This window comes from Podarcis bocagei, assembly GCF_964188305.1.
Source record: "Podarcis bocagei genome assembly, chromosome: 12".
Classification (NCBI taxonomy): domain Eukaryota; kingdom Metazoa; phylum Chordata; class Lepidosauria; order Squamata; family Lacertidae; genus Podarcis; species Podarcis bocagei.
The window spans coordinates 30,006,254-30,078,342 of NC_138137.1; the positions used below are offsets into that span (position 1 = coordinate 30,006,254).

The window sequence follows — 72,089 nt, forward strand, 5'->3', positions numbered from 1 at the left end:
CCCACTCTGTGCAATGCAACTACACACTCCATGCAATGCAACTACACACTTCATGCAATGCAACTACACACTCCGTTCAATGCAACTACACACTCCGTGCAATGCAAAAACGCACTCCGTGCAATGCAAAAACGCACTCCATGCAATGCAACTACCCTCCATGCAATGCAACTACACACTCCGTTCAATGCAACTACACACTTCATGCAATGCAACTACACACTCCGTTCAATGCAACTACACACTCCGTGCAATGTAAAAATGCACTCCGTGCAATGCAACTACCCTCCATGCAATGCAACTACACACTCCGTGCACTGCACACATCCTCTGTTCAATGCAACTACACACTCCGTGCAATGCAAAAACGCACTCCGTGCAATGCAACTACCCTCCATGCAATGCAACTACACACTCCGTGCACTGCACACACCCTCTGTTCAATGCAACTACACACTCCGTGCAATGCACTCTCTGTGCAATGCAAAAAAACAACAACACACACACACTCTGTGCAATGCCACTACACCCTCCGTGCAATGCACACACACTCTGTGCAATACACACACCCTCTGTGCAATGCACACACACCCTCTGTGCAATGCACTCACATCCTCTGTGCAATGCACACAACCTCTGTGCAATGCAAATGCAAATCTCTCACGCAATGCAATGCAAATGCAGCCCGTGCAGCGCTGTGCCCTGCAACGCACAGAGCAAACTGCAGTGCGGGCACACAAAGGTGCTTTCTCCCGCTTGCATATTGCAAACGTGGCGCCTGTTACATCCCTCGCAGTGAGGGAACCACCAAAAGGCCCTCGACACTGGACCTAAGTGTCCAGGTAGAGCAATGGGGGAGCATGCAGCTGTCCCATATAGGGACCAATCCTGCAACCTAGGCATTACCGGCACTATGCGCTGACCAGCTGAGCTATCCAGGATGATCCCTAAAGACCCAGGACAGCCTCACCCTGACCCCTGTAGAGGTCCAAGGTGATGTCTGAATCATGATCCCTGCTCCTCTTTGCCCTCCTCCTGGATTGCAGCCTTCGAAGATGCTTCCTTCCGGAAGAAGACACCTGGGGCGTCCACAAGTCATCCCCTGCAGGAGAGGCAAGCTCTTGAGGCATTTGCAAAAGCCCAGTCATAGTCCGCAAAAACTAAACAATGTAAGGAACTGGTGAAACCAATGCTTCATGGACCACATGGGGACACTATTCAGGCCAGAAACGCTTCCAGGCCATCGAATTCTAGGGCAAAACCCTAGGATCACCTGCTAGGCCAGGCATAAATGTTTCCAGTGAAATAGCAGAGTTGAGGCAGCCCACAGCTTGTCCAGGTACCCCTGCTTGCCCTTTTAGAGGGAAGCACCCCTTCAAGAAACCCAAAGTTCTTTTTTCACAAATGGGCCGAACTACCCAGCAACAGAATAGCCCAAAAGGAGCAGTTTGTTTTGTTTTGATATAACTGGCTAAGAGGGGGATATGAACCCTGTCTCCCAGGTCCTAGGTCCTACACTTTTGTCACTAAGCCACCATGGCTCATCTCTAAAATGGCAGTCGCCACTATCAGGGCAAAACAAACTTAAAGAAAATAAACTTGTTCAGAAACAGCATAGTTCAAGAGCATATACAGAGTGCTCATAGTCATTGGAGGCACAGAGAGCCTCTGCCGCCCTCTGTCTGCCTCAGATATACATTAGCAGCAACTGAGCCTGCAAGCAGGTACATTCTTATAGAGAGGTCAGAGACTTAACAATTAACTGCTACCTGTAGCATACTTAGGCTTGGAAGTTATGCGCAGGCCGAATAGGGCTCCATGCCTCTGCTCTTGAGAATCTTAGTCTCATAGCAATATTAAAGGAACTCAAAATAGTGCTCCCGCCCAAGGCTAGATTAAAATTTGGCCAACAGCGCTGCACACACTCAAATAAAGCCAACCTTCGGGGGTGCTAAACGAAAGTGATTCCAGCTAAGCTGGGAACAGCCCTGACTAGCCCCACAATTTACAACAGGAGAAATGGGGGAAACCTTTTTGCGAAAGAAAGGCAAGCCACAGATACAGGGAGAATCTTCCCACAGGGCAGGGTAAGGGGTGGGGTGGGAAATCGAACAGGAAAAACGGGAATTAAATTATTTAAGGGACTAAAGAGGATTAAAAGAAGGGGGAAATAAAGAAATGTAACCAGACAATGAGAAGTTTGCATCACTGTCCTCCAGACAGTCCAAGTGCTCCATGTGATCCGATGTCCACAGCGAAAGAGAAAGAGAAAGCTGTGGACCTTGCTTAAATAACCACTGATCCCACCCCTAAATTGGCAACATCAAATTTACCCCAGTAACACCATCCTCCAATCTGCTCCAGGCCCCTTGAATCTAATACTGCCTGGCAACCAAGTGGAGTTTTGTTCGGCCCCATCCGCAACATGTGCTCTCTTTTAGTGAGAACACGCTTTCTCAAATGATTTTTTGTTTCCTGAATACGGTTATTCAGAAATGTGTGGTTCCTCCCACTCCCCGTTAGCTCTACTGAACATCAATGACACCTTGTTTTCCTGTAAGAACATTAGCTTATTTTTTTGAAGGTGGGGAAAACCACATTTCCCCCTGTGCTCAAATTTCAGTTGGATCAAGTCAGACATTTGTTCATCTGCACACATGCTCCTGGCAGCCCTGAGATCACTGGATGAAATAATGTTTTTAAGTGGAGTTGTTTATATATATATATTAAAGACATTTTAACTGTAATTATATTTAGATTGGGATGCGGGTGGCGCTGTGGGTTAAACCACAGAGCCTAGGACTTGCTGATCAGAAGGTTGGCTGTTCGAATCCCCGCGACGGGGTGAGCTCCTGTTGCTCGGTCCCTGCTCCTGCCAACCTAGCAGTTCGAAAGCACGTCAAAGTGCAAGTAGATAAATAGGTACCTCTCCAGCAGGAAGGTAAACGGCGTTTCCGTGCGCTGCTCTGGTTCGCCAGAAGTGGCTTAGTCATGCTGGCCACATGACCCGGAAGCTGTACGCCGACTCCCTCGGCCAGTAAAGCAAAATGAGCGCTGCAGCCCCAGAGTCAACCACGACTGGACCTAATGGTCAGGGGTCCCTTTACCTTTCCTATATTTAGATTGTTTTAAGTGTTTCAGAATGCTTTTTAAAAGGTCAACAATAAAAGCACATGATGCCCAGGCAGAATATCATAAGTGAAATGATCAGGTATAAGATAATAAGAAAGACTTCCCTTTTCTTTAGACTTTGGACAACTGCTGCCATCCACAGTAGACCATTTGCCTTCAGCAGGTGAATCAGTACTAGGGCAAATCTGTTTTTTTGTTTTCTCCTCGTTTCCCCACTCTTAAGTTCAGCTCTCTGTGTTTCTACATCAGCTTAAAATTTATTACTGGCCTCCAGGGGTCTTGGCACTCAACCAGGGTTTGTGCTACCTTCAGAAATCAGGCACAGTGGAGACTGCTGTGTCTTTTTGAACTATGGTCTACTTGCACATATTTACACCTGAGCCTACTGTGGAGAGAGTTCAGAGCATCCACATCTCAAGAAGGGCTTGCTTCCTGCGGGAGCACAGGGATGTCAGAAACTGAAAGTGGGACCATCTGCACCACAACATCACCGTTGGCACTTTTTATTGTTAGGCTTTATCCTGGAAGTGTCAAAAATGCTTAATGGAAATGACTAAGTGGCAGGATTGAAGAAAAATAAGAATATAGCTGAACTATTTTGTTTACCAATGTGACTCAAAGGGACAAATGCTTCCTTAGCAATATAGTTTTCTCAATGGAAATCCATTTCTGGTATATGTCAGTTTTACACTGGTTCATTCATAAGTCTGTGCTTTGCTGTTTGTACATTAATATGTCAGCACAAGAATACTACTTTATCACTAAATGTATATTTAAATACCATGTATGTGTTTAAATACATCGTTTATTTCAGTCCATGCATTTCTAAACATATTTTATCATAAAATAAACATTTTTGTAGCATTTGGGTACTTTTGAGGAAAGAACTGCACTGCAGATTTTGGAGAGGAGCAAAACCTGAAGGGTACTTATATTCCGATCTGTACTTGACTCTAGGAAGTGCAGCTCAGGTCCTGTATGCACAGTAATTCCCAGAAATCCATTTCCTCCTCCTAATTCATGCCACCAGCTCTCCATAATACAGTGGTACCTCAGGTTACATACACCTCGGGTTACAAACACTTCAGGTTACAGACTCTGCTAATCCGGAAGTAGTACCTTGGGTTAAGAACTTTGCCCAAGGATGAGAACAGAAATTGTGCATCACAGGCCCCATTAGCTAAAGTTGTACCCCAGGTTAAGAACAGTTTCAGGTTAAGAACGGACCTCCAGAATGAATTAAGTTCGTAACCAGAGGTATCACTGTATACGCAAAGTAGATTATATATTGGGGGGAAATCTGAATGATATAAAAAGCTTGCATTAATTTTTTTTGGGGGGGCATATTTTATTTCTTATTGAATTTGTGGGACACTTTTAAAAACTGCTGCACAAAACTAGGGTCATTTTCATCCATGACAATTTTCAGTGTTATATGTATATTGCAAGAGCGCATGAGAGACGATAAGGAAGTTTTATTTCATCAAGTCAGGCCAATAGTCCATGCTGCACTTCCTAGCCATGGTTCTTCTGGGTGCCAGACATGAGTAATTTGCAGCCACATCTGGAGAGGCTGGAGACTGAATCTGAGACTTCCAGAAACTCTGTAGAGCCACTGGTCTGACTCAGTATAAAGCAGATTCCTATGTTCCCTGAATGGATATAGCCCAGATACAAGTTTGATAAGAAAAGTCGATCTCCCTTTCAAATACAGGGTTAAAGACCACATTATCTATCCTGACATCTGTAAAGACTGGGGATTTATACATAATAAATCTTGAGATTCTCAACATTCTGCTAAGACCTTTGTGGTGCACACTGAAATATTTCAGGGGGTGCTATTAACCCATGTGCAGCCCATTCCAGCGCTAGGATATCCTTCAGGGCTTTGGGCAAGTTAATTCTGAAGATGGAAAGAATGTACTGAATGGTACAAACTGATCTATTGCTGTGATCTTCATCCAGATGAATGATTGATGAGATTTTTGTCTTAACATTCCAGCCTAATGGCATACTTTACTATGTAAGCGCCCCAGTTGGTTATGGGAATTTCTGGTGAGAACCACCCCTTCAGTGCTTTAAACTACTATGTAAAATTTCATGCATTCGTGAACTAATTCAATAATCAATCTTGAAAGGCTTTAAACCAGAATTATCTGTCGCTGGGTAGATCAAATCTCCTCTGAAGTGCAATTAAATACAGTCACATGTAAATTTCCCTACACGTCCAGGCCCCACTTGCTATGAATTCTTGGAAGTGTTGATTTGTTGAAATGCACTGAATCTCACCACCAGCCTCTCGGGATTACATATTATATTCCTGCCTACCTATTGATAATTAATCCCCCTCCCTGCTTGAGCAATGTAGGCTTTTGAACCAAAAAAAGCACATCTGAGAATCTGAATCCCTGGTTACTTGTAGCCATTGAATTAAACAAATGAAAGAGGCCTTTATTGAAGAGGCACCAGAAAGGGACATGTGATCGAAAATCTAATCCTATTACTTAAGTTTCCTCACCTGAAAGATAAGTTATTTCGAACCTCTGTGCAAGTCATTATGGAGAAAATGCTTGATGCTGGAGAAAGTTAGGGAAATAAATTGGATGCTGACCTAGTTAAACTCTCCAGAATGAAGCCGCAATGCGGGGGGGGGGGGGATCAATATGATTTGTATAGGTTAAGGCAGTGTTTCCCAACCGGTGTTCCGCGGCACACTACTGTGCCGTGAGACATCGGCTGGTGTGCCGTGGGAGGGAGGCGGGCGAGTCGGGCGGCGAGAGGCGGCGGCGGCGAGGATCCGCGTCGAGCCGGGGGCGGCTCCGCGGTGGTGGTGCCGAGCGGCGGGGCAGCGCGCGCAAAAGGGAGGAGCGCGAGACAGCGGAGGAGGAGGAGGCCGGCATGTCCGGGCAGCAGCAGCAACAGCAGCAGCAGCAACTCCCGGCGACGGCTCCTCAAGCCCCGCCGCCGCCCCCTCCTCCGCCCGCTATCGCCGCCACCACAACAGCCGCTGCCGCCTCAGCTGCCGCCGTCCCTCAGTCCCTCGCTCTGCTGCCTCCTCCCACCCCGGCAAGGGGGAGGGAAAAAACTTTCACTTTTGTGCGTCCCTCCCGGCGTGACGCTGCGTGCTGACGTCACGGGGCGGGGCTTTAATGGTGGTGTTCCGCGAGATTTTTTTCCGGTAAACAGGTGTGCCGTTGCCCAAAAACGTTTGGGAAACACTGGGTTAAGGTACTTTGGAGGTTCTCTTTCCAAAGTATATACTTCACTAAGAGCTGAGCACAGATTAGCACTGTCTTTTTTTTGTCTCTTTTCTATTGTTCCCTACCAGGGCCACATTTGCACAAAGCACCTTGGTGCTGTGTCCGCATTCTGTTTGCATCTGTAGATGATAACATAATGCCAAATGTCTTGTGTGCTGCTTGGCTACATCTCTCCCAAACTGCACATTCCATGGAAGTTTTTACTTTTTTCAGAGCTTCTGTCTAGGTATCACCCTAAAAGGGAAAGGACATTGCCAAAACAAGAGGATGCCGATTTTCATATCATTTGCCTAGGCTAATATATATGTATAGGTGCAGATTCAGAAATAATTCCTGCAATTTGAATAGAGCTACAATACATCTCGCCACAGTGGGAAACAAAAGTGTGGCCCACTTTGTGGCTGCTCCTCAGCCTGCTCTCCTAGCACTCACTGTTGATGGGCAACTTCAAGGCCTTCTGTTCTTTCGGTTCTTTGTCTTTAAACCAGACTTGAACCAGACATCCCTATAGATAGAGGACACCTTTAGATAGAGAGTTATTCCCCGCAAGACCACCTTAGCGAAGTCAGAGATGGGAACCTGTGGTCCTCCATTGCTGTTGGACTCCAACTACCACCATCTCAAGCCACCGTGATCAATGGTAAGAGATTATAGGAACTGTAGCTCAAGAACTTCTGAAGGGATTCCCGTCCATGATGTAAGCTATGCCACTTCAAACTGCAGGTGGAGACTCATATATATTCCTTGCACCAAGAAAATTAACATGTCAGAGGAAAATAACTAGGCTAAGCCCTTCTCCCTGAAACCTAGGTTTCTGCATGGTGACTTTTCTTTTTTTAAAAAAAATGGTGGAACATTTTCTCAAACACACAGGAAGGCTTAAGAAGTGCAGCAGGCTTCTTGCTATAGTGAGGCAATTGCACTCCGTGAGTTTGTAGGCAAAGGAAAAAATGGTAATGGGAAAATGATGCTCACTCTTATGTCACATATTTTCTGAACTGTTAAATTGGAGTGTCTGAGGAGGGGTTATATTCAGGAATCAAATTGTACTCAGAACATGAAGGTAGTGTCCTAAGAATTTCACAGATCATCCGAGAAATCAGGACAAACGATAACCATAGGAGTGTAGAGGCAATGTTCAAAGGGCCATGTGACCTTAACTGAACTCAGTTCATTTTGCCTCTTTCCACAGGGCAAGCATACGCCCCTCAAATTCCTAGCATTTTCTTATTCTTATTAACTACCTTCTCCCTAAGGTCCCAGGGTAGGTTACAACATTGAAAACAAATTAAAACAATTTACAACCACAAAATAAGGTGGCTTGAACCCATAGAAAACAGAGTTTCTCTAGGGAAATGCCTAAAACGGGAGAAAATGTTAACAGTGTGTGTGCATATGAGTGTGTGCCCATGTATGTGTGTAGAATATTTCCATTTGCTTCCTCTGCAGTCTGTATCTTGTCTTGACTGTTTCTAATCTGATAACCTTTTCATTCCCTTGTACTGCAGGCAGGCATGTAGAAGACTAATGAGATGGTATCCTGAGACTGCTAAGCAAAAAATTAAATTATTACAAAACCAGCTTTCCATGTTTCTAAATTATGAGATTGAGAACAAAATAAAATGGTTGAAACAAAGGAGCTTTGAATTCACGAATAAGCCAGGCAGAATGCTAGTGTGACATTTAAAGAAAAAATAAAAGGAAAAATAATTGTGAAACTTGTAGAAGAAGGGAAAGTAATATTTAAAAGTTTCACAAAATACTTTAAAGACTTATATCAGGGAAGACCAGAAGACAAAGAAGAAATAACAAAATATTTTAATCAGAGGAAAATTCTGAAAGTAACAAACTAGAAAATTGAGCAACTTAAGTCACCCATAACAATGATGGAATTACAGCAGGCATAGGCAAACTCGGCCCTCCAGATGTTTTTTGGCCTACAACTCCCATGAGCCCTAGCTAACAGGACCAGTGGTCAGGGATGATGGGAAATGTAGTCCCCAAACATCTGGAGGGCTTAGCTTGCCTATGCCTGTATTACAGTAAGCGATTATGAAAGCTAAGTCAGGAAAATCTCCAGGCCCAGATGGCTTGACAACAATATATTATAAGAAACTAGAATAGGTCTTATCATTACCATTATTATCAAAAACATATAATTTGCTATTGGAATAGGAATTAAAGGATGAGGAGGTAAAGGAGGTGATGATCAAGTAGGCTCAAGAGGTCAGACACCCCATCCATATGGATGAATGGGAAAAATTGTGGGGAAAGGATATATGGTTTACAGCTTGCTACACAATAAGGGAAACCCTAACGAAGATGGTGTATAGGTGGTACATGACCCCAAGTAAGCTACCTAAAATCTATAAATTAAAATCTAATACTTGCTGGAGGTGCAACATAGGGGAAGGAACAATGTTTCACATGTGGTGGCGATATGAGAAAATCAAAAAGTTTTGGAACGCTGTATATGACGAACTCAAAAAGATGCTTAAGATCATATTTGAGAAAAAACCAGAAACTTTCTTATTAGGAATCTTGTCAATTGGTATTCCTAATGATAAGGAAAAGGTGTTACTTTACACCACAGCTGCTGCCAGAATGATAATTGCCAGGAATTGGAAAAGGGACATAGTCCCCTCAAAGGTGGACTGGCAAAACAAGTTACACGAGTACGTTGAAGTGACTAAAATGACAGCGGTAATTAGAAAACAATCAAACCAGAAACAGAAAAAAATGGGGAAATGTAGAAGAATATATGATAAAACATTGTTCCAAATTCAAACCCTTGGTATGTATTGACTAAACTTCGCAAAGTAAAAACTCAGATAGACAAGCTATTTATTTGGAACAAAAGTGATAACAAGATATACAACACAATAGAAAATGGAATGTAAATATAAGAAGCTGCAGTGTGGTGGTGGGAAGTCACTGGGGAAGAAAAAGTAAGCAGGGTATGGATTGTTATACATTAAATATAAGTGAAAATATGGATGTGAATTTGTAACTGTATAATGAAAGAAAACTCAATAAATAGCAAATAACAAAAAAGATGGTATCCTGAGAACAAGGCAACACAACTCTGAATGTGATTTGCGTTCAAAATCCTTTTCAATGCCAATTTGTTGAAGTTTTCGCTTGTTGCATTTCAGAATAAGGGGCATTACTGTGAAGGCTGTGACTGAAAGACCTGCAGACATCCTTTGCACAGCACAAGACAGGAAGATTACTCGCCAAGTACAACTTTGTATATTACTTTATGTAACGAAACCTCATTCGCCTTTGATTTCCTGTTGTTCTTCTGCTTTTTATGTAACCAAAGCTTTAGGAGGTAATCCCAGACAATTTTGTTTTCATCTAAAACTTGCATTGTTGCTGGAATGTTAGTGTGTCAGTATTCTTTTGTTGCTGTTACATAAATGTTTCTGGCTTATCCATATCTATATATATCCTTTTTAAAAAACACACCAGGGAGATTCTAGAGCCAGCACACCTGTTTATCAGTATCCATTTTGTTAACTGAATGTATACAGCCACCTCATAGAGGATATTCTCTGGGCTACTCAGAAAACAAACACAATCTACAACCCTGAAAACTATTTTTTAAAAAAACAAAACAAAACAAAACCCTGAAAGGGTAGATTTTAAAACTTTCCCATCTTGCATGATTGTGTACATTTCACTGGTGTTGTGCAAGTCCAAAAGCCGGAATAGCGTAGCTGCTTGAACCTTCATACGATGTTGGACTCCAATTCCTATCAGCCCCAGCCAGCATGGCCAATGGTCAGGGACGATGGGAGTTGGAGTCTATAGCAAACATCTGGATACCACTGGTTCTTCACTCCAGTAATTTTAGCTCAGCTCATGGCTAAGACTAAGTAGTCCAGTGAGGCAGGTGGTAGTAACTGGTCATTGCCACTGGCAGCTTTCCATACCTGTAGCAGATGCAGGAGCACATCATGCAGGCAGGGGCATTGCAAGGGGGTGCTGGGGGTGTGGTCTGCCCCGGATGTCATGCCTACAGGGTGTGACAAAATCCCCCCAGGTGGATCGGCGTGGCACTCGTACCCCCCAGCAGGCCGTTTTTCGCAATTGGTGCGCTTGTTATTGTGAAAATCCGCCTGCTGATTGCACAAATATGCCCATCGGTCAGCCTGGCACTCTCCGGCGAGTGGCGTTCACAACCCCTGGTGGGTGGCGCTTGCATCCCCGGCAGGCGTTATTATACGATCTGCAGTCAGATTTTCACGATCGGTGGGCAGCACTGGCACCCCCAGCTGGTGGTCCTGACACAGTGCAATCGGCGGGCGTATCTGTTTCGTGCCCAACCTTCCCTAAAGAAAAGCTCAACAAAACTTTGGGGGGCTCTCCCCCCAAAAAGCTCAACAACTCTGGGCAATGTTCCCCAAAATTGCAGTGGGGGGTGACAAAAATATTTTTGTACTGGGTACCACCTGACCTTGCTATGCCACTGCATGCAGGCACATGGCTGTTGGAGAGGCAGCCTGCATCCAGTGTGACTGGCATGTGCTAAGCACTGCTGGTAATTCAACAGTTGCGCAGAAGCAACCAGGCTCCTCTTATATCCCGTTAGCATGCAATCCCCACTGGGAATTTAAGGCCAGATAGATTTCTGCCTCTTGGCTGACATCCAGCAGTGGTGCCCATTTACTACTACCTGCCCCAGCCCATCAATCACTGCCACTGGAGAGAATTACCATTCAAATGTTTCAAGACGAAATGCTGATGTGACATTTTTCTCAGGCGCTTCTGTCATGCAAACAGCAGAGGTGGCATAGCTAAAAGGATGAAGTCTAAAATATTGCTTAGCGGGGGCCACCCATCCTCCTGACAGTGGTGTCATTGCGCATAGCCACCCATTTGAAGCACACCCAACGCACATTGCTTCCACCAAACAATACTGGGAACTGTAGGTTTGTCAAGGGGAATGGTAGCTTTGGGAGAAGGGGAATTACAGTTCCCAGGATTCTTTGGGGGAAGTCATGTGCATTTGATGTGCTTTAAATGTATAGTGCAGATCTGCCCACTAGCTCACTGGGGTGCTTCAGGTGTGGGGCAGGGTGGGAGCAAGTTCAGGTCTGTGTGAGTGCAGGAGCAGAGTCAATTGAGTGCTCCACTTAGTGTGGCTTTGTAGCCCTGACCTTGACACCACCCTGAAAAACTCTCATGGCACCACTTCGCAAGTAGCTCCTGTGAAAGGAAGGAAGGAAGGAAGGAAGGAAGGAAGGAAGACTGGCCTTACCTACAAAAACACAACTGCACATTTACTGCCTAATTTTAAGTACAGTGGTACCTCGGGTTAATTTGTTCCGGAGGTCCGTTCTTAACCTGAAACTGTTCTTAACCTGAAGCACTACTTTAGCTAATGGGGCCTCCTGCTGCCGCCGCACTGCCGGAGCACGATTTCTGTTCTCATCCTGAAGCAAAGTTCTTAACCCGAGGTACTATTTCTGGGTTAGCGGAGTCTGTAACCTGAAGCATATGTAACCTGTATGTTTATTCAGAAGTAAGCCCTGCAGAGCACAGTGGGATTTGCTGACCCATAATTAGGCTCAGAGCACCAACAGATTTTAAAATTATGCCATAGAGGAACTTTGCACATCCATGATATGCATGAATACAATGAGCATGGTGAGTCATGCAGGCTTCCAGTATTCATGGGTATCAATGTCCAAAGTAGGAATTCGCAGAGTTGCTCAACAGGGAGATTCATGTGGACTGTTTGCATTAGGACTAAGTGGTGTATACAAAAACATGAACCACGAATAAATTGTGGATGCCCATCATATTGATGAGGCACACTGGGTTTCTGTAAAGATCCCCTACTACAGTATTAATGATAATGTTGCTCACATTCTGGACACCCAACAAAAGGGAAATTAATGTTTCATATATTATACAAATGTAACAAATGTTAGCTACTAACATGAGTTTGACCAAACTGTGGGAGGCAGTGGAAGACAGGAGTGCCTGGCGTGCTCTGGTCCAGGGGGTCACAAAGAGTCGGACATGACTAAACGACTAAACAACAACAACAAATGTTAACACACCCATGGCTACTCAGTGTCAAATGCATCCTTTTAGCAAGACCCACTCGGCACACTGGCTCCGAAAGGCTAGGGAACTTGGAGAGCCCCACAAGGTTTCATGGGAGTAGAGATGGCTTGCTGACAGCCAAGCAAGGCAAAAGGCTTAAAAGTTATTTTCATGCTGGGAAAACCTGGTGCAAAAGGAGCTTTTAAGCGCTCTGCCTTTCTTGCATTTAACTCGCCAGCCTTCAACTTTATGGCTGAAATCACAACAGTTAAATGCGCATAAGATGAGATTGTACTGTATGGCTCCCACAATTCTTTTGGAGGGAGCCATGATGGTTTAAAGTGGCACCAGAGCGCTCTTAATGGACGGTGTGAATGTGGCATTTGAAGTAGTTTCATTTTAGCTGATTCAGGATTTTGTCTTTCTTTTTGTAGGGTTGACTCCCTTATTCTTTCCCTTGCCATGGGGGACTTGGCAGTCATTACAAAATGCAGGTGCCCATCACAGTTTTATTCTCTCTCTCTCTCTCTCTCTCTCTCTCTCTCTCTCTCTCTCTCTCTGTGTGTGTGTGTGTGTGTGTCTGCACATGTGGTGGCTGTTGTCACATTCTGGCAGGTGCACAATTCCCAGCACAACACACCTGTCCATAATTAATGAGCGCATCCCGTAACACCACAGCTTTAGCCACAGAGAAGTGGTGACATCACCTCTGTAGGTCGGCACCAAACCAGCAGGGTTTGTTTACAGATACTTGATAATCACCCTTCCATCACTAACAGTTTTTCAATTCAACATGAAGGCAGTGGGAAACCTTACCTCCGTACCTGGTGTGAAGCACACACAGAGAGACAGAGAGAGTTAAGAGCTTTACACTAAATGCCTCATGGCATCAAGGATTCTTGCATGCTGAATAATCTGAGAGTTTTGCTTCTTCTTTTTTTACCAGGGAAGGAGATACGGAAAGTGAAATATTAATATAGGATTGTGCCCAGCAGTAATAAAGTTGGTCAACTCACCTCTTCCTCTCTCACATTCTTCTCAGTAGCCCTCCTATAAATGGACGGCTGTGCTCAAAGCCAGCCTGAGCATGCATAACAGAATGATGAAGGGGACACCTGGATCATCTTCACTAAGAATGCAAAGGAAGCTGTCATGTTCAAATACAGCATGCATTTGGTTTTGCGGCATTGTGTATCAAGGTATCCTTTCGTTAAGTTTCAGTGGAAGGGGTGAGTTGTATCAAACTCCCAGATATAAAAAATGTAGCACATAGAAGGCTTTCCAGATGTTTTATTCCCTGTTGTGCTTCTGTAATTTCATGGCATTTTAAAATGAGTGAGAAAAACAAAAATCAATTTGCCCATCAGAGCTTATTCTTCAGGTGGGTTCTCCCTGAATTACATTGAAGAGTTAATAAATTGTTAAAGGCAACTTCTTACAAATTAGTGCGGAGATAGCCCAAAGCGTCTGGGGCCTACTTGCAAAACAGTTTCTCATTTGTGAACCTATCATCAGCTCACCATGAACTTTTCATTATCACTGTGAATTTATCACTAGCTTTAATCAGAGAAGGGCAGGCAGGATTCGTTTGCACAGGAGGCTGGGGAAAAACAAGGCCTGCCAAACTGGTGGTGCTTAAAATGGTGTTTCCCTTCTGTCGCCTGCCAGAGGGAGCTAGTGCAACATGGCTTTCACTGAAATATGAAGTCCACAAAAAGGAAACCCCCAGAATCTGATTCACGTTGATTTCAAAAAGGCACACAGGTATGTTTGCCGGTGCCTCGCCCAGGCCTGGAGATGTGTGGAAGTGAGGCATCTGAAGTGTTATACAAACACCCGTTCCAGAGAAAAACTCAAGAACGGTTTCAAGAGCTTTTTCCCTAGACAGCTTTTCTGCACTACCAGAAAAAATTATTGCCCAATCTGTTCCCTACCGCTGTGATGTTCATACTTGATGATTAAAAAAAATTGCTGTTTTCCCCAAGATGCTTGAAAGGTCAGCTCCAAAGTAAAGTGTAACTACCTTCAGCTATCCTGAGCACAAACACCTGGGCAAACACTTTTATAGGATCTAATGACAATATGGGGTTCTTTATTTATTAGTGTCCTACTTTACAGAGGACAGGTGTCTGCTGGAAGGACTGCCGGATGATAGTTCTCTGTTTGATGGCACCTCCTGTGCAAAGGTAAGAGCTGCATCTCTTTCCCTGTCCATTTTTGTCTCTGACCCCATTCACCACCACTGGCATGTGACTCTCAGAAGGTTTTCCACAAGGGAATGTGCCCCTTAGGTGGAAAGCAGTTTCCCCACCCTCGGTTTAATAGCAGAGAGACATCTGGTATGTGTGGCACCTCTGTATTTCCCTGACCTATTGCTCAACTGATCTTTTTGCCACCCCGGGAAATCTCTACATCACCCTAACTCTCCACTCCAAATTACTGCAGCCCAGACAGATTTTCACCATTAAAGAGAAGTTGAGAAACTAGGCTTTGAGTGGATCTACACACAGGAAAAAACCTGCTATAAATAAGTCAGAAATTAGATCATTATGACAAACAAACAAACAAAAACACCCTATGGAAAAACACGTATAAAAATTTCCTGCTCTCTTTCTCCAGCTGGTGTTGCATGTTTATAGTGCATTCAAATTGTCATTTCTTTACTAATGTAGCTGAGTCCTTTGTGTGTGTTTTTTAATGGTTGTAGCTTTCATGGATATATAAACTTTCAGAAGAGCTTGTGATCCTCCCATTTTTACGAATAAAATTGAAACGAAGTCTTGAACTCCAATGCCTTCAAATGCTTTCAAACACCTTGCTTCAAATTTCCCTTTCTGTGATCAGCAGTGGTGGTATGTGCCTATTGATGTTGGTAGAACCAACAGTAGTGCAGCCAGACCCATGGAAAGACAATGCAAGAGCCAGTGACTGGCCGAGCTAACCAATTATCATTTTGCCCCTACCTCCTTCCTGTTGATATCTAAGAAGGCAACAGAGACTACGGAGGAGGAAGCTAACAGAGACAGTGGTGGAATCGACGCACATATAAAAAATGCTGTGGAAATGCTTTCTTAAAAAAATGTTTTGAAAAATACAATGAATTTTGCATATCTCACTATCGCCATCTGGTGTCACATTTGTATATTGCACTGTACAACACATTTAAAGTGTTTGAGTTGCAGCTGTATAGCTGAGTCCAGTATCACTGTGTAAGCATCACCACCTGTACTGGATGCAAGTAAGAAGACATGAGGTGAGGGGCTGGCTGAGGGAAGGCTGAGGTTGGTGGGGCAGTGCCCCACTTTCATTAATGGACCGGCCTTCACTGGTGTAACTATATGTACATAGCTGGTCCGCAAGTTTTACATGTATATGTGCTCTTTGTAGAACACTAGCCACATAAGTAATGATGAGTGTCTAAAGTGGTTCCTGCCGTCATCATGTCTTTAATGTATGTATGGAGAATGTCTAAAGGGCCTACAATGAGTGGAGAATTAAAAAGAAAAAAGGGCCGGCCCTTAAAAACCAGATCTCTGAAAGTCTTCCTCTAAATTGATTTCAATTTTCCTCCTTTCAAATGTGTTTGCTGAAATCTTAATGACTTTGACCCCTCTTCTCCAACTCGTTATGTAAATGCATTGGCTCTTCTACACTGACACAGGAGGAAATTTGAGCGGGTGAAAAAGGTGCTTGGAGTTAAAAAAATTGTTATTGGCATCTAAGAGAAAGTGTTGTCAGATTCGGTTAGGATCATCACATTCCCGCCTTGATTCCAGCTGTCATACATACAAGATGAGAATGCAAATGGGCTTCCATTATACATACCAGGCTCCATCATGGCGACTTCATCAGCTTGGTTAAAATCATAACAGTGCAAATGCAAATTTGATCTGCAGGAACAGTAATGAGTGAAAGGGCAACAAAAAAAGGTCTCCCAAATGTCCAGAAAATTAGGGGGGGAAAGTCTGCTACCAGGGATTTTCATTTCACTTCTGAACTTTGCTACTTTATTCATATTACCCTAGTATTCACAATTCACTGGCATATTGTGGCTAGAGCATTGAAGTGTGCTTCGGAAAATGTGACTTCCAATCCCGTCTCAGCCACCAGTGAAAGTCAATGGATGGACTTGAACCAGTCAATCTAAGCTTAAAACTATCTCACAGGGTTGCTATCCACCAATTGCTGGAAACCACCGGGGGGGGGGAATCTCATGCTCTGTTTCTGCTTGTGCATTTCCCACAGGCATTGGTTGGCCACTGGGAGAATGCTGAGCTAGGTCTGTCATTGGCCTGTTGCAGCAGGCCCTTCTCACGTTCAAATGAGGCTAATATGAGGGCCACATGTTCTGAGCTCCTTCAAAGAAGGGTAGATTAAAAATGACATATGTATAAGATGTTTCCCTTCAAAAATGAAGACTACAATTTCTCGCAGAACTGTAGGTATACCAACTGAATGGAGGCTTCTTTTTAAATTTCTCTTCCGCATCATAACTTTGTTCAATTTCACACCAAAAGTGGTCTTTGTGGTGCTAATCTGCATAACATGATGGGCTCTTAAACTCACTGTGATTTGATATTCTAGGATTCCTTTCTTGTATGTTTCGAATTGGATTTTCACATTGTTTCCTTTTGGTGTATACACATTGTGAATTAGCTGGCCATTCATTATATTTGTGCTTCTGAACCTGTATACTCCAGAGGGTTCCAGAGAAGAGCCTGACATAACTTGAACCCCAGCTTTGAATTCTCTTTTTCTTCACCCCCTCTTCCAGTCGACTCTGTTCAGGAGAAGATAAAGGGTTGAGTGTTTTGAGGGAGCAGGAGATGTTTGGATGGCTGTAGGTGCTGGAGCTGGAGGAGCAAAGAGATAACGGGATATTAAAGTGGAGAAATAACGGAGGCAAGGCCACAGAAGTCTTTTCAATAAGGAGCATGTGGTGGATCTGGGAGCAGGGAGGAAGTCAATCACATGATCCAGAGGGAAGGAAGAAATACAGGATGTTGGCAGCAGAATGCTGAAGGGAACACTCACAGTGGTGCCTAGACCTAGCAGAGCATCTCTTACTAGTGTTCTGGCATAAGTCACTCATCTCCTTATGCCAGGGTGATGACTTTTTCAACCACATTATTTTGTGGGCAACCTTCTGGGGTCCAGATCTTATAAGCCACTGCCTCGGTATAACACTTCCAGTTTAAGTAGTTATCATGGGTACAAGGATGCTTGGCATCTCTCTTTTTGAGAAGACCTATTGCTTCACATTTCTTTCTCAGTTAGGCTGGGTGTATTATAGAAGCATTACAGCTGACAGAACACTTTGCCAAGTACACTTGCCTTTTCTTTCTGTCACCCAGCCTTATTAAATTCTCCCAGCTGCTAGCTAGAGAAAGTGTTTATTTAATCTAATTAGTGATTAAAAGGACGTGTCTCCTTGTCATTATTCAGTGGTTCCCTGTCAGGACTGTAAACACCTGTGTATGAAGAGCATCATGTTATGTTTCTAAAATGGGAGACTGTCGATGGAAGATCTGATATATACAAACAGAATTAGAGTAGTCAAGCATCCCACTTTCACAGAAGCCAATCAGATGCCTATGGGAAGCTTACAAGCAGGTAAACTTCATTTTCCCTGCTTGTGATACCCAACATGTCATACTTATTATTATTATTATTATTATTATTATTATTATTATTATTATTATTACCCCACCCATTTGGCTGGGTTTCCCCAGCCACTCAGGGCGGCTCCCAACAGAATATAAAAAATATGAAAAAACATCAAACATTAAAAACTTCCTTAAACAGGGCTGCCTTCAGATGTCTTCTAAAAGTCAGATAGTTGTTTATTTCCTTGAAATTTGATGGGAGGGCATTCCACAGGACGGGCGCCACTACCAAGAAGCTTCCCTATAAGCTCACTTCTCACAATGAGGGAACCACCAGAAGGCCCTCAGAGCTGGACCTCAGTGTCTGGGCTGAACGATGTGGATGAAGATGCTCCTTCATATAGCCTCCAACACTGGAGGTGGAACATATCAATCACAGTTAGTAACGAATGATAGCCTTATCCTCCGTGAATTTTTCCAGTCCTCTTTTAAAGACATCAAAGCTACCAACAATCTCTGTCTCTTGTAGGGAAAGAGTTTCCTGGACAATTGGGGTCTAAAAAGAAAATGATAAGGATCTAATGTGAAAGCACCTGTGCTCATCTGCCTAGAAAACAATCTGGTCAGCATGAGCGCTTATCACACATGTGCAAGAGCTTATTTCTCATTCCAAGCCAGACAATCGATTTTCATGAAAATGAAGCTCAGTTCCAAACAAGTCATACACAGATTCGTATTTGGAACCTCAGTGACATCACCAGCGCAGTACTGAAAATTGATTTGGCAGAGGAAGGATTTGAACTCAGCTATCCTCCTAAGTACAACCCTTGTGTCTCCAAACTACACTGAGGCCTGGTTAACATCAAGAGATGGTTGCTTTTTCTTCCAGCATCTATTTTTCAAATGAATGTATCATTTGAAAGCACACTCAAATGACAAGGGTTAATAGTGCTGGTTCCCACATTAAGATGTCCTCTGGAAGACTCAAGTTTGTTCTGAGCAAAATAAAAAAGAGGACATTCACCAACATGAAACATACACAATGAAATCGCCAGCCATAAATCCAGTACAGACTCAAGTATGCAGCTCAAAGCACCATGTTCTATCCATCACAATTAAATATCAATATGATCTGATGGTAGTATCAAAACAAAATAACCATGTAGGGTAATAATGATTAGTATTATTAGTAATATTATTAAATTTATTACCTGCTCTTCATCAGCAGATCCCAGGACAGGTTACAACCATTTATAATTAAGTATTAAAAACAGTTAAAACCAATTACAGTTGAAGGAATAGGGTGGTTCTTGAAAACACACATATCAGGCATCAAAGGTCAAGAGAAAGAGATGTGTCTTCAGCATTTGCACGAGAAGATTTATTAATGAAAAGACAAGCAAATCTATACAATATCCCTTGAGTGGCATAAGGATAGCAGATGTGTCAGTGAGAAAACAATTCTGGGAAATTGTGGCTCAAACCACATTTCCTATTATGCTATAAAAGGTGCAGTTATGAATAAATTAATTGGCTTTAAAAGGGCCACAAATCTCAGCTGCAGGAATGCCTTTTCTTTAAAAGGCATATAAAACTTATAGCACAATTTATGCATTTTCTTCTACCATCGCAAATGTTGCACATGGTGGAGATGGTGTCAGGAACGCATTAAGAAACAGCAATGACAAAAAGCAAACTCATTTATACACCTCTGCTCTGAACTGCTGTTTCTCATAACCAAAGCTGGCTCAGGAACAAAACAGACTAGATGTGCAAAATAATTCCATTATGGAACATGTCAAAAATCCATCCTGCCCTGATTCTGCCCACAAATAGGACAGGCATGGATGACTGCCATGATGAAATCTCAAAATGATCTTGGGGTAGCAGCAAAACAAAATCAACACGAGGAGCAATGCTATACAAACATCGCTGAATGGTAATGACTGGCCAGTTTATTTCCTGTAATAACTGAAGCTTGAGACAAAAGAATATTGATCTGTAAGAAGGCAACACCAGTGCACTCATTGATGCTTGCTGCCTGGAAGGAGTGTCCTCTCTTGTGGCAGAGCAGACCCTTGTTTTCATTTCTCTGTGTGGTGTGCTACTGTGGTTTTTGTTAATTATACTGCACCATTGGTGTGCCTATCACAGGAGCAGGGCAAGTCGTACCACTAGACTAAATGAGGCAGATGCTAGAGGCAGGGCGCAAAAGTTTGTGTGCCATGCAACCTGGCCTGTGCTCCCCCCCCCCCCCCGGGACGTGGGTGGCGCTGTAGTCTAAACCACTGAGCCTCTTGCGTTTGCCGATCAAAAAGTTGGTGCTTCAAATCCCCAAGACAGGGTGAAGGTAAAAGGCATTTCTGTGCACTCTGGCTTCCATCATAGTATTCTGTTGCACCAGAAGCAGTTTATTCATGCTGGCCACATGACCCGGAAAGCTGTCTGTGGACAAATGTCGGCTCCCTCGGCCTGAAAGCAAGATGAGGGCCACAACCCCATAGTCGCCTTTGAGTGAACTTAACCGTCCAGGGCTCCTTTACCTTTTTACCTTTTTTACCTGTGCCCTCTAAGCTAGCCTGCTACTCTCAGGTGCAGTTGAAGGTGTTGTCCCATCACCAGTGTTGGGTTTCTATTCCTCTCACCATGCAGATATCATGTCTGTGTTATGCATTCCAGGACCGACTGTTGGAATCACAGGAGCGGATGTTTACTGTACTCTGTTTCCGTTTGTTTTTGCTTTCAGTTCTGACTTCTCTCTGAGGAAGACGAGAGAGGAGACATGTTTTCTTTTGTTCTGCTTTATGCTTAATAAGGGACGCGGGTGGCACTGTGGGTTAAACCATAGAGCCTAGGACTTGTGGATCAGAAGGCTGGCGGTTCGAATCCCGTGATGGGGTGAGCTCCCGTTGCTCGGTCCCTGCTCCTGCCAACCTAGCAGTTCAAAAGCATGTCAAAGTGCAAGTAGATAAATAGGTACCGCTCCAGCGGGAAGGTAAACGGCATTTCCATGCGCTGCTCTGGTTTGCCAGAAGTGGCTTAGTCATACTGGCCACATGACATGGAAGCTTGTAGGCCGGCTCCCTTGGCCAATAAAGCGAAATGAGCGCCGCAACTCCAGATTCGGCCACCACTGGACCTAATGGTCAGGGGTCCCTTTACCTTTACCTATGCTTAATAAACATAGCTTAGTGCTTACAACTGCATCCTATCTCTGACTGCGTTTTATCTCTGCTGGACTCTGGATGTGTCCTCAGTGTCTCCAAGGCATGAGTCACTATAAATCGTCAGGGAAGGCTGTCGCAAATCCCTAGAGCTGCATGCCAGTGGGAGGGACAGGCTGGAAACGTTCCTGTCATTTGCCTGGGGGTCGTCCTAGCCCCCGGCCAACCCAACAACCAGTGCTTGTGAACAATGCAACTGCCAGTCCTGTCAACTTCTATACACAAAATGGAGAGTCAGTGCTGTATAGTGGTTAGAGTATCAGACTGGGAGACCAGGGCTTGAAGTTCTCTGGGTGACCCTGGGGCAGGGGACACACTCTCTCCCAGCTTAATCGACCTTGCGGAGTTGTTGCAAAGATTAAGTGAGGAGAACCATGTACATCACCTTGGACTTCAAGGAGGAAAGGTGCGATACCAAATAAATAAATATGTAAGTAAGCAAGGAGTGACATTCTGTCTTTTGTCTCAGGAAGCAAAATATTTCTAGGCCAACCCTGTAGGTCTCTCAGGACAAGCCCAGGCAGCTGCTTCCCAGAATCTAAATTCAGCACTTATGCTCTATATCACTGGTGAGAAATGGATGGATGGATGGATGGCCAAAATATAGGCACGTTAACAAAAAATAAAGCAGATTTTTGGTGGCACCCCATTCGCCCTAATGGAACAACCTCCATTGCTGTAGCCCACAAAAGCTTTTTCGATAATAAAAATGTGCTTGCCACTACGGTGCCATGGGACACTTTGGTTATCCGGTCCTGTGCCCCAGCATTCATTTGGTTATTCTGACCCCCTTTTTCATAGATAGATAAGAGTTCAGTGGAAAGGTCACTTCATATTCAAGCAAAGAAACAGCCATTCCAATGAGCAGCCGAACAGTCTGTTGCTTACAGTTGCTACATACGTCATTCAACGATTTCATCTTTCCTCATAAGCCTTCTGGCCTTTCTTGTTTTTGTAAAGGTGAAGGGTGAGACAGGCAGGAATCTAATCTCTTGCTTGCTACTGGTCACTGTGAGGGCATGAAACGTGGAAAATTACTGGCTACCAGTCTACTTTCTGATATAAAGAGCAGCACAGAAAAATGCAATATCTCTGGAATTTTGTACGTCCTAAGTTGTGCTTATTTCCTGCTCTGGTGATTGCTGCTCTGTGAGGCGATTATTTGGGTCTCCTAACAGCTCTCAGCACGCTTAAGACACTACATCTCCCAGAATTCTTTGGGGAAAACTATGACAGTTTAAAGTGGTATCATAATGCTACAAATGTATGGTGTGTATGTGACCATAAAGAGGATAATCGGGGTGGCTGCTGTGAGGGTTTGATTAGCTGCTTGTGCGTGAAAACGTGCTCCCTCAGAGTTTGTGCGCCCCCACAAACCTCCGTGTGTGACGGAGCTCCTCAGACATGTCTGCTCTAGTCACTAGTAGAGTCCGACAGTGGCTGTCTGCGGAAGCGTTTCCAGCAAAGAAGTTCCTTAACGGAAACGCGTCTCCTGGACTCACGGCGTGACAGTTTCCTGCGAGGTATGGGTCTCCCTATGGGAGACTCCGATACCTCACCACTGTTCTCGCTGGAAGCCTCCCTGAGCATTCCCTCAGAGACCCACTCCTCCCCCTGCTGGTCCCTGCTTCAGCAGTTGAGTCTCTTTCATCCTGCCTGAGTCCCTCCACCACCTGATGCTCTGATGGCAGTTCCCTGACATCCACCTCCCCTCCAGGGCCCCCCTCACCCCCTCCCAATTCCTCCCCCCTGGGAGGTGAAGGGCTAAAACCCCGAAACGAATCTTCCTCATCTTCTGACGTCTCGAACAATTCTCTCCATCGATCGTCGTCCTGGCCAGCTGAATCCTCCTCCTCTTCAGAATCTGGGAACCCCTCCAACTCCTCTTCCTCGTCGGTGGTGGCAAAGTATTCCCTTCGGAACCTCGCTACAGGCTGAGGTTTACGTGGGAACCTCTGATGAAAAGTCTCTATTAAAACCTCGTCATTGACATCCTCTGCCCTAACCCAGGTGTTTTCCGACTCCGGTTCCCCTTCCCACATTACCAAATACTCTACTTGATCTCCCTTCCACCTGGAATCGAGGATCTCCGCTACATGGTAGCTGTGTTCCTTCTCCTCCATTGCTGGTCCCCTAGTGACCCTCCCCTCACTGTCTCCTCTATACGGTGACAGCAACGACCTGTGAAAAACTGGGTGCAGCTTCATGTGGTTCGGTAACCGGAGCCTGAAAGCCACTGGATTGACCTGCTGTATGACTTCAAACGGACCCAGCCTTTTGGGTCTTAATTTCTTACAACCTCCTTTGAATGGCAACCCTTGGGTTGACAGCCACACCTGGTCCCCCACCCTGATGCTTTCACCTTCCCTTCTGTTTTTGTCTGCTTGCCTCTTATATTCCTCCTTAGCCCTGTTTAAGTTGAGTTGGAGCTGGCGATGGATCGCTTCCATTTCTTCCACGAACTGTTCCGCAGCTGGAACACTCCAGTTCTCCCCCTCCCCCCCTGGGAAGGCTCTGGGATGGCACCCGTGATTAGCCAAAAAGGGGCTCATCCCCGTGGACACGTTCTCTGCATTGTTGTAGGCAAATTCTGCCAACGCCAGCTTCTCCACCCAATCATTCTCTCTGTCATTAACATAACACCTCAAATATTGTTGGAGAACCCCATTTGCTCTTTCCGCCTGCCCGTTGGTTTCAGGATGACGGGCCGTCGAGAAATTAACCTCTACATGCAGTAAGCTCATGAGCTTCCTCCAGAACCTGGAAGTAAATTGTTTCCCTCGGTCTGAAACCACCCTCAAGGGGGCGCCATGCAACCTAAACACATTCTCTACAAACAATTTGGCGGTTTCTTCTGCTGTAACCGCATGTGAGCAGGCTATGAAGTGGGCCATTTTAGTTAACAGGTCTACTACAACCATGATGGCTGTTTTCCCTCTAGACCTTGGCAGATCAGTCATGAAATCTATTGCCACTGCTTCCCACGGTCTCTCAGGTGTGGGCAGTGGTTCTAATAAACCCGCCGGCGCCTGCCTCTCCCCCTTGGCTCTTTGGCATTGTTCACACCCTCTCACATACTCCCGCACATCTTCCCTGACCTTGGGCCACCAAAATTCCCTGGTAACCAGCCACATGGTTTTGTGTTGCCCAAAGTGCCCTGCTGTGGGGCTATCGTGCAGCTGCTTGAGTACTTTCTCCCTCAATTCCCCTTCAGGTATATATAACGCTCCCTTATAATACAATGCCCCATTTCTCTCCTCAAAACCACCGGGTTTGTCTTCCTCCCCTCTGAGATCCCTGAGTTTCCCCTGGGCGTATGCATCCTGCACCGTACCCTCTACCAATTCCCTTTGCCCCACCAAAGTCGCCCCACACACCCAGCGGTCCTCTGGAATGATATGGGTTTCTTCGGGTGCTCCCTCCCCCTCCAAATATTCAGGTTTGCGTGAGAGAGCGTCCGCCCTAACATTCTCTGGGCCTGGCACATAACAAATCTCAAAGTTAAATTTGGAGAACTCTTGGGCCCATCTCAACTGCCTTTGGTTGAGCACTCGCGCCGTTCTCCAGTACTCTAGATTTTTATGGTCCGTGCACACTTGCACTTTATGTTGTGCACCAACTAGCAGATGCCTCCATCTCCGGAACGCCTCATGAATAGCAAGCAGTTCTCGGTCGTACACCGTGTAGTTCCTCTCGGATTTGTTCAGCTTCCGCGAGAAGAAGGCACACGGACGCCACTCCGACTCCTCCTTCCCCGGCTGCAGAAGAAGCACCGCCCCTATGGCTCTGTCAGATGCGTCTGTTTCAACCCTTAGCTTCTTTCGTAAATCCACATGCAGAAGTTGTTCTTCAGAGGCGAAGGCCCTTTTCAGTTCCTCAAACGCTCGCTCCGCCTCCGCCGTCCATACAAACTTCTTCTTACTGCTGAGACAGTCAGTGATGGGCGCCGTCAGATGGGCGAAGTTGCGGATGAACTTACGATAAAAGTTTCCAAACCCTAGGAACCTCTGCACATCCTTCTTGGTTTTGGGTGTTTTCCATTCCAGCACTGCCTGTACCTTGCCGGGATCCATGGCCAATCCCTTGTCTGACAGGCGGTACCCCAGGAATTCCACCTCCTTGGTATGGAACCGACACTTCTCCAGTTTGACCCACAGCCTGTTGGCTTGCAGTCTGCTCAGCACTTCTCTGACGTCTCTCACATGTTGCTCCTCATTCTCAGAATACACCAACACATCATCTAGAAAGGCAACGCAATTCTTGTAGAGCAAAGGGCCCAGCACGTGGTTCATAAAAGATTGAAAACACGCGGAGCCTGCTTGTAATCCAAATGGCATAACGAGGTATTCAAACGCCCCCAAAGGGGTAAACATGGTGGTTTTCCATTCATCCCCTTTCCTTATGCGTATCAGGTTGTACGCCCCCCTTAGATCCAGCTTTGTGAAAATCTTTCCCTTCCTCACCATGGTCAAAATATCATCAATTCTGGGCATAGGGAACGCCACCGGTTCAGTCACTGCATTCAGCCGCCTAAAATCACATACAAGTCTCGGCTTGTCCGCATTTTTTTTGTCCACAAAGAACACTGGGCTCCCCCCTGCTGCTTTGGACTCTCTGATGAAGCCTCTCTTCAGGTTCTTGTCAATGAACCCTCGCAACTCCTGCATTTCCCTGTCTGACATGGCATACAACTTGCCCACGGGAAGCTGTGCTCCAGGGAGTAAATTGATCTGACAATCAAAGGGTCTATGAGGTGGTAGTTGGTCAGCTTCCTTCTCGCTGAACACGTCGCTGAGATCTGCATACTGTGGTGGTACCTTCACCTTCCCCATTACTTCAGTCCCTGCTAGGGTGGCTTGGGCCCCTACTGAACCCTTCTCCCCTTTGCAGTGTTCTAGGCAATGTGCTGAACCAAAGGACACCACTCTTTGATGCCAGCCAACCAGCGGATCATGTAGAGCTAGCCAGCTCATTCCCAAAATAATGGGAGCGCCTCCCAGGGTGGCCACATTAAACGCTATCAGTTCTGTGTGCCTTGCCACCCTCATTATCATTGGGACAGTCTGCAAGCGGACTCCTCCTCCCAACAACTCCCTGCCATCAATCGTGGTCACCTGCAGGGGGTTGCTTAAAGGGATGGTCTGTATCTGGTGTTCAGCAGCAAACTCCTTGCTCATAAAATTGCAGGAGCTGCCTGAGTCCAATAGCGCCTTTATTTTTAGGGGATGCCCATTCTGCAGCTCTAGCGACACTTCAATCACTAGAGCAGGTCGAGGAGCTTCTGGCACGGGCACTTTCACTGCTCTTTGGCCTGGCTGCAGTGCCCCAATTGTGGCAACCAGGCGTTGGCTTTTCCCTGCTCCGCTCCCCCTTCTTCTCCCCCCTCAACAGCTCCCACCATCCCTTGCCATTCCTTCCTCTGGGGGCAGACTCTGGCAAAGTGGCCTGGCTGTTGGCAGAGATAGCATTTCCGGGGGCCCTTTCCCTCCTTCTTAGCTCCCTCGCTGGTTTTTGAAAATGCGCGCGCGCGCGCTGTTCCGATTTCCATCGGCTCTGCCGGCGGGAAAGCTGGCTCAGGAATGTCTGGAATGCGGAACTCCTTCCAACGTTCCCCTCTCCCTTCCCGCCTCTCCAAGGCTCTTGCCTCCTGCCGCGCTCCTATGGTCAGCGCAGATTTGGTCAGCTGATCCATAGACTCCGCCCTGGGGCTCCGTGCCAGCTCGTCTTTCACCCCCGAAGAAAGACCTTCTTCAAATAGCATTTGAACGGGTGCCGCCGATAAATCCCAACTCAGTCTGTGAATCAGCATGGTAAACTCAGTCCAATATTCACGGACAGATCGACTCCCCTGCTTACAAGCCATTAGCTGTCTGCGCACCACCCCTTCCTCAATATCGCTGGAAAACATGATATCCATTGCACGAAAGAACTTCATTGTGTCCTTTAGTATGTCATTGTGCGTTGCCATTAGGGGTCGAACCCAGTCTCTAGCCCCTTTCTCAAGATGCCCAATTACAAAAGCAACTCGCGATTCCTCATCAGGGAACTCATCGAACTGCACATTAAGGGCATATTGCATCTCTGTCCTAAAAGCATGGTAGTCCTTGGGGTCCCCCCCAAATTTCTGCACCAATCCTGGTACCTTTCTGGGGAATTGAGTGGCTCTCCCCTTCTTGTCTGCATCCTGAGCCCTTCTCTCCTCCAGCCTCGCCGTCTGCAGGGCCAGTTGAACCTCCAACGCTCGGTATCTATCTTCCAAGCTTGGACCAGCTCCAGCCCCTGCTCCTCCGGTTCCGGTTGGTTCGCTCATGATGCCTTCTCTTGCACAGGCAGCGTACAAAGACTGTCGGACTGCTGTGAGGGTTTGATTAGCTGCTTGTGCGTGAAAACGTGCTCCCTCAGAGTTTGTGCGCCCCCACAAACCTCCGTGTGTGACGGAGCTCCTCAGACATGTCTGCTCTAGTCACTAGTAGAGTCCGACAGTGGCTGTCTGCGGAAGCGTTTCCAGCAAAGAAGTTCCTTAACGGAAACGCGTCTCCTGGACTCACGGCGTGACAGTTTCCTGCGAGGTATGGGTCTCCCTATGGGAGACTCCGATACCTCACCACTGTTCTCGCTGGAAGCCTCCCTGAGCCCTCCCTCCTGCTCGCATTCCCTCAGAGACCCACTCCTCCCCCTGCTGGTCCCTGCTTCAGCAGTTGAGTCTCTTTCATCCTGCCTGAGTCCCTCCACCACCTGATGCTCTGATGGCAGTTCCCTGACAGCTGCTAATAGAGTCACTGACATAGGATGCTGCCTTGCACCCAGTCAAACCTTTGGGCCATCTAATTCACTTCTAACCAACAGCAGCTTTGGGGGGTTTCAAGAAAGGGTCTTTTTCAGCCCTACCTTGAGATGCTTGGGATTCAACCAGGGATTCACCCTGGAGATGCAAGGCAGATGCTCGGTCACTGAGCTATGGTCCTTCCAAGAACTGTTGTACTTCACAGCGAGATAGGCGTGCTATGTCTTCAGAACCACAGACCGGTTAAAAAGCTGGTGCTCTTTTTGAACAGCTGCTGATTCATTAATAAACATTGCACTGCAGAGCAGACTGTAACCTGCTTCCTGTTTTGCACAATGCTTCTCTTTCACCTAAGAAGTATCATAGGGTTTCTGTATCGTGACAGAAAAAGGCTGGAGCAAAACAGGACAGTAATTGAGCTGCTTGAATGATGTTAAATGTAGCCAGCTATTCTAATCTTCTGCTGGTTTCAAGTGTAGCACCTTTCTCCTGTCATTGCTGAAAGTGAGAGTCCTCTTGCATGCACGAGATTTCATTGCTATATTCACTGACATTGTTTACAGAGAAGCAGAGCCAGTTGCATCATTAAGCAAAACTGGGCAACAGTTTGCTGCCTCTCTGGTCCCCAGTGCCACCCAGTCACCACTTCCCACCCAGCCACCCAAATCATATATGGCTTTCCAGACACCCCTTCCTGTCCTCCTGTCTGCCACCACCTTTCTGCACTGCCCAGTTTTCTCCCTGTCAATTTATTTGCCACTGCTAGTGCAGCAGTAGACAACCAGCCATTTCACAGTCTCTGGCTCCTCTTCCTTTCTGTTTCATGCTAAGAAGTGTCAGGGATCCTTCAGAGACAGGCGCTCAAGACAAGGTGGTTCAGAATATTGCCTGCACCACCACAGCCTTGCTGCTTTGGCTAGAAATTCTCTTTTACATTTAATTTAAAGTTACTGGAGTGTTTTAAATACTTAAAGGCCTATTATTATTTTTTGAAGAATAATTTCTATTTTTAAAAGAATACTGATGCCATCCCCTGGGCTATGTTACCCATAATACCTTGTTCTGAAGGACCCCAGTCCTTCCTCAGTGCAAGACAGGTGGACTGGGGTCTAAGACATAAAGCAGTTGATGGGTGGAAGGGGGAAGTGGCAATATCTGCAACCACACAACACACACACATACAATTTGACAGTTTGGCACAGAGACATAAAAATATTCCTTCCTTCCTTTTTTAAAAAATATACCATGCTGGGAGTTTTACCAACTTTCAGAAACTGGCATTCTTTGCCTGGCCTTTTCTGCACATACAGACCAAAAGGCATAATGGAAAACAAGATCAAAGATACCGCTGTTTTCTTTTCACTCCAAAGGATTGCTTGGCTAAGCTGTGCGGCTCAAGGTTATGTAACAATTCTGTCAGTGCAAGTCAGTGACTCTTGCTCTTTTAAAATCCCAGCAGAAGAATTAGGCTATAAAGCTGCACTTTATTTGAAGGAGCACATTTTCAAGATTCCCATAGTCAAGTAAACATTGAGCAGATTCCTGAGACTGATTCATTTTCACTTGGACAGGAGTCAAGAACAGTTACCTAACAATCTTAAACGAAAAACAAATTTATCTTCCAACTCTTTTTTCCCTTTCAATGGCTAAAGTTAACACAGTGCATAATTAGGCATAATCATGTTGTATCCTTCTCCATCCTATCTCATTGTAGGGTTTTGGTGCAGTACAATGAGGTCATGTTAACACTAATCCATGGGTGGGTAGACTTCAGGCTTTCGGGATCTACTTTGATTTTTTGTTTTAATGAGAGAGAGAGAGAGAGAATCCTGAGACCATTCAGCTGGAGCTGTGTGAAAAACTTGTTTCATTAGGGATAACAAATGATGAAGGAGAGGATACCTCTGAACAGATGCTCAGCCCTGGGATTCCTTATCAATGCTAGAACTGAGCTCACAGTCCCATCACACAAAAATCGACTTCTGGATGTATGCATATTTATGCAAACCTTCCCCTAATATATGCATTTTGCACACATAATTGGTTAGACAACTGCATGGCAAAATTCAGAGGAGTGCAAATTACAAAGGAGTTACGTAGCTTGTCATTGAAATGCAAACAAATAATAAATTTCTCTTCCATCTCTACAGTCTAAAATGGCAGTATCCCCTGCCTCATCTCACACCTTCTACTACTTCATTCCACTGTATACATTGACCAGATCTATTTCTGCCCTTTTAATGGCTTTAAAAAAAACAGAAAAATATATAAATCCATGGAGGCAACACCTATGATTAGTTGTTAGTTGTGATTAGAACCTACACTTTCATCCTAAGAAAGAAAGAAGAAGAAAACTGAGGTGATGGCTTTGTCTCTAGTCTTTTATTTATTTTTGTGAAATAAATAAAATAACCTGCCTGACTGGGAGGATTTGTATATGAATGAACAACTCGGTGTTGTTGTTGTTGTTGTTTATTTTGCAGAGGAGCATTCCAGCAGCCAGTCCTTACCAGCCAGTCCAAGGTGGACATAATCTGACAAGGGACACATCACACAGGTCTGCTGATCATATATATCCTCTCTAAACAAGTTGCTGCCATTGCAATGGTATCAATGCATTTTAGAAGGTTGTTATGCTTGGAAGAATTTGTTGCCTCTCATCCAAATCTATTCCTCATTGTTGCTCTGATTAAAATTAGATAAGACTGTATATTTACCAAGGGCCGTACAAACCCAAAGCACACGAGGATGATCTGTCAGCTGAGGCCACTGCAAACAGTAAACTAATGACAGGTTGAGATTAGAGTTGCTATTCCATTGTCTGCAGAGCAGACTTTCTGATTACTCCTGATGCCTTTTTATTTCTGCCCTGCTGCGTAAAAGTGATAAGCGCCCATAGGAAACAATGAAGAAATCCAGGGACGTAGAGTAGTTGCGATCATGCAGTAGCTTCTCTTTCTCTACTCCCCCAAAAAGATAGAAGTAAAGACTGGGTGTTCATGGTCTTCTCAATTCAGGTCTTATTTGGTGTTGTAAATCAGAATAAATTTGCGAATGGACAAATGGGAAAGGAAGATTCTAGTCAAACTGGAAGAAGAAGGAGGAGGAGGTATGTTTTCCAACTCTATCAAGAGCCCTGAAACAACCTTTCCTTACTTCCAGAGAATCAGCAGGTTTTAGTGCAGTTTGCACCAGCTGAGATTAAATCCATGTTGCATGGGTGTTCTGCAATGGCACTCCCACCCCCAGAGAGATCACATTGTTCTCGTATGTGTTGTTTATCATCTGCTGCATCTTTTGGTTGTTTTGCTGAATCTGCAGCTGCAGGTTGGGAAACGATGTTGTTTTTCTTCACCTAAATGACCTCCAAACATATGCCTCATCATTTCTGACCTGTGTTTTAGGAATCTGGCAGATGTGAACACATAAATGCTTTCAGCGAGCAAACCGTGATCCAAAGCAGGTGACACCCCCCCCTGCCCACACACACACCTCTTTCTTGGAGAGCTTGCCCAATGCAAAAGTTCAACAAAAGTTTAGTTCAGTTGCAAAAGATTAAAAATAAAAATTGAGATCACCTCAAACATTTTAGATGGAAAAAATTAATGCAGGAGGATTTAAGGTGTGTTTCCTGCATCTCATGAACAGATGCAACGCAGGGTCTCTTTCTTGTTGATCGTTCTTATCTGCCACAAATACTTTCACACACAAAAGCACACTCAGAGGCATGTTGTTTGAAAGGCAGTTGCATTCAGTGGCAATCATAAACCTGACCTAGGTTGATCTTCAAACTATTGAAGATTTCTTCTCACTAGTTGTGTGTGTGCACATGCACAACATTCAGTTATGCCCATTTGTGCAATGGTTGCCCAGCGACGCTTCTGGTTTCTCTTCTCCACCCTGCAGCCCATCTGTGTGCCCCCAGAATCTGCTCTGAAGGGTCCCCCAATGCTTTGAAGCAGATTTGGGATGTGTGGAGGAGCCTTCATTGGTGGGGAGGAGAAGAAAAAGCTCCATTGCACAAGCAGATGTTGGATATCACTCATGGAATTTTGTAATTTTAATATAATACAGTGGTACCTCGGGTTACATACGCTTCAGGTTACATACGCTTCAGGTTACAAACTCTGCTAACCCAGAAATAGTACCTCAGGTTAAGAACTTTGCTTCAGAAATCGTGCTCCAGGGGCGCAGCAGGAGGCCCCATTAGCTAAAGTGGTGCTTCAGGTTAAGAACAGTTTCAGGTTAAGAACGGACCTCCAGAACGAATTAAGTACTTAACCCAAGGTACCACTGTAATAAATACACAGAAGCAAGTATACTGAATGAGAAATTGCATCAGGATTACAAGCATTATTGCATGCAAATTTGGACTCTATTAAGCTCTATTAAGACCACAGGGAGTGGTCATTAGGAGTTTTGGAGCAAGGTGCCACCAGTAGGCAGATGACACACAGCTCTACTTCTCCGAAACATCTGAATCAGAAGAAGCTGTCAAAGCTCTGGGTTGGTGTCTGAATGCAGTGCTTGACTAGATGCAAGACAATAAATTGTGCTGGAATCCTGGGAAGGTGGAGACACTTTGGGTGGGTGGCTCCCATGTCCGGGAGCTGGGAAAGCTGTTCTGGATGGGTTTGAACTCCCTCTAAAGGAGGGCCAATGTCAGAGACTGGACTGAAGGGGACGAGGTTGAGGAGGAATGGTGGTGATCACACACACACACACACAAACACACCCCGCCCTTCTCCTGGAGCTTCCAGAGAAGAGGAAGGCAGAATTGAATTACAATAGTTGTTTGAGGAAGGTCACAGCTAAGAGACAGGTGGACAGAAGAATTGGGAGGTGTTGAGAGAAGAGAATGGGGAGACAGAGGCAGAGCACCCAGTTGACATGTTATCGCTGGAGACATAATTTCTGACACACACACACACACCCTTTCACCCAGAACCCAGCATGCATTGAAAGTGGAAGAGCAAAGGACTCAGAGACAATTAGCCCCTGGCGGCCATTGTAAGGGGAAGTGCTGTTGTTAGGAGGGTGGGAGCTCAGTTGGAGCAACGCCATTAACCTTAGAGGCAACATACATGGGCCTCTTGCTGTGAATACTGAATAAAGACTTGGTAAGAGCTTCCTTGTCTACACTTTGGCTGTCTGCTGTGAGGTGGGGCAGAAAGGATTGGAGTCACAGAAGCCTGACAGCCAAGTATCCTCAGTGACCAGGAATGCCTTTTACCAGCTTAGTCTTCAGCTGCAGCTGCTCCTGGGCAGGGGTAGCCTGACCACTGTAGTTCATGCATTCATAACCTCAGGGCTGGATTACTGCAATGCATTCCGTGTGGGGCTGCCCTTGAGCCTGGATAGCAAACTCCAGCTGGTGCAGAATATGGCAGCCAGACACCATTGTTAAAACACCTACTACTGAGCCAGGTTCAAGGTCCTTGTATTAATTTACAAAGCCCTGAATAGGTCCAGGGTACCTTAGGGACCACCTGAGCCCTTATATCCCAGCTTGTATCACCGAGATTATCGGTGTTGATATATGAATGTTTGTATCCATTACTTGCCTAGAAAATTGCATTGCAAAATCAAGTGTATTTTTCAAAGGATAGTTTTGTTCTGGTTCTCATATTGTTTTGGAAAGTGCAAATTGGTAAAGGTTTGCCTCTAAATGTGAACCAGTGGCGTAGCGTGGGGGTGCAGGGGGGGCCGGCCGCACCGGGCGCAACATCTGGGGGTTAGGGTTAGGGGGGCGCAAATCCACCGGGTAGGGGGCGCAAATTACTTGCCTTGCCCCGGGTGCTGACAACCCACGCTACGCCACTGATGTGAACAGAGTTAAATTTCTCCACCATCCCTACATGATGATGTAGCAGCAAAAGCCACTTAAGGGGAAATAAGGGCCAGTTGGGTGTGGTTGCCCAACAATGAGACAGAAGGATCTGTGTAAGGACAGAGGTGGAGGCTTCTCAGGAGCTGCCTGGATTGAAGCAGCCACCTCCTGCTTAAGCAGAATCAGGATGGGGTGGAAGGGAGAGGACTGCTGTTATCTTTGCACAATGCATAATTGGCTTGTGGGATTCAATGGAATTCAGTCTCACAAGACGTGGTGATGGCCTTTGCCTTAAATGGTTTTCGACGGAGATTAGACAAAATCAGGTGCATCAGTGGCGATTACTCACCATACCTAAATGGAACATTCATGTTTAGAGGCAACATATCTCTGGATTCCAGATGCTCCAGCAAACCACAGGGGGAGGGCAGCCGCCTTTTTGACCTCGTTGTGGACAATTCAGAGCAGAGGCAGCCAATGCATTGTTGGACTCCATCTTCCATCAGCCCTAGCCAGTGTTAGTGTGATCAGTGTTCAAGGATGATGGGAATTGTAGTCCAACAACATCTGGAGGGCACCTCCCCCTTGTTTAGGATGCTGAACTGAATGGGCCTTTAGCCAGACCTAGCATAACTCTTCAGTATTTATTTTTTTAAAATACATTTTTAACCTGCTTTTTCAGGACACGCTGTTCTCCCAGGGAGGTTCATAGCACAACAACTACTGCTACAAGCAAACATCCTACCCATACACTCACCCCACTAATATATAAGCAGCAGCAATCAAGATACTTTAAAAAACATTTAAAGCACATGGCTTCTCTCAAAGAACCCTGGGAAACTACAGTTCCCATGACTCTTGGAGGGGGGGACCATGTGCTTTAAATGTACTGACGTAACAAAATGTTTAAAAGCACATCACATTGAAATTAACCAAACACATCCTGGAATAAAAATGTATTGAGAACAAGCAATGATGTGGTCATGCTTATTGTCCTAGAAAGGGAGAACCAAAGAGTTGGGTTCACAATCTATTTTTTTCTGTTCCCGGCGATGGAGTCAGGTCCTTTTACAGTCTGGAATTAACAGTCTTACGTGGGGCTCTTAATGCATAATTATTCACTTTATTCAGCAGAATGACCAGGGGTGAGTGAGCCTTCCTCCTCATTCTGCTGAGGCAGAGGAACTAAATGTCTGCCCCCCCCCCAAGTCCTGCCCTGATTTGCACCACCATCCTGCTCTCCATCCTCAGACCCTGTCGCAATTTGTGCTCGAGCAAAGCCAGCCTTTCTCAAAGAGGATGGCTATGAAAGCAGTGCCTCCTTCCTTCCTTCCTTCCTTCCTTCCTTCCTTCCTTCCTTCCTTCCTTCCTTCCTTCCTTCCTTCCTTCCTTCCTTCCTTCACAAAAATTGGCATGGATCATTTTCAAGGCCTAGGTTCGCTTGAACGCAAGCAGACACATTTTTGTAAAGCTTCCATATCTATGAATCAAAAATCAATTCCTTTTGCCTCTGACAGGTTTCTCCCAAAAGAAAGTGCAGCGGTGCACAAGAAGAGATATGGATCTGTTTTTACAAGGCTCTTCAGGTATTTTATTGTGATCATATCTTGGCAGGCACAAGCATTTAAGACAAAGGAACAGGGCTCTGGAAAAGGATCATTGGCAGCTGCAGAAAGACCAGAAGGAATTCCAAGTGCTGCACTGAGCATTCTGGGAAAAATTGCAAGAGCAGCTCAGAAACATATGAATCTGCCTTTATACTGGGTTAAATCATGGGTTCATCTAGCTCAGTAAGGTCAACAGTGACTGGCAGAAGCTCTCCAGGATTTCAACAAGGAGATGCCTGGGACATTCTGGCATGCAAAGAAGATGTTCTAACACTGAGCTGTGGCCCTTCGCCTTACGGTTGGTCTCTTAGCACAATAAACTATGGCAATTTCACTGGAAATTATGAAATGAAGAAAAATGAAAGTATACATCCCATACATCCTAAGGATTGCCTTTGTCTTCACCCTTCGTGGCAATGGTGTACTATTTAAGCAACCCCTAGCGGGCTTTCATACTGTGGATCTTGTAGATCGAAATGTGGGCAATTCTTTGTTCACCGAAATCACTGAGAGGGGCAAGATGATTGGGAGATTAGTGCAGTGCAAACGCAGCAGCAGGAGCAGCAACTTGGCTCCACCGGTGCATTTGCACCACAATGACCCCTCTGCTGCCTCACCTCACTCTGCCAGGAAAACTCTCCCTCACCTTGAAAGCCATTTCTGGCTCTGGTGGACCTCCACCACAGACTCTCCTCCTTTCTATTAGATTGCCGTGCCTGATCAGGGATGATGGCATCCAGAAATAAGGCCATAATTTCACCACCTCTGCAGTACTAGGACCAGGGCTTTTTTTCAGCCGGAACTCACCAGAACTCAGTTCCGGCACCTCTCAGATGGGTGCCATTGTCATTATAAGAGAACAAGGGAGGCATTTGTGGTGAGTTCCGGCACCTCTCTTTCCAGAAAAATAGCACTGACTGTCCCATGGGACTGTTCCAAACACTTTACCGAGCAGGTGAGTTTTGAAGAGAGATCTTGCATAAGGTAGTGGGTCACATTAAGCCATTCCAGTAGACAGGTCCAGGCATAAGAGGCAGTAAGAGAGAAAAGTCATTTCAGAAACAAGAACACCTTTGGACAGCTGGATAATTATTATTATTATTATTATTATTATTATTATTATTATTATTATTATTATTATTATTTATACCCCACCCATCTGGCCGGACTTCCCCAGCCACTCATTTATACTTTCTTTCCATGAGCCTGCAATTTAATACAAAGCGCCTTAGATTGTTTATGCACCAGAAGTTTTATCTCACACCAAGATCTCATAAAAAGGCTTTTACCAACATTAAAGGAAATCCTCACACAAAGGACATGCATTAGTCCAGAATCAGGGTAACAATAAAATGCAGAGCGCCCAACTCATAAACACTCGGCACCCTTATTAACTATGCATGGGCTTCCTGCAAATATTCAATTGAATTGCCATATAAAACTGGAGACTTATGTGTTGGTGAGTATGTAGGTTGTTGGGATGCTATGAATAAATAATGGGTTAAGGTTCCTTTGGAGAATTCCTGAACATTTAAATCTTGGACCTTTAAATTATGAAGCCATGATAATTGTGCTTCCCCCAAATTTAATTTTTCACTCACTGACACGTTGCTCAGAGCCCTGTAGCTGCACAACCTCACTTTTACTCCATTGGATCTGCAGAGGAATCCTGCTCAGCCCATGTCTACTCATTCTGGCAGAGTAGGACAGTAAAATGGAGCCACCAAGCTGTGGATGGCCCACTAGCCAGATACCTGATCATCCCCGCAATTGCTTTTTCAGCCCTTAATAAAAACTTAGGAGGATGAGCACCTATTGGGTCATAATACGTGTAGTTGGAGGATCCCTGGCAGCTAATAGATTGAGGTTGAATCCTGACAAGACAGAAGTACTGGTTTTGGGGGGACAGGGGGCGGGTGGGTGTGGAGGACTCCCTGGTCCTGAATGGGGTAACTGTGCCTCTGAAGGACCAGGTGTGCATCCTGGGAGTCATTTTGGACTCACAGCTGTCCATGGAGGTGCAGGTCAATTCTATCTCCAGGGCATCTGTCTACCAGCTCCATCTGGTATGCAGGCTGAGACCCTACCTGCCCATGGACTGTCTTCCCAGAGTGGTGCATGCTCTGGTTATCTCCCACTTGGACTACTGCAATGCGCTCTACATTGGGGCTACATTTGAAGGTGACTGGGCTAAGGTCACTCAGTAAGTCTCATATCTGAGCAGCGAATTGAACGCTGGTCTCCCAAGTCCTAACACACCACTCTGACCACTACGCCAAGGTGGTTGAACTGTCCGAGAAGGCCATATTTTTGTGATGCCTTCCTTTTCTGCCATGACAGCCAAAAAAAAAAAGGTAGTTGAAATTCTAGAATGCAGCCACATGTAAATGTTTTCTTGTACAGCAGCAAGGATATGGAATTGCTACTTCCAGAAACAACTCCTGCTGACCTGCCATGGTTTTATAGCCACAGGAAGCAAACACAAAGCGGACGTTGCAAACCATTAAAAGAAGAAAAAAGAAAAAGAAATCATCCAGATGAGCCGCTTTGCTGGAATAGATTCCTCCCAGCACATTATCTTCCAATTTACAAAACACAGGCATTACAGATTCTTTGAGCATATTCGAGGAAGCATGAAAATACAAGACGAATGTCTGCCGTAACACAGTGGCATCTTAACAGGTAGAAGATGCTGACATCAAAGGGAGTTAAAGATGTGAAACAGAAATGTAGACAAGGCTCCTTGTAAATATTTTGTGTAGCTTCCCTTGATGATGACAAGGTAGCTGACTTTTTGTGCTGTTCTGGCTTTCCTGTCTCTCTGGTCCTGTGTGTTAGTCAGGGGTGCCATGCAAGCTTCAGGTGCTGAAATTTCCTTTTCTGTACAACTATTATTATTGTTATTATTATTGTTGTTCCTGCCAACCTAGCAGTTCAAAAGCACGTCAAAGTGCAAGTAGATAAATAGGTACCACTCCAGGGGGAAGGTAAACGGCATTTCCGTGCGCTGCTCTGGTTCGCCAGAAGTGGCTTAGTCATGCTGGCCACATGTTGTTTTTTTTTTTTTGTGTGTGTGTTTTAATAATATTTATTAAAGTTTCAAAGAAAAGAATTACATGAATTTTAAAAAGAAAAAAAGAAAGACAAAAATAAAAATAAAAGAAAAAATACAAAATACAAAAAAGATAAAAAACACTTAAAAAAATACATCAGTCTTTCCATACCTTACATTCATTTCCTTGTTTCCCTGACCTCCTCACGCCTCCCTTTTTTGTATTCCAATTCAGTTAGTTAATTCAGCAATTTCTTTCCCGCTTTGTTTTTATCTTAGTCCTTTAACATAATATATTATAACTTTGGATTCTCACCTGTTTACAATCCATTTTTACATACACCTATATAACATTGCTGCTTAAACCACTTAGCTTCATTCTGACATCATTCTAACATTCATTAATTTTGCAATATTTCTGTAAATAGTCTTTAAATTTCTTCCAATCTTCTTCCACAGACTCTTCTCCCTGGTCTCGGATTCTGCCAGTCATTTCCGCCAGTTCCATATAGTCCATCACCTTCATCTGCCATTCTTCCAGGGTGGGTAGATCTTGTGTCTTCCAGTACTTTGCAATGAGAATTCTTGCTGCTGTTGTGGCCACATGACCCGGAAGCGCCGCAACCCCAGAGTCGGTCACGACTGGACATAATGGTTAGGGGTCCCTTTACCTTTACCTTTTACAACTATTATAGGTGCAGGAATCTTGGAGAAAGACCAGGGCTCCTTGGTAGAGCATCTCTTCTGCATGTGGAAGGTCCCACAACCAATCCCTGGAGTCCCCAGGTTAGGAGCTCATCTAAAATCCTGCAGATCTGCTGCCAGTCAGGGTAGACAGTATTTAGCTAGATGTACCAATGGTCCAACTCAATACACAACAGCCTCCCAGGCTCCTATGCCCCCCTTCATATACAGTCACCCTAATGGCACCTCTTCTCCTTAATTAGCTGGCATGAGATTTATGGCAGAAGACCTTGGTATTGGGGGCAGACAACTGTAACGTTGGGATCAGAAGGACGGTTACATCAAGCAAAGCTCAGACAAATAGACTCATTCACAAGATAGCAGGAATCTAGGAAGCATCTATCTCAGTATTGTCTTCTTCTTCTTTTAAATTTTTATTTATGCTTCTCAGGTTCATACATTTCACTAATTTGACAATCTTTTTAACATTTCAAAACTTGACTTCCTTCCCCCCTTTTCTGCGGTTCCTTAAATTTCTTTTTAATAACTTGTGCATACCCAAATTAACTTAATTTGCTCATTTATTCATCTGCTTTAAATATATACTCTTATAAAACTGCAAGTTATTACAATGACCCTGCCAATGTTCTTATCTGTTTACAATTTATCTGTAAATATTCAATAAACCATTTCCATTCTTTTATTTAAAAGTTTGTTATCTTGATTTCTTATTCTTCCGCAAAGTCTCACCATTTCTGCATATTCCATAAGTTTTTGTATCCATTCTTGCTTTGCTGGGACTTCTGCTTCTTAACATTCTTGCCACTGTAGTCACATACATGAATGAGTTTCTATACAGTTTAGGTAGTTCTGTCCCTATAATTCCCAAAAGAAAAACTTCCAGGGACTTTTTTAACAAATGTTGTTTTAAACATCCTTTTCAATTATCTCAATATTGTCTACACTGACTGGAAGCAGCTCGCAACGGTCCAGGCAGGAATTTCTCCCAGTCCTACCTGGGAGATGCCCAGGATTGAACTTGAGACCTTCTGCATGCAAAGCAGATGTTCTACCACTGAGCAACAGCCTTTGCACTATCATGTTAAACATGGCCTTCAGAAAATGGAAAGGACTGGCAGAAAGTTAAGACTGAAACAAAGTGAGCGTGGCTGCAGATGTTGCTGGCTTTGATTTGAAAAGGAATAAGTGTGCTTCAGTAGGTTAGTTGTTTTGTTTTGCGAAGCATCTTTAACAAAGGAAACTGTTTTGTACCATACCTCATATCAGAAAGGTTCTGTGTTCATTGTTTCCAGATGTATTTTGAGGGTGCGTCTAGGCAAGGCATTGAGAGATCCACGATCAAATCTCCCCCCTTTTTATACAAGTTTAACAGCTGGCACAGAAAAGCCTGAATATTAGTGGGGCGGAGGTCAACTTGTTCCATGTTGCCAGTTTCCTGGTAAATATCTCCCCCCAAGTGCAATTTGCCCAGCCAATCAAAATATGCAAGCACCATTACTGTATGTTTTTCTAAGCAGCAGCTTGCCCTAGAGTAATTTTCACTGGGAAAACCATGCAAGACCAAAGGTTGAGTCCTTTCCCTGGCACTATGGTCCTGAACCACAGGAGCCAACTCCTACGGGTTGAGGGGTCTTTGTCCCCCCCCCATAAAATATTTGAGGAGGCCAGGTCCCCCAAAGTTGATGGGTATTTCCATTCAAATGGTGTGTGCACACTGCATCAAGTGATCAATTATGTGAGGTGGGGCTTACCTGCTCCCCCCAATATTTTATTCAAGTTGGCACACATGTCTTAATCAGATTATCCTCATGCTGCAACTTGTCATGAAAAATAATTAAAAATAATGGAAGGAGCAAGCAAGCAGTTCTCCTAATATCACATTTAGTTTGTCCCCAATGAGATGTTAATGCAATATACATGTTTATCTGTTCCAGATTTCTCCACAATGATGAGAAATCCTCCAAACCTCTCAATGCCTTAGGAAGAAGTTGGACAAATAAATCTACCATCTCTACCAAAGGCTTCATTTTCAAAAGATGCACTTAAACATTTTAATACAAATGTTCATAATAGGATCAAGCGAGTAACTTCTCTGTTTTCCCTTACACAAATAACAGCCACTTTGTAAATCTAAAATGTAAAATCTTCAGATGTTGTTTGCTTTTGAGGCTTTTCCTGGCTCAGTTAGAAAGCTGGATGTTAGATAGATCTCTTTGATCTCTCTGCCAGGATGTAGGAATGATGATGGAATGCAGAAACACATACATTAAAAAAGAAAACAATATCAAAGTCTCTCGGTTTCATTTAATGATCCCGAACAGTGGAAAAGGGCCTTCCCTGTGAAAAAATATGGTGCCCCTTACATAGTTGGTGGCAATGGTAGCTGGTGCCCATTCAAACTGGCTGGGCCAAATTCAGAGTATGTGGAGATGGAGGAAATGAGAGGCATAGCCAATTAATCCTAGGTTCATCCCCATCCTCCCTTCTGCTGAGTTCTACAAGGGCAATACTGAGACTCAGCTATACTGAGGCCAATAAAACGTTTTAAGTGTGTTTTAAGTGCAATGTACACTGGGACACTAGATGGCAATGGTGAGCCTTATGGAAAACTCAATGTATTTTTAAAAACCTTTTTAAAAAAAAAACATTTTCAGAACGGTTTTTATATGTGTGTAGATTCCACCTAAGACCACATTCACACCATACATTTAAAGTACTGTGGTGCCATTTTAAACAGTTATGGTCCCCCCCAAGGAATTCTGGCAGTTGTTCAGGGTACTGGAGGCCCCTGTTCCCCACAGAGAGCTAGAATTGATAGAGTTCCCTGTGAAGAGGGATTGACCATTGAACCACTCAGAACTGTAGCCCTGTGAGGGGAATAGGGATCGCCTAAGAATTCTCAGCATCCTGAACAAACTACAGCTCCCATGATTCTTTGGGGGGAAGCCATGACTGTTTAAAGTGGTATCATAGTGCTTTAAATGTGTATATGTGACCTTAAGTGTATTCTGTTATTGTAGGCAGAGGAAGCTGGCAGCCAGCACCACTCTCTCAGCTAGTTGGAAGTAAGAAGGCAGGCGGGTGAGGGCTGATTGACAGCAGACTGAGATTAGCGGAGCTGTCCCCCATCTGCCATAACAGACCAGTCTCCACTGTGTGGGTGGAAAACTCTGGGAGAGAAAAGGAGGCAACTGGAGGTTTATCAGCAAATAAGATGTCATTCTCTCCATCTACATCTGAGGGGGGGGGAACAGCCCGGAACTCTTTGCTAGTATATTTCAACAATGCCGACAAACCTCCAAAATATTTGCTTTGGGTACACTCGGCTGCTTTTCAAAGATAAGGGTTTGTTTTCCTTACTAGGTACATCATGTTCTGCCCGCTGAAAATGGAACCTTATTCCTTGCACCTTTGGATTTCACTGTTCTTGTGCACAACATGGCGGCATTTATTTGTTTAAAAGCCCTGAGAACATGCAAGGGGAAAGAGGAAGGAAGAAAGGAGTGCCTTCTCTCAAGAATGCCTTGTTCCCTGCAAAGAAAACCATTTTGAAAAGTGTCTCATTTAATCAAAGCTAGAAAGGTGAACTGGGGTGAAAATAATTTTCTCAATATGCTTCCTGTTTATTATTGACTGGTAACTTTATACCCATCATTGACTGGGAGTTCTAACAAACCAAAGAAGAAGAAGAAAGAAATCAATACAATTTTAAAATCAGTGCAGTTTTGAAAGGTTCGGTCCACCATCTCGACTCAAAGTGACACCAAGTTGTAGCTAATCGCAAACAAAAATCTACGCTTGACATTTGTAATCATCTAGTAACCAGAGTCTAGGGCCATATTCACACCGTACATTGAAAACACTACTGTATGATACCATGTTAAACAGCCATGGCTTCCCCCAAAGGATTATGGGAGATGCAGTTTGTTAAGGGTATAGAGAGTTGACAGGTGGCCCATTATTCCCCTCACAGAGCTACACGTCTCAGAGTTCCCTGTGAAAAGGATTTGAGTTAAACCACTCTGGGAATTGCAGCTCTGTAAGGGGAATAGGGGTCTCCTAACAACTCCCTTTGTGCAGTAGGCTACTTTCTATACAAACACTCGCCCCTCTCTACCATCTGGCCAACCAAGCATCATTATCACTATTCATGGACACATCCCAGTCAAGCAAAAAATAATCAAGAAGGGTTTAAAGTAAGGCAAGTGTGGGTGTGGCCTGGAAAGCGAAGGTGTGACCATAAAGGGGTGTGGCTTGGGGAGACTCCCAAGGGCCAGGTAGAAGGACTTGGAGGACCACACACGGATGGGATATGAATTACAGATCCAACAGAGATGCAAGCACTCAACAAACACATTTTTCCTTCAGCAGACCCCATATCCTCAGCATTGCCCACATTACAATTCAAACTGATGTCCAAGGTAGGACTCACACCCTAGTTCCCCACATCAAATTCCACCAATCTAGTGGATTGTGCTGGCCAGATAGGAAGCCATCAAATGAACATGTCTGCAGAATGAAAAACAGCCGCCCCTTCCAGTATAATATTCAGTCAGATTTCTACATGACTCTTGCCCATAAGAGCTGGAGCCCTTCTTAACCTGCCACCTACCCTCTGTGTTTGTGAAACAGCATTTTAATTGGTATTCCTAATTAGGTTTTGATTTGCAGATGGTGGCAATCAGAATCACGTAAGGATGGGAGTGGTGCTGAGCAGGCCGACTGGTATTGATTATGGTAATCGTTTTAAAGATGCCATTAGCTACTTCTGAACCAAGCTGTACTTGCTGGAACACTTGAGAGTCCATATGGCACCCACATTGAATGTCAATGAGTGAATTATAATTCCGGCTGTGAATCTGAATGCAAAATTAGCTGGGATTCTTTGATCTGCATTTTTTCTGGCAAGCAATGGTAATAATGCAGTCACATGAAAGAAAAGGGGGAGCTGTTTGATTTTCTTTTAATGTCGGCTCTGTTGGTGTTGGTGAATCTTTTTTTTTTTTAAAAAAAAAATCATTTGGGCTCCCAGTATATGCAAAAACCTTTATCAAACCTTTTATAATTTCATAATAATATAAATTTATAATTTAATGTGAATCCGTACCTTTTAGTTCAAGAGGAAGAAACCTGGTGGCTTCCAGATGTTGCAGGACTACAACTCCCATCATCCCCTTGGCCATGGGCCATGATGGCTGGGGCTGAATGGAAGGAGAAGTGCAGTAACACCTGGAGGTTCCCTGCCCCTCTTTCAGAAAAGGCACCTTGCTCAAAGCTGCAGGGATTCACATGAGTTATTTTTTTAAGATTTCTGTGCAAAACAAATTATTTCTCCAAAAACCATCTATAGCTCCCATCATCCCTTACCATTGGGTCATGCTAGCAGTCATCTTCTGACTGGGGCTCCACTCCACTTTCCAAGCAATAAATCTCTATGGCATCGCTGTCAACGTTTCCCTTTTTTAAAGGGAAATTCCCTTATTCCGAATAGGATTCCTCGCATGAAAAGGGAAAAGTTGACAGCTATGCTCTATGCTCTGGGATACTTCTGCTTATAGTCAAGTGAAATAGTGTCAAAATAAGGGATGGGGTGCAGGCAGTTTACATGTGACAGGGCAAAGCACTTGCCCAAGTGGACGTTCCAGGTGATCCATTCTTTTTACAGACCAATAACATTCCTATATAGGGTTGTCAGGTTGCAACCCATAAAACCTGTAGGTTGTGTTTACCTTTAACTATGCAGATAAAGCTAGATATTATATGTTCTGCCCTTCCTGGTGCATTCCTCTGCCAAAGTTGCCTACCTCCTGTATTAGTCAGCAGGACTCCACATTTGACCGGTTGCAAATAAAGATGGGGGGGAGGGGAATCCACCTTACTCAGATTTCAAAGAAGACCTGTTTCAATCCAGATGGATCATGACCTGCATCAGATCAATGCTTCACTTCAGAATCTGCTGTCCAAGGGATTCCTTTATGAGGTGATCTGAGGGCTGAGTGCTATTTCCAGTCCACCTTTGTACCCTAGTCCAGTGTTTCCCAACCGGTGTTCCGCGGCACACTAGTGTGCCGCGGGTCGTTGCCTGGTGTGCCGTGGGAGGGAGGTGGGCGAGTCAGGCGGCGAGAGGCGGGGCGGCGGCGGCGAGGATCTGCGTCAAGCCGGGGGCGGCTCCGCGGTGGTGGTGCCGAGGTTTCTCTCTCCATTCTCCCCTCTCTCTCACACACACAGGAAATAACACAGGATCAGCTGACAGGACCCGGCCAATGGGGCGGCGGCGGGGCAGCGTGCGCAAAAGGGAGGAGCGCGAGACGGCGGCGCAGGGCGGGAGGGCGGCGCATTGTGCGTGCTCAAACCCGCCCTCCGAGGCGCAGAGGGGAGCTGGGCAAGCGCCTTCTTCAACCACGCGCTCGTTTAAAAGTTTCTCTTTCAAAAAGGAAACGTGGGTTTCTTCCACCCCATTGGCTGCGACTCCGCCCACTCCGTCCTCCTCCCCCTCGCCCGCCCACAGCATCTCGCTCCTCAGCCTCCGCCATGTACCGCTCGCTCCGCTCCCTCCAGCGCCTGAGTTGCGCCAGGGGCGCCGCCGTCCACGCGCGCCAGAGGGGCCCGCCGACCTGCAGCCGCCACGCGCAGCCACGGAGGATGGTGAGCGGCGCCCCCCCGCTGCGCGCGCAATGGAGGGAGGGAGGGAGGGAGGCGCAAGGGTGTCAGAGGTGACCTTTGCCGGCCTCTTGCGGGACAGGCGCCTCCTGCGTGGCTGAGGGGCCCCTTCCCGCCTTTGTGGGCCTGACGCGGCCTCAGGGTTCCCTCCCTCTCTCCACATATATAAATTGGCTTTTATTATTAGCGCTTTCGCATTCCTTTTTCTCCCTCCCAGGAGCTCCGGTGGGGGGGGGCGGGGGGGGCTCCCCGCCATTTACCCCCCACAACAACCCTGTGAGGGAGGCCGGGCTGAGAGGATTCCAACCCGCGTCCGCCCCCGCTGCTTCCTTCAAGTGGCGTCCTGGGCGAGGACAACATTTGACGGCCCCTCCCTCAAATATCCCTCATTTTCACAATAATTCATTTTGGTACAGCTGCTTTTTCCAACGGATCTGTTCAGTGTTGTTATTTGCGCCCCTCTGCCGCCAGCAGCGTCCCAAATCCAGCGCTGCTCCCCACCTTAGGATGCCAAGCACTCTGAATTGGGAAGTGGCCCCCTTGGGAAGAGGGAGGCTTGCCTCCAAGTAAAGATGAATATGAAAGTACCTTGTTTTTAAGGGCCTGCGGTGGTGGTGGCTGTTTAACATCCAAGGCTCACAACACAAAAACACAAAACTACATTACATGGGACAGTGGTACCTCGGGTAACTGAGGCTTCAGGTTACAGACTCCACTAACCCAGAAATATTACCTTGGGTTAAGAACTTTGCTTCAGGATGAGAACAGAAATCGTGCTCCAGCATTCAATTTTTTTATAATAATCTAAAAAAGTTAACTACAGCTTTGAAACTTCCCAGCCTGCGAGCTCGGTGGGCAGCGCCTCCGTCCGCAGCGCCCGCCTCGCGGCTCTCATTCCCTGCCCCTGCCAGAGCTCACCCAGCCAAGCCGCGCTCTCCTTCCTGCCTCGCTTTGCTGCCTCCTCCCCCCCCCCCACCCCCAAAGCTTGGAGGTTCCCCGGCGCTGACCCGCAGGTTTGACCCCCTTCTCACACCTGTTTGCGCTCCTTGCACGGAATGGGGCGGATGGGGAGGAACGGGGCTCGCCGCTGCCTCCGCTCGCCCTCCCCCCTCCCCCCCTCCGCCGGCGGTCCCGCGATTCTTGGCTTTTTGGCGGTTGGCACAGAAGGAAGGCAAGGGGGGGGGAATTGAAACTTACACTTTCGTGCGTCCCTCCCGGCGTGACGCTGCGCGCTGACGTCACGGGGCTGTGGTGTGCCTCGAGATTTTTTTCATGAAACAAGTGTGCCTTTGCCCAAAAAAGGTTGGGAAACACTGCCCTAGTCACTGTGTGTGCATGCAGCAAGTCCCCTGTGGATGCAGCCATGTCTTTTTCCATACAATTCCCCCAGAGAGCGACATGATGTCATCAAGACTTGCCACTCCCAGGTAGTCTTGCTGTATGTGCATTTAAGGTGTGAAGTGGCAAGCAGACCCCATGTACTACAGGCTGTGTGGGCGGCTAGATGCCTTGTTTTAAAAGTTTGAAATGAAAAATGGGGGAGGGAGGCAGATGCAGTGTGCACCCCTGGAACCACCTTGTGTGTTAATTTACAAGGCCCATAACAACCTGGGTCCAGTATACAGTGGTACCTCTGGTTAAGAACTTAATTTGTTCCGGAGGTCCATTCTTAACCTGAAACTGTTATTAACCTGAAGCACCACTTTAACTTATGGGGCCTCCTGTTGCCGCCGTGCCGCCGGAGCACAATTTCTGTTCTCATCCTGAAGCAAAGTTCTTAACCCGAGGTACTATTTCTGGGTTAACAGAGACTGTAACCTGAAGCGTCTGTAAACCGAGGTACCACTGTACTTCGGAGACTGCCTGACCCCTTATATCCCTGCCCCATCACTGAGGCCTGAAGAACATAAGAAGAGCTTGTTGGATCAGGCCAATGGTCCAGCTGGTCCAGTAACCAGCGGCCAACCTGATGCCTGAGTGCTCTCTTCCCAACTAAGATTTCCAGCAACTGAGTGTAGAGGTGGAACATGGCCACTGTGGCTAATAGGCATTGATAGCCTTGTCCTCCATCAATTTGTCTAATCCTCGTTTAAAGCCATCCAAGCTGACTAACTCCTGTGGGAGCAACATTTATAGCTTAACTATGCACTGAGTGATGAAGTACTTTCTTTTATCTATCCTGAATCTCCCATCATTCAGTCTCATTCCATGCCCACGAGTTCTTCTGTCATGAGAGAGGGAGGGAAACTTATCTTTAGCCACTTTCTCCATGCCTTGCATAGTTTTACAAACTTCTGCTGTGACATTTCTCACTTGCCTTTTCTCTAAATCAGGGTTTCCCAAACTTGCGTCTCCAGCTGTTTTTGGACTACAAATCCCATCAACCCTGACCTAAACCCAAAAGTCTCAAATGCTGCAAACACAAAATGAAGTCAGTTGAGCTGAACAAAAGGGAAGGAACAGCCGGGAGTAGCTGTGGTTTCTGCACCACTGGTTTTAATAGCCTGCTTAAAGGTAAATTCTCATTTTCCAGGTTGCAGCTTGGCAACTACACAGGAGCCTTTACTGTGTCTGCTCAATAGGACTTCCATCTTAATCGACAAACTCAATTATGAGATTGACAGCACTATGGCACCATCTTGTTTGAAAATCATTTCCTCAGTTAGGAAAGGCTAATTAAAACCCTACGTTGCTGCATTAGATTGCTAGACCTATAACCTCTGAACTCACACCACCCCAAATTCCAAATTGGTATCTCTCAGTCCACACCAGCACTTCTGTAGCACAAAGCACCTGCCTTCCTTTGATCTCTCCCTGTGACTTTATAAATCATTATAAATCAAAGGTGTAACGTTTCCAGGGTGATTTAATGACTTCCTTCAGTGCCCTTCGGTACTCTCCCACAAGAAACTTTCTGAAAGTTTCAACCTGAAAGTAATTGTCTGCCATGCTGGAGTGATTTGAAGCGATGAAGTCTCTGTGATGTGGATTATTATAGTAATACTATACAGAGGTCAATCATACACTTATTCATAATACAAGGGTGGATTGTTGCTGTTTTTTAAAATGCAGTTTTCCTTCCGTTGGTAACCACTAAGTTCATTCTGCAGATACTTTCGTTTAAATAATTGTTGATTAAATGAAACAAATGCTGTCACAGAGTTGATGAATAAGTCATATCTTTCAAAGATGCCAATTTCCATTTTTCAATGCATGAAAATTCCCCCCCCCCCCAGGAAAGGAATTGTCCCCTGGAGAGGTCATTTAGGTGCACACTGTCAGATCATGTATCCATAGCAGTGACCAGAGGAGGAATGGCCACTGGGAGGAGCACAGAGAGAAGAAATGCCATGGTGCATCTGCAACAGCACAACTGGACACCTTCATCTGCCCCAGCTGCAACAAAACATGTCTCTTCTGTATTGGTCTCTACAGCCAACAGCAGGTTCCAAAAATTTACCTTCACCCCCAAAGGGCACTCCTTCATTGTCTCGTGAGACAGACGGATGCCAGCCAGTTGAAATTCTTCATCTTCTTGTCACATTCTTCATATGAGCAATTCCACAGAACTCCACGTCTCAAGCTGAAATAAAATTGCTACTCGTTGCATTCAATCTTCACACTGTCATAGTAATTGTCATTAAATTACTTGATAATCCTTTGTATTCAGGTTTAATTTGACTATGAATCACTACCAATCAGAGCAGAGGTATAAAATGGTTTGTATTGTGCAAATACAGGAATTAAAGACTAACAGATTTCACTTGTTGTTAGGTGCGCATTCCTCAGGATTTCTCCTTGTAAGGGTAGGGCCTACACCTTACAAAAATGACGCATTTTCCCGGTGCTTGCCCAGTGCTGAGTTCCCCTCCTCTTTGTCTGCAATGTGCAGTTCAAATTATTGCCCTGTTTACCAACCCCAGCACTAAAGAAGAGCAGCAAGAGCTGTGGAATGGGGTGAGGAAGCTGTGTCACCAGGTCACCAGGATGCAAGGGAAATTGAACAACACTTTACAACAGAATAAAAGGAATTCAACAGGGGGCTGCTGTTTGCATTGGCAGCACCAATAGTTTTGCAATGTTTTAATTCTTTTTGTTTGATTTATATCCCATCTTCCCTCCAAGGAAGTGTTCATGGCTCCATGTTTTATCCTCACAACAACTATGTCATTAGACCAGTGGCGTAGCGTGGGGGGTGCAGAGGGGGCGGGCTGCACCGGGCGCAACATCTGGGGGTTAGTGTTAGTGGGCGCAAATCCACGGGTTAGGGGGCGCAAATTACTTGCCTTGCCCCGGGTGCTGACAACCCACGCTACGCCACTGCATTAGACTACCAATTAGACTGATAGTGACAGACAGGGCCGTTTTAAGCATATGCGGCGCCCGGGTGCAAAGATCCCCCCCCCCAGTTGTTGACCTTTTTTTAGAGGGAGCTGCTGACACCACACTTATCTCCAGCTCATGATGTAAACAGCATGCACTGGGGGGGCCCTCCACAGCCCTACACCAATCCCAGGAACGCAGGAGGGCAGAGCTGGCCAGCCAACTCAGCGCCTCACTGACTCGCTCGCCCCCAAACTCACGGAGCAGCAGAAGAGCCCGTCGTAGCACTCCGGCCAACAGGTGGGCTCTTGCCCGGACTCCGACTCTCAGGCCCCAGACTCTTGGCCTGGCACCGCTGAGAGCCCGGTGCCCCTCACCCTTGGCACCTATGGTTAAGACAGCCCTGGTGACAGACCCAAAGTCACCCAGTGGGCTTCATGGCTAAGTGGGATTTGAACTCTGGTTTCCTAGGTCCTAGTCCAGCACGCTAACCACTCTGCCATACTGACTTTTGTGTAGGCAACCTTTGCACATGGTTGTCAAGTCAAGTGGCTACATATCCAGTCCTCACAGAACACAGCAGTGACAATTGCTTTCAAATAACAAAGGGCCAGTCCTGACTGGCGGTCTTTTCATGGGTGCTTCTGCACAGTGGCGTAGCGTGGGGGGTGCAGGGGGGGCCAGCCGCACCGGGCGCAACATCTGGGGGTTAGGGTTAGGGGGCGCAAATACACGGGTTAGGGGGCGCAAATCCAGGGTTAGGGGGCGCAAATTACTTGCCTTGCCCCGGGTGCTGACAACCCACGCTACGCCACTGCTTCTGCAACATGTTATTTAAAAAATAATAGTGTATTAGCATTTCTTATTGTTCTGCAATGCTTTCTCAATATCATCACCTCATCGCTGTCTGGACTGCCTTGCACAGCACCACAACAAAAGCAGGAGAGAAAACAGCAACCTTAGAATATTTGCGGTATCAAACCTTGCATGATTTCAACAGGAAGTTACAGGACAGGAACTGATAGGAAATAAAGCATTCTACTCCCAAACTCTTGCAGGCACAAACAGTATAGAACGTGGGATTGTGTGTAACCACTCTGATACCAGCACGTACCCTCCAACATTTCTCCAATGAAAATAGGGATGTCCCATTCCACAATGATAATTTTACTATTTATACATTTACTATTTTTGCATTTTACTATTTATATATTAAACCTAAAAAAAAAATCCCTATACAGGGCTTCTTTCAGATGTCTTCTAAAGGTTGTATAGTTACTTATATCTTTGGCTTGGAGTTGCAACATTTCTCCAATAAAAATAGGGACGTCCTAAGGGGGACATTCTGGGATCAACTCAGAAACCAGGATGGCTTCTGCAAATCTGGGACTATCCCTGGAAAATAGGGACACTTGGAGGGTCTGCCATCATGAGCACAAATGATCACGAATGAACAATAAAAAAGATGTCTGGAGGGGCCTGAAGTGATTGTGACTGTGGTTAAAGTTTTTCCAAGCAAACATCATTCAATCGTACCATGATTGATCACCATACCCACCAATAGCATTTGGCCCCCAGAAACTTGCTCATGAGGCATGCAGTCCTCAGACGGCAAAAGGTCTCTCATCCTGGTGATACATTGTGCCTTCCTAGATAGATAACTATGGTTGTACACACAGTACTTGGGGAAATCTCAGGTACGGAATGAAAGCTTAGTGAAAACCCCTCTATTTCCCAATTTCTCTTAAACTCCCACCCAGAAGAGAAAATAGCATGTATAAACGATCGCAGCTGTTGTTCCTGCTGTGGCCGCAATCTATGCATACAAACTCCAGCATAATCTCTTTTAAAATTATTCATAGCCTCATAAATCCAGACCCAATGGGGTGACCTTTTGCAAATGCAAGTTGTTCAAATGCCTTTTAAAGATATTGTTGTCTATGTAATCATTCCATGGCCTCCACACATTCCTTCCCGTTAACCTTTCCTGAGATCTGAAACCATAAACTTGTCACATTGCATTTAGGGACAGAGGAGAAATTCATTCAGTCCACTTCTTAAAGTGAACCAACCTGATGTACCTGTTCTGGACTTACATGCAGATCAGAACACGGCTCTCAATTGGATGATACACTTCTCTGAATTTTGTAATGCAGTTTTGGTACAAAAATGTGTATTTTATGCTAAAAGTAAACAAAAAAGTATACTATAGAGGGAGGTGCAGCGAAAAGCATATAAAAATGTGTGCCTCAAGAGGGAAATGTGTATAAAAGGCATACAATAAAATTCAATATTTTGTGAGACACGAGCAACATACACCTGCCAGGAGCAACTCCTCAATGCATCACATGGCAGGACAGCACCTGAAACAAAAGATGCACTTTCCCAAGTCCACATTCCCAGCATGTTCGCACTCCTGTCTTAGCAACATCTACACTGGCTTGGTCATGTGCACAGAATGGAAGATGGCCGGATCCCCAAGGACAATTTCTACAGGGAGCTGACCAACTCTGTGTTATAAGGCACCAGGACCCTTGGCAGACCAACTCTGTATGTAGGCTGGCAGCATCAACCCACTTTGTGGGAATCCCTTGCAGACAACCACAGTGCCTGGAGACAATCAGTCAGGTTGTGTATCTACAGCAGTGACCAGAGGAGGAATGACTGTTAGGAGGAGCTCAGAAAGACGAAACACCACAGGACACCTGCATCAGCACAAGCAGGTGCCTTCATCTGCCCCAGCTGCAACAAAACATGTCTTTCCTATACTGAGCTCTTCAGCCACTGCAGGTGTAGTGGTTATGAGCAGTGGACTAGTAATCTGGTGAACAGGGTTCGATTCCCTGCTCCTCCACATACAGCTGCTGGGTGACTTTTGGCTAGTCACACTTCTCTGAAGTCTCTCAGCCTCACTCACCTCACAGAGTGTTTGTTGAAGGGGAGGAAGGGAAAGGAGAATGTTAGCTGCTTTGAGACTCCTTGGGGTAGTGATAAAATGGAATATCAAATCCAAACTCTTCTTCTTCTCTCCAATGGTTTGAGTTCACCCCCAAAGGCACACACTTCCATTGTCTCCCAAGACAGATGGGTGCCAACCAATTTTGTCCTTTTAAAAACAAATCCACAGAAAAGGAGACGGAACCTATGATTAAGCGCAGGTGAAACTGACGTGGAACATAAGTAGACTGATCTGTCCATCTTTAATTGCAATTATCCTTTAGATTTGTGATTTAAACAGGTAGTTCTCTTGCAGAGGAAGCACCATTTGCTCCATAATGGTCTTTTCCCTTTTCCTGTTGATCAGATGTGCCTTTGAGTGGGAGATGAAGTGTCATGAAGAAGAATGTTTAGCTTATTCTTTAAGGTTCTCAATAGCACTCAAACAACATAAGCTTCCTAAGTGGAGCCATTTGAGGAAATGAATCCTCCCTGCTACTGAAGACGCCTATTTGTATGGCCAACTGTATTGCTAAAGGTCCGCTCTGGAGCAGCTAATTTAGGAACCAACTTGGTCCTTGAGAGACCAGACAAGAAGAATGATGGTGGGATGTAAACACCTGACTCAATCTCCAAGAGGGAAGCAACAGATGCTGTTTATTGTTAGGAGGCTGCTTGATGACCTGTGGGGAGCAACAGCACTATAAATGATTGAGTACGCTTGCTTCCTGGGGAGGTAGCAAAAAGCCCTTGAAACCAGCATGTAAAGGAAGAAAATACAAAAAGGAAACATCAACAGTCGCTTGGCTCCACACCACTTCTCCATCTCTCAAATGCACAGACACTATTAGTCTGATGAAGTAGGCTGTTGACTACCACACAATAATCTATTTAGTCTCCAAGGGGCCATGGAGTTGGAGCATCTTAGTTTCAAGGTACTGTGGAAAGAATCCTTGAAAGTCGTTGAAAGTGTCTTTATAAGCTAGGGCAAATTTCAAACTGAGGGCATAAACAAAGAAAGTACAGGGAGGCAGATGGTGAGTATGTCTGGTGACTTGCTCTAGGACATATTTTCTTTCTTGCTGTTCCTTCTTGAGGTAATATTTGACTTTGTTTCTTCATATTCTGAGGTTAATTATTGCTCTTTTACTTCTTGTATTTCCTTCCAACTTACGCAACTCCCTACTTGGATTGCATCTTTATTTTAGATTGTAAACCTAAAGGCAAGGACTTGTGTCTTCTCTGTTTTTTATACAGTGCCTAGCACACAGATCGCTAACCTTTTGAGGCCTGTGGGTACATCTGCAAACCAGAGAAACGGTGACAACAAAGGAATGCTTCTTTCCTTTTATAAGAGAAGGGGGAAGTGGGGAAGAGACCCTGTGGGCACTAGGGAAGACCTCTGTGGGAGCATAAGTGCCTATGAGTGCCGTGTTGACCATTGGCTTAATGCATGTTACATATATCAGTCCATTTAGGTATGTTAAAAACACAATTAAAAGCACGTTGAATTGTGCTTGGAAGGCTGTAGGGAGTAATCTCATTGATGGGGGTTGCTACAACTTTATCCAAATGCAAGATTGCTTAAGAGTATGTTTCTGAGCACAATTCAAAGTGTTGGTGCTGACCTTTAAAGCCCTAAACGGCCTCGGTCCAGTATATCTGAAGAAGCATCTCCACCCCCATTGTGCTACCCGGACACTGAGGTCCAGGGCTGAGGGCCTTCTGGCGGTTCCCTCACTGCGAGAAGCCAAGTTACAGGGAAACCAGGCAGAGTGCCTTCTCAGTAGTGGTGCCTGCCCTGTGGAACGCCCTCCCACCAGATGTCAAAGAGAACAACAACTACCAGACTTTTAGAAGACATCTGAAGGCAGCCCTGTTTAGGGAAGCTTTTAATATTTCATGAATTAGTGTATTTTAATGTTTTTTTGGAAGCCACCCAGAGTGGCTGGGGAAACCCAGCCAGATGGGCAGGGTATAAATAAAATATATAAAATATAATATAATAATAATAGAGCTGGCATTCTTGACAAGTACTCCCGTCTACTGCTAAAACCTGGCATGCCAAATATAGCAAGCTGAGTGACACTGAGGCTGGCCATCACTACTCCATACGCATAAGAAGTCAGTGGTTTCCATTCTGTTGCAATCAGCAATGCTTCTATTCTGCTGCAGTTTGGATTCCACCAAACTATGTTATTTGCCTCAATGTCCGCTATTTATAGCTACTTATAAAAATATACATAACTTGTTTCAGTGTGAAGGAAATGTTAAAAAGATCTCATTTGCAGACTTAGAAACAACATTGGTATGAATGGATATCAATTGTATTTGCTTGACTGGTTTCTGCTCCTGACCACAGAAGACACAAACTCCAGGAATGTCCACTTGCTTTCCTGTCTTCATCCCTGTTCTCTGACATCCCTACACAGGAAACTATTTTCTAACACAATCTACTTCAACTTCCATTGGATCACCAGCAATCAGACACAAAATGGTAAACAGTGAGCAGTGGTCCTGTTTGGTTTCTAGTGAGGGATCTTAGGTTTGTAGCACCCACACACAAGGTTTGTTTTTCTTTTCACCCATCTATAGTCAGAAGAAAGCTAATGAAGAGAGAAATGGGAATGACATCTGGTGACCAATACTTGTCTGATACTTGACAGCCTTTTTCTTCCTAAAGACAAAAAAAGAAAGACCTTATCAGTCTGTTAAAGACTTGTCAATATGCAGTGCTTCACAATGCCTGTTTTTTAGATTCCCCAACCAACCTCTTGGCTTTCACACTCTGCAGCTCACACCTGCTGTTTCGAAATCATTCTGTTATTGCCAAGCCATTGTCCTTATTCCAGGACGCTGGCCAAATCTTAATAACGGGATCATTAACAGAGAGCTACTGCAACGTTACGTGTTGTACTACTTCACTCGTTGGATAGTGAGGTCAGCAATATCCTGTGCTTTTGGGCAGCCTAATTTAATTCTTTGATTCAAATCGCCACCGTTTGTGATTCCAGCCACTTTGCAAAAACACAGCCATCCTTTGTCAGCCAGCTGTGAGAATGTCAGAATCTGCCCCTTCACATCCTCAAGTGGGGGAAAGTTCGTGTCACACTTAGCACATTCATATCTTGGGTACATGCCTCATTCTGGCCTCTTGTATTTTTCATATTGAAACAAAAGCTGTGTCCGGGATCTAATCAAGTAATTTGCACATGAAATAACTGGTTGGCTGAGTCTGATAACAAGTAGACCCTGTTCTTGCCTGCTAATAAATGGTGGTACCATCAGAGCAGGACTTTGGGGCAGATGCCCAGTTGAGGGCCACTCCCAATTTCCTGGGAAAGAGGGATTGATCTCTGGGTGAGTGCAGGGGAATAGAAATGGGCATCAATTCAGCAAAATGGCATACATTAAATCTGAAGATTGTTGGATATTTTGGCTAGCACTAAATAATTAGAGAGGGAGAGAGATGCACACACACACACACATTGATACCACACACTTCTAATCAACATATGCTACATAATGTGGCTTGCATCAATTAAAATCCACAATAGAAAAATACAACCATGATATCAGTAATATAACAAAAAGCACCAAAAAATTAACACATTGAAAGTTCAACAGTAATGAGAACTTCTTAATGGGGGAAGGTTAATATTGTCAAGGGTCATTCAGATGTCACAAATAGGCCATGACACTATGGTTGTTGTTTTTAATTATTATTTGTTGTTTTTTTCCTAGAAAGCGTAAATCTGGCATAAATGAGAGACTGGCCCTTTGATAACAATGTCATTATGTGGACACTGCAATATATATATATATATATATATATTTGCTTTCGTAGATTTTCACGGGTACAGGAATGCAGGTTTTGGTGTCTTCGGGTGTCTTCCCGTGTAAGAGTTGGGGTGTCTAGGCGACGTTTCGACGAGGTCTCACTCGTCATCTTCAGGCTGGTGCTTTCGGCTTCTTGTTACTAGAACAGAGCAGGGTCTCAGTGTTTGAGTTCCTATAAATACTGTTGAGGGGGTGTGGTGTATAGCCTCCAACGTTCTGGGCAGAGAGGAAGTTCCCAGGTTAATGTGCCTTTTCTTCTTTTGTTCATTAATTACTTGAGGGATATCTTGAGTGATTACTTGAGTGATATTCTGAGTACCACTTAGGAGGGTCATTAGGTGTGGATTAGTTGCTAAAGCTTTCGTGTCTTGACCTCTTGAGCTTGTGAAGAGTTTTTCTGAGAAGATGGCTGTACTGCACTTAGTTGTGCTCTGGCTTGGCTTCGTGTATAGGGGCGAGCTGTGGTTTTGTGCCCTGTGCCAGCCAGATCTGTGTAGGGATTGCAGGGGGGTGCAGCATCCGGAGGTGCCACTATGGTTTGGCTACTGGATGGTGTCTGTAATTTATCTGTGGAGAGGGTCTGGGTTTGGGTCTGGTGTGGTTGATTGGAGATGGCGTTCTGTGTGCCTCTGGTTCTGGTGTCGGTTTTTGTGGGGAGGGCTAATTTCCAGATGTCTGGCAGGCGGGACGTGTCGTCACGCTTGTTCATGTTGTGAGGGTGTTTCTCTATCTCGATGGCTTCCATGATTATTCTCTTGTGGTGATGTTCCATGTTAAAGAGCAATTTGGAATCTGCAAAATTAATTTCGTGTCCTGTTTCTTTCATGTGTTGGTAAAGAGAGGAAGTTTTTTCTTCTTTTTTGACGGCATTCTTGTGTTCTGCGATACGTGCATTTATTCGTCTGTTTGTTTGTCCAATGTACGTGGCTGGGCAGACTTTGCAGGGTATTTCATAGACCCCTTGGTTTTCTAACTGGATTTTATCTTTTGGGTTTCTGAGGATATTGGCTATTTTTTGGTTGGTGCAAAAGGCTGTTTTGATATTGTGTTTATGGAGGATTTTGCTAATTTTATCTGTAGTGCCCTTGATATAAGGAAGGAGGGCCATGCCATTGTTTTCTTCTGTGTCTTGGTTTTTGGTTTTTGGACAAACAAACAGACGAATAAATGCACGTATCGCAGAACACAAGAATGCCGTCAAAAAAGAAGAAAAAACTTCCTCTCTTTACCAACACATGAAAGAAACAGGACACGAAATTAATTTTGCAGATTCCAAATTGCTCTTTAACATGGAACATCACCACAAGAGAATAATCATGGAAGCCATCGAGATAGAGAAACACCCTCACAACATGAACAAGCGTGACGACACGTCCCGCCTGCCAGACATCTGGAAATTAGCCCTCCCCACAAAAACCGACACCAGAACCAGAGGCACACAGAACGCCATCTCCAATCAACCACACCAGACCCAAACCCAGACCCTCTCCACAGATAAATTACAGACACCATCCAGTAGCCAAACCATAGTGGCACCTCCGGATGCTGCACCCCCCTGCAATCCCTACACAGATCTGGCTGGCACAGGGCACAAAACCACAGCTCGCCCCTATACACGAAGCCAAGCCAGAGCACAACTAAGTGCAGTACAGCCATCTTCTCAGAAAAACTCTTCACAAGCTCAAGAGGTCAAGACACGAAAGCTTTAGCAACTAATCCACACCTAATGACCCTCCTAAGTGGTACTCAGAATATCACTCAAGTAATCACTCAAGATATCCCTCAAGTAATTAATGAACAAAAGAAGAAAAGGCACATTAACCTGGGAACTTCCTCTCTGCCCAGAACGTTGGAGGCTATACACCACACCCCCTCAACAGTATTTATAGGAACTCAAACACTGAGACCCTGCTCTGTTCTAGTAACAAGAAGCCGAAAGCACCAGCCTGAAGATGACGAGTGAGACCTCGTCGAAACGTCGCCTAGACACCCCAACTCTTACACGGGAAGACACCCGAAGACACCAAAACCTGCATATATATATATATATATATATATTTGCTTTCGTAGATTTTCACGGGTACAGGAATGCAGGTTTTGGTGTCTTCGGGTGTCTTCCCGTGTAAGAGTTAGACACCCCAACTCTTACACGGGAAGACACCCGAAGACACCAAAACCTGCATATATATATATATATATATATATATATATATATATATATATATATATATATATGCATACATGGGGACGCGGGTAGCGCTGTGGGTTAAACCTCAGAGCCTAGGACTTGCCGATCAGAAGATCGCCGGTTCAAATCCCCCTGATGGGGTGAGCTCCCGTTGCTTGGTCCCTGCTCCTGCCAACCTAGCAGTTTGAAAGCACGTCAAAGTGCAAGTAGATAAATAGGTACCGCTCCGGCAGGAAGGTAAACGGTGTTTCCGTGTTTCCGTGCACTGCTCTGGTTCGCCAGAAGCGGCTTAGTCATGCTGGCCACATGACCCGGAAGCTGTACGCCGGCTCCCTCGGCCAATAAAGCGAGATGAGCACTGCAACCCCAGAGTTGGTCACAACTGGACCTAATAGTCAGGGGTCCTTTTACCTTTACCTTTATGCATACATGAGGAGCACTCATCAAATAAACACTGATTTTTAAACACCCGTTATCAGCAAACTTGACAAGGCACACAGTTTCACACTAAAACCACCTGTTGACAGATTGATGCTGGTTATTTGAAATGTGCCGGTCATTTCAGCAGCTGCCAGAGATGTCATTTATATGATTGAGGGGCAAAGGAGAAAAATCATCCTTGCTGATAATTATTGGGAGATAAGCAGCATTTGAATCAGAACCACTGAAGCCCTTGGTGGCTCACAGGCTAGCATTTCTCCCTGCACATAGATATCAATGGAGGGTGCTAGCCAGTTAGCAAGCAACTTCTTCAAGCGTTCTTTCATGCTCTGTATAAACCTTTATGAAATATTTCACATAGACACACATACACCACAGATTGCGAGTTTTAGTTTAGTTTGAAGAACCTGCCACAAATAGTAGAACAAGTTTCAGTATGAAAACCTAAAGATCCTGGCCTTTAAGTTGTAAGTGGCAAGCTTGAGGTCATAGGATGTAAACCATACGCCCACTTAATTATGACCAAAGTTTTTTGTTTGTTTGTTTTAAATGTCAAAGATCTTTATTGAAACTTAACATGACCAAAGTTTTTATGCAAGAGCGTGATCAATGAAAAAGCTGATTTGGGAACAAGATCAAGTTACAATATTTCTATAAAAAAAAAATAACTCACATTTCTCTGAAAACAAAGGTTTTGAATTATTCCTTTTTTATTTGTTGCTTATACAGTGCAGCAAGTGACACAGATTATGCTTTAAAATGTGATTTCATTCAGTGGTTGCTGGTGCCCATGGGGATTGAAGGGCAGAAGGTTGGGAGGCCAGAAGTAGGTAGAGCCAGAGCTAATGGCAGTCAGAGGCAACTAATTCTAGTTTTGCCCCCTCCCTACTGAGTTCTACAAGGTCAAAATTGAGAATAAGGAGGAGGAATCAGACAGCCAGGGCCACTATCCAGACTGAATGCCTTGGAGCAATCAAGACTGAGAGTGGTAGGTACACTATTTGCACACCAAAACTATACACTAGGTCTGCAACTTATGCAGGGGTTGTTTTTCAGTAGCCCTGTTTTAGCTTCAGTCCTGTTGGCACTCTGCACCTGAGTATATCATCAGAGGAAACCTTGCATGCAGTTTCACCTGGTTGGCACCCATTTCAGATTTGTTCATCTCGACACAGCCAAGAAGGTCATCATTATTCCAAGTCAGGCATGTCACTGCTACTATGAGCCGAAGGCGACGTTATGAAATTGCAAAACAACCCAGGGAACAAGCCTTGATTCAGCAGCTTCAAAGTGCAGTGTGAGAAACCCACTGAAAAGCAAAGCAAGCAAGGAAGAAAGAATTCCACCCCTAGGGATGGGTGATAAATTTGTTCAGCTCTCTCTTGAAATTCGTACTTCTCCAAATTTTGCGGTGCATTTCTCCAACAAAGAGTGTGTATGAATATGAGTGAAAAGCACATTAAAAAGTGTGTGCTGGTGAAAATAATATATGGAAATGCATTTTATTCATTGAAAATTACTTGCAAAAATTGACTGGGCAAAAACATATCTAAAAATGCACACAAAGAAATGAGCACGAATTTTCGTGCAAAATTAAAATTGGAAACATGAGGAAAAGGAAAAACCAAACATTGCAGATGCATCCAATCCCTACTAGGTACACTATGCACAGTGATCTCGGTGCAGCCATCCTGGGAGTTGGCAAAAGCAAACTGTTATCTTTGGTGCCTTTCAACTCTAGAATATATTTGCATTTCGTGAGACAGATTGAGTCCTGTGATAAAAGCCAATCTCTCCCCAGTGGTGGAAGAACGCCATGATTTCCCATTGCATTTTTATTGGGAACTATCAAAGCAGAAGGGATGAGCCTAGCCAGCCATAAAACAATTATTTACTTTTAAGTGCAAAATCCCTATTGAAGTTGTGTTAGTTAATTAGCACCGGGGAGGGACAGACATTTCCTTGGATTAGATTCAAAATCAGGCCCCAAAAATGGTTTGTTCAAACACAGCAAGTCAACTGTGAATGAATGGAAAGAAAGCAACCTCTCTCTCACCCCCCTTCCCTTGCAACAAAATCAACAGCAAGTTGGTATTTCTGGATTTCTGGAAAGACCCCTGCCTCCCATTTAAAACACTACAATTACGACTTTTTTCTTTTTTTACTATGCATAGAAAATGAGGCATTGTTGTTCAGTGAATCAAAACAAATTCAGATGTCCTTCTTCTTTTCATTTTGCTGGAGCTGCTCTTGCACCTGCTTTGTTTTTCTTTTGATTGCCAGGATTACGCACGCCACACTTAATGATACTAATGGGCTCGCTCTTATTAGAAAGGGAGAGGCGGCCCTCCGTGAAAAGGCATTTGTTGCAAACTGTATATCAGAGGAGCCAGATGTTTTCCTTTGGCACACACAATAACATTATATAGGGAGGAATCTCATCTTTGATGTACAGAGTTTTACTGCTGCAAGCTTTCGCGCTGATGGTCTCTGCAAATCTGAGCCCCCTTCCCCTTTCTCTCTCTCTCTCTCTCTCTCTCTCTCTCTCTCTCTCACACACACACACACACACACACACACACACACTGCCTGGGAATGGAGCTATTGCAAATATTTAGAAAGATCATAATTGTCCCTTTGTTGTGTAAACCACACATTCCCGCTGATTGTCAATGGCTGTTCATCCTGTATTTGTGCCAAGGAAGGCTCTGCAATCTACAGCTTTTTGTCTCTGAGGGTGGTAAATCAGGCCCTAGAAGAATTGCCAGCAATCTGCCAACGTGGGAGGGAAAGGGGAACTGGCCAGACTGTTTCTTTTGATCTGGTCTACTCAACTGGAATGGCTCCCTTCCTCCCTTTCAAACTAAACCTTGCTTGAGCACCGCTCTCCCCTTGACAACAATTGCATGGAACCACAAAGGTGCTCCAGGAAACTGACTGGATCTCCTCCCCAACATGGCATGAACCAAAATGGAATTGGATGGAGCTGAGCAGCAGAGCTCTCCATGCAAAGGTTGTGGGTTTGCACCCCGACATCTCCAGCTATGGCGGGGGAAGTCCCATGTCTGAAATCCCGCAGGACCTATGCCAGTCAGAGTGGGAGACAACAAGAATGCATTCAGACGTGTGTAATATTGTGTTAGTTTTCCTGATTATAATATCAGGGCTTCTGTCCCATTTTCTAATTTTTTCCCACACTGCAGTACCTGATGTCTTATGGGACTGTAGCTTTCTGATGGACATATCAGCATGTTGCACAAAACTTCATTCAAACCAGTGGATGTGGTTTGACACAACAACCAATGTCATAGAACAATGTGGCTACTGCCCCAACCTTTCCACACATGCACATTTCTGCTCTCCAATGCCAACAACAGGAAAGAACTGTATGCGGGCATACTGCCTCACATTTCATCACTTTATTCCCACAGTTTTTAAGGTTGCATATTTTTTTTCCTGGAATCAAGTAACATGGAAATGAATGCTAAACACGCTTTCTTTTTTCTAGAAGTGGCTTTTACATCGTGCGACAGGTGAAATATAATGCAGACATTAACAGTTAGGGAAATGTTGGGGATATGAAATAAACTGGGATGTGAATGCAGCCAACCAGATTGCCTAACCCTCTGACTGGTAGTGGTTCTCCAGAATGGCCTCCAGAGGTTTTTAGGTGTCCTTGGACTATAACCCTCACCATCCCAACCACTGGTCATACTGGCTGAGAACAACATCTAGATAGCACTTTGCTGCTGACTCAGTGTAAGGTAGTCTCTTGTGTTTTTAGTGCATCGGACTACCATTCATTGCAATCATGGAGAGATTCAGCCTTCCTTAGTCTCCTGCCCACCCACTATTCCGATCAGGTTGGCTGCAGAACCAAGGCAGGCTCATGCTTCCATTGCTGGCAAGCAGCACTGAGAGTTTCCTAACGGACAATGTATCTTCTTTCTTCCAAGTCCCCCCCCCCCCTTAAACCAAGCTTGGTGCTATTGTGCTGAAGCAGAAGCAGGGAAAGCTATCCCTGGATGTCCACTACATACTTAAAAAAAACACCCAATAACCAGAAGATGGGACAGTGGGTGAACTAAAAGATGCTTCACCCCCAATGGAAACTGATGGAATGTACTTGAATATTTTGTATACCGCCTGCAGTGTTCCTCATAATATGCAATGGTCCTCTCTATTTTACTATCTACTCATGCAATCATCAATAGTGATTCTGTGTAAAATGGCTGTGGATGGTACATCTCAACAGAGCAAATCCCCCATGCAGGTATTTCCCAACATTGCAAAGCATTTTATTTGGGTTTGCAGCAACCCATCCCAAATGCAAACTCCTTATTCTCTCCTGCTCCTCCTCCCTGTCTCTGCCGCACTGTATGCATAGCTATGGGCTGTATCATTAGGTTTTGATTTACAAATGTTAATTAGCAGTGGGGAAAAACATTAAAGTAGAAAAGGTTCCAGTAAAAGCTGTGTTACATAAGAAAGCCAAAAGCATTTAAAGTTTGAGCTAGTCATGTTGGGTTATCTACCAGATGGGGGAAGAGTTGAGAGGAGTGAGAACATTTCTTCTTCTTCTTCTTGCAAAATGCCTTCATTTCCATAAAAAGAGATTAAACAGATTAAATTGCATAAATATTGTGAAAGTACTGAAATGCAGCAGCAAGGTAAACAGACTCCACACGTTTATCTTAGATGCTGTGTTAAATCTTTGTTTCAGCTAAAGCCAAGGATTGAAACATCTCTGGCTTTGTAAGGATCCTAATTTCACCTGTCTTTCATGCCACACTCAAATAGGTAGGTTAAAAATTGCTAGCAAAATAAGAGGCTTGGGTCCATGCAACATGCCTGAGCTTCCACAGCAAGGATTGTTTTGAAGCCCATAATTGCTTAGCCTAGAAAGGTGATGCAATCAAGTGGGGTCATAAAATGATAAACAAAACAATGAGTTGTGCACAGAATGCAAAGTGTATGCTGGCTTGGCAATAAAATAAGCTAATCAAGTTCCATTTCATTGCATGGATAGCTCAGTTGCTTAGAGCGTACTGCTGATAACGCCAAGGGTTGCAGGTTCAATCTCTGTATGGGACAGCTGCATAGGAGGTTGGAATAGATGATCCTAAGGATCCCTTCCAACTCTACAATTCTATGATTCCAGAGGAGTAGCTGTGTTGCACTTGTTTTCTGTGGCAACAAATAAGAGAGCCAGTGTGGTGTAGTGGTTAAGACGGGTGAGACTCGAAATCTGGTGAACTGGGTTCGCGTCTCCGCTCCTCCACATGCAGCTGCTGGGTGACCTTGGGCCAGTCACACTTCTTTGAAGTCTCTCAGCCCCACTCACCTCACAGAGTGTTTGTTGTGGGGGAGGAAGGGAAAGGAGAATGTTAGCCGCTTTGAGACTCCTTCGGGTAGTGATAAAGTAGAATATCAAATCCAAACTCTTTTTCTTCTTCTATGGCACTCTGGTGACTGACAGTGCTTTTGTGGTAGCCAACAATGGATGGCTGGTGCTTGTTAACTCACTGCCGCAAAGTATTAGTCATATACAGGGACATGGGTGGCGTTGTGGTCTAAACCACTGAGCCTCTTGGGCTTGCCAATCGGAAGGTCGGTGGTTCGAATCCCCGCAACGGGCTGAGCTCCCATTGCTCTGTTCCAGCTCCTGCCAACCTAGCAGTTCGAAAGAATGCCCCAAAGTGCAAGTAGATAAATAGGTACCGCTGTGGCGGGAAGGTAAACAATGTTTCCATGCGCTCTGGCACTCGTCATGGTCCTCCATGCGCCAAAAGCGGTTTAGTCATGCTGGCCACATGACCTGGAAAGCTGTGTGTGGACAAACACTGGCTCCCTTAGCCTGAAAGCGAGATGAGCACCTCAACCCCATAGTCACCTTTGACTGAATTTAACCATCCAGGGGTCCTTTACCTTTTACCTAGTTATATACACAGAAGTTTCAGCATATAGGTGCAAGCTGAAGTTAGTATAGTAGAGGCATCATTTTCATGGTCACATATGATGGGGAGTCAGTGTTTTGTAGCCCTCTGCTGCAGTCTGGCTATGTCTCTGCTGCTCTGGCCAGCCAGCCAAGGCATTCAGGCTCCTTGGTGCAGGAATCCAGTTGCTGAGTGGAGTGCCCAGCAGGGTTCGGAGGGAAGAAACCCCAACACCATACCATTTTCTCTGGGTGTAACACGCCTCAAGCTGTACTAACAGAAATCAGCCAGGAAGCCTGTCAATGAAGGGAAAGGCAGTGTAAGAAGATCCTTGGTGCCTAATTGCTTTCCCTCAAACAAAAGAATAGATCAAGGTGCCCCCTGGTCTGCCGAGACAATAAGCTCTTTGTTAGTGCTTATTTATATGTTTCTTTGATTTAGGGGCGGTGCATCCTTCATTATCCGGAGATCTGTTTCCCAGGTGTACCGCTTTCATGAATTGCATTGCGATCCCAGAAAACAGAAGTGCTACTTCTGGAGAGAAAGGTGTGACTGACCGTTTAGGAGCTCTATTTCCATTGCAGTGGGGAATGGAAAACAGAAAAGGATTCAGCAAGCCCACACATGCTGTGTGTGCTAGGATGCATTAACAAAGTCTTTAGAGTTCTGTTTCCTCTTCCCTCCTAAAACAACCACAAAAAACCCCACCTCATTTAATTACTCATATCTGTATTGGCAGAAATGTAGCCCTCATTATTCTGAAAATGGAACACTTTTTATTTATCAGCAGAAGGTTAAAGGAAATCATTACAGTACTTCTCCAAATTCTGTTGGGAGGGCAGAGTTTAGGATTGCCAGATCTACTTGGTGGGTTGTTGTTTTTTTATGAGAACCGCAGGATCTACCAATCAGAACCAGGTGCAAAAGCGACAGAGGATAGATACTTCCCTGCATTTAAAGCATACACACTGCATGTTTAAAGCATGTGACTGTCCCCTAAATGATACTGGGAACTGTAGTTTGTTAAGGATGTTGGAAGCGTTACAAACAAACGAAAAGGAAAGGGGCTTTTGTTATAAATAAAGGAGGGCAGGCCTGTGGTTGAGACTAAGCCCATTCCTTCCCATTTAGTACAGTACAATCTACAGTAGACAAACAAAACACGAGTGAAACGAAAGGTTGATTGCCAAATGAGTTGTGTCATCATGAGGAACAGGGAGTCAGGTGTTAGTGGAGGGTCAGGTAAGGTGAGGCTAAGATGATTTAGGAAAGTCATAGGGCAGAAAGGAGTCTTTGAAAACAGAGGGAAGCTTGTGCAAGCTTGGGGGCAGGTGTGGAAAACCATGCTTGGAACGGCAAACCTTTTTAGTTTATCTGTAGTTAAACTATGAAACTTGCTCCCACAAGATGTAGTGATGCAAGTTCTGCTTGCGGGTTTCCCATAGGCATCTGGTTGGCTGCTGTGAGAACAGGATGCTGAACTGAGTGGGCCATTGACCTGAATTTCTGTCACGTCTCGTCCTGCAGTTAGGCAGATTGAGGTAGCTGCCTCAGACAGCTGGTTTTGCGTGCCATTGCCTCACAGTCCTCACAGAGTTGTGAGGAAAAAACAGAGAGAGAGAGAGAGAGATATGTGCACCACTTAGAACTCCTTTGAGGAAAAGTGGCATACAAATGTAATAATGACTAAAAAAAAAAAAAGGACAATTCCTGGTGGGGCCACATTGATGACAAGAGAGTTCCTTTGACCTGATGCCAGTGTCACTGTGGGGAGAAGTTAGTGTTTCAGACTAGGACTGTAGAGATCTGTACTAAAATCCCCACTCGGACATGCATGAAGCTGCTTTGGTTTACCTACCTTGGACCACCACCGACTCTGAGCCTAACCTACCTCACAGGGTTGTTGTGAGAATAAAACTTGGAACTACTTGGAGGAAGGGTTGGTAATAAATGTAATAAATGCAACAAATAAATGAAAGCAATCTATTTTCAGGCTACAAAGGGGCTGGCTGTTTTCTGGCAAGGAAGACGTGCTGCAGCACCCTCTCACTCCCCAGAGAAGCTGCACCACAATGGCTGCCACAACTCAGACTCTTATGACCTGCAGTGGTTCTCCAGAACTCTTGTGCAGACAAGAGTTCATTCCCAGCACTGCTCCCATATCCTTTTCATTCAGGGGTAGCCAGCATGGATTCCTTCAGATACTGCTGTGCCATAACTCGCATCATCCCTGACCATTAGCCATGTAGGCTCAGACTGATGAGAATTGTAGTCCAACAAAATTTGGAGGGCACCACGTTGCCTACTGCTGCTTTAACTGGATATGCTCTGGGCTGGCCCTGCCATTAGGCAGAGGGGAGCAGCTGCCTCAGGCGGCAGAGGTTGTGTGTGAGGTTACAAGGTTCCAAGGCACTAGAGGAGAGAATTCTGTACTGGAAGTTGCCCTGTGCCTCCCAAACCAGCCTGTTGCCCATCAGTTGTGGTTGAGGCTGTCAATAGCATCCAAGTAAAATTCATCTACCAGTTTGATCGGCTTCTGTGCATGGGATGGTGGTACGTGGGTATCTTGTCCTGCTTCCCAAGCATTTTGGATTTGCTAGCAATTGAGCCCTGGATCTTCTGCATTCAAAGCATGTGTCTTGCCACTGAGTTATTATGACCCCCCCCCCATCCCACCTCCTGAGGCGATGCCTGAGTCGGAAGTTTTCATGCTCTATGAATCACATTTGCAAATTTGCCCTTCATTTTTAATACTTCCAGCAAAACCCAAAAAAACAACACATGCTGAGCTTTTGACAAGAGAAGTTTCGCACCAAGTCTCTGCAACTTGTTTGCCTGCCTTCCCCCTCTTTTAATGTGCCCAAGTGGTTTGATGAGTCAATGCCTGTGTGAATCACCTGTGAAGACCGTTTTTGACATCTGCAAACTTGTTAAGGCCAAGGGAAGCCTCAAACACCTCACTATTATTTTCTGAGCCTATTTGGTCTCTCCCCCCAGAGAGCTCAGAAATTAAAAGCAAGTTTCTACCCGCATTGTCTGTTTGCCTGAGCACCACAACAAACTACTTTTGAAAACAATGTAACAGGAAATAATAGATAGATGGACACATAGATAGGGTGGGGGTTAATTTAAGGGGGGGGTGAGGTCTTGTAGAAATGTATAAAATTATGACGGCATGGGATCATGGATAGAGGCTTCCCTCCATCTCTCATAATACTAAACCCCAAGGTCGTCCAATGAATGTGAATTGTGGGAGATTCAGGACAGACTAAAGGAAGCTCTTCTTCACACATCACACAGTTAAACTATGGAACTCACCGCCACAATATGTAGTGAGGGCTACCAACTTGAACAGCTTTAAAATTAGACAAATCCATGAAGGATAAAGGTCACAATGGCTATATTACCTCCAGTATCAGAGGTAGTCTCCCAATTGCTCAGCTATGGTATACTAAGGCCTGTAAAAGGTAAAGGTAAAGGGACCCCTGACCATTAGGTCCAGTCATGACCGACTCTGGGGTTGCGGCGCTCATCTCGCTTTATTGGCCAAGGGAGCCGGCGTACAGCTTCCGGGTCATGTGGCCAGCATGTCTAAGCCGCTTCTGGCGAACCAGAGCAGCACACGGAAACGCCGTTTACCTTCCCGCTAGAGCAGTACCTATTTATCCACTTGCACTTGATGTGCTTTCGAACTACTAGGTTGGCAGGAGCAGGGACCGAGCAACGGGAGCTCACCCCGTCGCGGGAATTCGAACCACCGACCTTCTGATCGGCAAGTCCTAGGCTCTGTGGTTTAACCCACAGCGCCACCCGGGCCAATGGCTGATTCTGCCATTTTTGAAACTCTTAACACCCAGCAGTTACCCAGATCCATCTCTCGCCTTAAGTGAACAGCACAGATTCTATATTAGGAAGAAAGCACCAGAAAAGAGAAACATGGCAGTTTTCAAATGAGCAAAGTGGGATTTAGATATAGAGCCAGAAAAACCACAGACCTTTGATGACTGAAAACAAAACACACAAACCACAATCATGCAGACAAGCAGAAGAAGAAGAGTTTGGATTTGATATCCCGCTTTATCACTACCCTAAGGAGTCTCAAAGTGACGCTTCTTTTGTAACTTTCAATTTCCCCTGTAGCTATAAAGAGACCACATTACAGTCCATTATTCATGCACATTTTGATGCTCATGTTGGTGGTTTCAAACAGAGGCATGAAGCTGAACCTACTCATGCACCTGACGTGGAATATTCCCCTCCCCCCATTTTACAGACTCGGCACTTTACGAAAGAAGCAGTGCCAAAACGTAGTTTAATAAACATGTCTTAGCGCTGCAAAAATTCCGAGCCAAGACCGTATACGCTTTGATCATGCAGTTCAGAAATGTTCCAAAGCACATTAGCTCGCCAGGGGAAATGACCTGCTGCTTTAATGAATACCCACTAAAGAGGGTCCATGCAACTGGATATTAATATCAGCAAGGGGCTACATGTCTCCCAGGTTGGTATTTAATATCAGCTACTAAAGGGATCCCCCAGTTGAGCGACTCAAGCTAGACTATTGCCTCGGGATTGTGGCCAAACCTACCATGTTTAGTTATTCTCCTTTCCAACAGCGCTCAGGGCAAAGTCAACAGCAAAACCAACATTTGTCTTGGGAAGCAAAATAATCCGTCAACAGCAGCTGATTAGGGAGCACTGTGAGCACATTGTGATTCTTCCCTCTGCCCTCCCTTACACTGGATCTCCAGAAAAACAAAGCTGATTTATTTGCTTAGGAAATGTGTGCCAGTTTCACACGGGTATGCTGAACAGAAGAGGACTGGATGGCACCGGGCACTGGGCAAACAGGCCAGCCAAGCCACTTGCCACTAGCACAAATTTTGTACACCACCACTTAAGTCATAAACTCTTACGATGATGTGCCAAATCAGGCTTTGGCACCAGCAGAGGTTTATTTGGGGAGGGGCATACATCACAACTGGAACCATATTTTGCATGCAGCAGGTGATATGTTTAAATGCCACTGTCTCGCCCAAAGATGGAAGGAAGAAGCAACCCCAACCAGAGAAAAATGCCAGGCTAAGGCAAGTTGACAGACCATGCCAAAATGGTTAATTTAGGAAGCTGAAAAATTGGAGAAGTATTGATAAGCAGTTAAAAATAGAATCAATAGGACCCATGGAAGGGATGGGGAAAAGTCAGGAGATTCAGAGTGATCTCAATAATTACATTTGGAATTGTTGTATGTTTATATTTTGGAAAATAAAAAATTATTTCATTTTTTAAAAAATGCCACTGTCTCCATTCAGGAGCATGGGAAGGTGCCTTTATAGCAGGTCACGCTCTTTGGGTGCCTCCACGATGTCACCTTTTTGCAGGAGGGATTCAGGCATAATGTAGGTGTGTGCCGTCAAAGTGGAGCAAAGCACTCTGTTGCTCTAGCACAGCAAATCCACTCTTTAACTAAAAGAAAATGGGCTTTCTGTGCTTAGGAAGTCAGTGTGGTGTAGTGGTTAAGAGCAATAGACTCGTAATCTGGGGAACCGGGTTTGCGTCTCCACTCCTCCACATGCAGCTGCTGGGTGACCTTGGGCTAGTCACACTTCTCTGAAGTCTCTCAGCCTCACTCACCTCACAGAGTGTTTGTTGTGGGGGAGGAAGAGAAAGGAGAATGTTAGCCGCTTTGAGACTCCTTAGAGTAGTGATAAAGCCGGATATCAAATCCAAACTCTTCTCTTCTTCTTCTTCTAGGAAGTTGGCAGGGAAGTGCCCTGAGAAAGGTGGTATAAATGAATGTTAGATGGGAATACAGCAGGATGGATGTAAATAAATCAGAATGAACACTCATTTGTGCAAGTGGAGCAGGATGAATGCTGAATGAACAGGTTACCTGGAGGAGCCCTTTGTTCATCTAGCTCTGAACTGTCTACTCTGACCGGCAGCGGCTTGCTGGAGTGTTGGGGGGGGGGAGGTAGTTCTTATTGCCTCCTTCCAGATCTTTTTAACCTCTGACATTCTGCATGCAAGACACAGGCTCCACCACTGATTTATGGTCCCACCTGAACAGGGTATTAGGTAGAAAGCGCTAAGCAAAACCTTACCCTTTGGGAAACTGCAATACTGGAGTGGAAAATGCAACGCAAAGCGGATTCATATCCACGTGGCTGCTCTCTTGCTTGGATTCTAAGGCACTATGTACCAACACTAATATCTAGGGTCACATCTGCCTCATTACCTTTCAAGCACTATTATACCACTTTAACAGCCATGGCTTCCCCTAAAGAATTTAGGGAACGGTAGTTTGCTAAGGGTGCTCAGTGTTGTTATGGGACCCCTATTCCTCTCACAAAACTACAATTCCCAGAGGGGTTTAACAATAAATTTGTTAGTAATAAAGTCTGTTCAAGTGATATAATGGTGCCTGAAATGTGTGGTGTGAATGTGGTCTAGGTTTCCTGGCTCTCAGGGGATTCCTGTACCTTTAAGTGTTGCAACAAAGGG

General features: G+C 45.0%; 1 long non-coding RNA gene across 2 annotated transcripts; it reads left to right on the top strand.

Moving 5' to 3' along the window:
* Window positions 1-14,208: 14,208 nt before the first annotated feature.
* LOC308570302 lies at window positions 14,209-41,459 on the top strand. Of its 2 annotated transcripts, XR_014001101.1 has the most exons (4): window positions 14,209-14,638; window positions 30,550-30,623; window positions 35,414-35,482; window positions 37,976-38,169. It is a non-coding gene; the product is annotated as an uncharacterized lncRNA (long non-coding RNA). The 2 variants fall into 2 exon arrangements; XR_014001100.1 differs by lacking the exons at window positions 35,414-35,482; window positions 37,976-38,169 and adding an exon at window positions 41,195-41,459.
* Window positions 41,460-72,089: the final 30,630 nt, after the last annotated feature.